The sequence below is a fragment of the Odocoileus virginianus genome, chromosome 2 (assembly GCF_023699985.2).
Source record: "Odocoileus virginianus isolate 20LAN1187 ecotype Illinois chromosome 2, Ovbor_1.2, whole genome shotgun sequence".
In the NCBI taxonomy this organism is placed as follows: Eukaryota; Metazoa; Chordata; class Mammalia; order Artiodactyla; family Cervidae; genus Odocoileus; species Odocoileus virginianus.
In genome coordinates this window covers 7,170,815-7,242,903 of record NC_069675.1, presented here as the reverse complement: position 1 = coordinate 7,242,903, position 72,089 = coordinate 7,170,815, and the positions used below count along the sequence as shown (strand labels likewise).

The window sequence follows — 72,089 nt, the reverse complement described above, 5'->3', positions numbered from 1 at the left end:
ACTCACTGTCAAAATCCCTGATGCTGGGAAAGACTGGGGACAAGGGTGGGGGGGGCGGTGGCGACAGAGGATGAGATGGTTGGATGGCATCACTGATTCAATGGATATGAGTTTGAGCAAACTCCAGGAGACAGTGAAGTATTAATAGGGAAGCCTGGTGTGTTGCAGTCACAGAGTCCAAAGTGGGGTCACAAACAGTCAGACATGACTTAGCGGCTGAACAACAAGGAAAACCATCATTTGTGGGTCAGGTGAAATGAGATTTATGTCAATAGAGTAGAAGCTGGTTTTTCTGTGCAGTTAAGCCCTTTTGCCTAGGTAAATAAGCAAACAAACGTGGGGCCTGGAAAGGAACTGAGTTTGATCTGCTTCGTATCACCAGACAAGTGGGCTCCCTTTCCCCTAGTTTGTTCTCAAACAGAAACTGTGACTCCCACCTCCGCCCTGGTTCTGTAATTGATTACAAAGAGACCTTTCTGCCCAGCATACTTACTGGTTCTCATCCCACCAAGGAAAAGAACATGACTTTATTTTTACTTCTTTCTTAAGTGAAACAACTACTCTTTTCACTGACATGAGCTTTAACCTATGTGAAGACTAACGGCAGGAAGAGAACCAGCCTTAGTTTAAAAAGCTTGTATAAAAATGTCATTTAATAAAATTATTTTTGTCTTTTTAACTTTTTATTTTATATTGGCATATAGACTATTAACAATGCTATGATAGTTTCAGGTGTGAAGCAGAGCAACTCAGCCATATATATACATGGATCCCTTCTCCCCTATATGTGGTGATTATTTTTAAGGCATAAAAATCACTAAAATACTTTCTACTGCATTATGGACAAAGTATGGGGATGTAAATAAAGGTGTGTGAGTCAACTGAAAATTGTCCAACTGCATTTATAGTGGAAGATCTCAAATGAAAGCAATGATAAAGAGCCTGCATAATTTAAAAAATTACAGTCTGTGGTTCTGTTGAAGATGTAAATGGAATTGGTGTACCTGGCCATTGCTGGAGACCATATAAAGTAGCAGAAAGAATTTGAAAAATAACTTGAAAATACTTTTAAGAGCTTTGAAGAATTCATACCCTAAGTAATAACAAGCAAGTAATATTTCTATAATATATGGTGTTTGTAACAATATATTTAAACACCATGAGAGAATAAGGTGATAAAGAATAGGCACCGTGATAAAGAATCTGCCTGCCGACACTAGAGACTAAGGTTTGAGCCTGAGGTAGGGAAGATCTCCTGGAGTAGGAAATGGCAACCCACTCCAGTATTCTTGCCTGGAAAATTTCATGAACAGAGGAGCCTGGCGGGCTACAGTCCATGAGGTCAAGAAGAGTTGGATATGATTGAGTGCCTGAGCACACACACATAGAATCACATGTAAGAACACATATCCAACATGCATAAACGTCTCCAGAATGTTCTTAAAATCTTTAACATAATTTATTTGCTGATAATAAGTTGTTTATGTTCAATGCATCATTGGTTGGGTCATCTTTTAGCTTCCCCAAACTTTTTCAGGCTGTGATCAAACATTTCCTTTAGGATTCAAGGCCGCCTGACCTTGTTCTTTCTCACATGTTTCTTCAGTGATTCTAAGAGGTTAGCACCCCCTCCGTCCCCATGATACAACCAGTTCTGCCCTTCTGAATCTGGGGTGTTACTGGGCAGTTGTTGACTTTCCAGATAAATAGACACTGATTTATTCTTCTTCATATGGAACCTTCTCTACCATTTTAATCTTACAAAGTCCAGTGATTTGATGCATGGAGAGCTTGCATCACCCCCCACCCCCCCCCCCAACAGGGAGAAGAGCAGAACAGGCAAGGATAGAAAAGGAAGGACCAGGGGAGCCCCCGACATAGCCAAGACCAAGAAAGAGGGTGGGCTCTGTGGTCCTGCAGATAAATGACACCTTTTGGTTCACCGAAGAATGGACACTGTACATTTGTCAAAATGTAGATGCCTTGGTCCTAGCATAGACCTTGTGAATCATTTCAGGGGACATGAGAGGGAGAATGTGCCAATACTCATGCTTTGAACAAATTTCACAGGTGAGTCTTGTGCACAATAAAGTTCGAGAATCATTAAGACAAAATGTTGATAGGTGGGACTTGCCTGGCAGTTCAGTGGTTAAGACTCTGTGCTCCCAAGGCAGGAGCCTAGGTTCACTCCCTGGTCTGGGAACTAGATGCCACATATCACAACTAGGGGTTTGCATGGCACAAATAAAAGATTCCACATGCCAGACTAAGACCCGGCACAGCCAAGTACAGAAATAAAATTTGAAGATAAAATGTTGATATGATAAGCAAGCATTACTTTTGCATGTAATTACACTTGTTCTTAAGAAAATATTTCATATTTCCAAACATTCAGAAAATAACATTTTAAACTTTCAACTTGTCCTCTGTTGAAAGACCTCCCAAAAGAAGGTGGTTTAAACTTGTGTGGCAAAAACAATTTCATTTTCTTTTCTTTTCATATTCTCTTCAACTGAGCTTAAAGAGACACTCCTAAGTGCTCTCTGGTTTTTCTTGCAGTAAATTGGGCTGAAAGGGATGACTTCATGTAAGTTTTGTGCAAGGTCTGATTCAGATCACTACTTGGGTTTGTACACAGATCTGAGAATGTCCCACTTCTCTTCAAGAAGCTGTTATTCAGTTCAGTTCAGTTGCTCAGTGCTGTCCAACTTTTTGCAACCCCATGGACCGCAGCACACCAGGCTTCCCTGTCCATCACCACTCCCAGAGCCTGTTCAAACTCCTGTCCATCGAGTCAGTGATGCCGTCCAACCACCTCATCCTCTCTCGTCCTCTTCTCCTTCTGCTTCAATCTTTCCCAGCATCAGGGTCTTTTCCAGTGAGTCAGCTCTTCATATCAGGTGGCCAAAGTATTGGAATTTCAGCTTCAATATCAGTCCTTCCAATGAATATTAGGGCTGATTTCCTTTAAGATTGACTGGTTGGATCTCCTTGCAGACCAAGGGACTCTCAAGAGTCTTCTCCAACACCATAGATCAAAAGCATCAACCCTTCTGCGCTCAGTTTTTTTATAGTCCAACTCTCACATCCTTACGTGACTACTGGAAAAACAATAGCTTTGACTAGATGAACCTCTGTTGTCTGTTATTAGCTTATTGAATTTTAGTTATTTGAAGGAAAAAATTTATTACCTATTCTTCATACAGAAGTAAATTCCATATGAATTCAGGAGTTAAATATGAAAGTGGAATCATAAGAGTCAATTAAAAGAATGATTACAGAGTTTTCTGTATTACTCAGTGCAAACACATTTTAAAGCTTGGATTAAAATAAAGATAAAAAACTTCCCAAACCCAAAGGTAAATTTACCTGGCAAATCCCAAAAGCTAACTTGAGATCAAGTGGGTGGCCATGTGGGAAGTACATTCCAGGACTATGAAGAAGCTGTTGTTAGAGTGAAGTCAACTGAAAAAAAGAGTCATAACCTGAAAAGTACACTTATTTTATTTAGTGGGACCATTTAAGACTCCAAACCCAGGAAACAGCATCTCAGTAGCTCTGAGAAAATTGCTCCAAGTAGGTGGGAGGGGGAGTCAGGCTATACACAAGCTTGCAACAAAGGGAGCAGGCAGTCTGAACATCAAAGATCAAATATCAAATTAAGGAATCTAGCGTTCTATGTATGTGAAGATGCAAACCTCTGGGCTCATTGAATTCATTCTTTTCACATGTACCTCAGCTATCTGGGGTCCCTTGGATCATTGAAAGAGCTAGAGAATATCAGAGAAACATTTACTTCTGCTTTACTGACTCCGCCAAAGCCTTTGACTGTGTGGATCACAACAAACTGTGGAAAACTCTTCAAGAGATGGGAATACCAGACCACCTGACCTGACCCCTGAGAAATATGTAGACAGATCAAGAAGCAACAGTTAGAACTGGACATGGAACAACACACTGGTTCCAAATTGGGAAAGGAGTAGGTCAAGGCTGTATATTGTCACCCTGCTTATTTAACTTATATGCAGAGTACATCATGAGAAATGCTGGGCTGGATGAAACACAAGCTGGAATCAAGATTGCTGAGAGAAATATCAATAACCTCAGATATGCAGATGACACCACCCTTATGGCAGAAAGTGAAGAAGAACTAAAGAGCCTCCTGATGAAAGTGAAAGAGGAGAGTGAAAAAGTTGGCTTAAAACTCAACATTCAGTAAACTAAGATCATGGCATCTGGTCCCGCCACTTCATCCCAAATAGATGGGGAAACAATGGAAACAGTGAGAGATTTTATTTTGGGGGGCTCCAAAATCACCACAGATGGTAACTGCAGCCGTGAAATTAAAAGATGCTTACTCTTTGGAAGGAAAGTTATGACTAACCGAGATAGCATATTAAAAAGCAGAGACATTATTTTGCCAACAAAGGTCCATCTAGTCAAAGCTGTGGTTTTTCCAGTGGTCATGTATAGATGTGAGAGTTGGACTATAAAGAAAGCTGAGCACCAAAGAACTGATGCTTTTGAACTCTGGTGTTGGAGAAGACTCTTGAGAGTCCCTTGGACTGCAAGGAGATCAAACCAGTCCATCCTAAAGGAGATCAGTCCTGGGTGTTCATTGAAACGACTGATGATGAAGCTGAAAGTCCAATACTTCGGCCACCTGATTCGAAGAACTGACTCATTGGAAAAGACTCTGATGCTGGGAAAGATTGAAGGCAGGAGGAGAAGAGGACAACAGAGGATGAGATGGTTGGATGGCATCACCGATTCAATAGGACGTGAGTTTGAGTAAGCTCTGGGAGTTGGTGATGGACAGAGAGGCCTGGCGTGCTGCAGTCCATGGGATTGCAAAGAGTTGGACACAACTGAGTGACTGAACTGAACTGAACTATCTGGGATCAAATCCTGTTTCCTTATTTGCCTTAAGAAATGGTATATGACTGTTTTTTGCATCAACCCCCAACCCCACCCCCATCACAGTTTTATGAGCACTCATTCACATTTGGAAGTCAGAAATCGCTGATGGCTGTGACATTTCTCATTTGTTGATGTGGCAGGAGATATTTCATTTCACAGTGAGAAGGAAGTCTCTCTTTCCCTCAAAAACTCTTTTCAACCACTTTGATGCCTAAAACTCATTTTTCTCAAGCGAGGCTTAAATGCTAGGACTCTGAGAGATCTAACATGCCAAAATGTGAGGTGCTCATTCAGAACTTTCTTAAAAAGGGAATATTTAGTAAAAGGGGCAAGAGGAAGCCCAGAGGACGGGGGAAGTCTACACAGCACCAAGAGACGGATGCTTCACAGAGTTTCCCCTTTCCTTTTCCTGGGGCCAGCCGGCTGGTCTCCATTTCCTTCCCCTAAAGGGAAAGGACTAGGGATTTGGAGGCAATGCCTTGGGCTACCTGAAGCAAAACTGCTGGAGCTAAGGAAGCCTTAACTCTTCATTTTGGTCCCTGGTCTGAAAAGAACAGAGGAAAGAAAGCCTGTTTCACTTTACCCAGGTAATAGATCAAACCAGGGAGAAGAGATAAATCCATAAAAGCCTTTCACCCAGACCATATTTGCCATAGAGAAAAAGAAAGACATTCTATTTCAGCGCCTCTAGCCCTCCTCCCGGAGCTGAGCTAATTAAGGGTCACTCCAGGATCTTCTGAGTTTTCTTTGGTGGCTTCAGAGGGGAAAGATAGGAGGTGGCTTTGAACAAACAGGAACCTCACCCATAAAGCCAATCTCAGATTTCAGCCTCAGTTCTTTTGCCAGCTAAAGCATCCACGTGGAGAAGGGAGTGGGCCATTCTGCCAGGGAACTCATGCTTAGGGAAAGACAAAACTCCAACAGGCACAGAATAACAAAAGGTAATCTCAGAAACACGCTCTTAAGCCTTGGTCCCTTATCATTAAGACCAAACGTGGAGAACTGGATCCCTCTGGTGGAAGAGTGCGGCATGTGTTTAGGCTTATAGGTCCGGGTTCTCCAAATTGTAGGCAGAGGTCGTCTGGAGTCTCTTGAGAAATTTCCACTGGACCAAAGCCTCCCCTGGTCCTCTCCTAGCTGAGAACCTGGCGGTGGTCACACACACCACCCCTCATCGAGTAACTCTTCAGTGTCTTGGGGTGTCACCTTGAGATTCTGTCCTCAGCTCCACACTGCCACACCCAAGTCTGAAGGCATTTTCTAGGAGAATTTGAAGAAGAGCCAAATGCAAAGTCAAACAGGCAGAAAGCTTAGCGAGAGATTAGTTCACATTAAATATGTGCGTTTTGGTGCCCTGCAGGGCAGTTTTATACTATTTATACAGGGCAGTGGAAAAACTATTTGGAGGTTTACTTTGCTTTTAAGAAGTTGGCAATAAATTAACCAGTGAGTGATTCGAGTTGATGTATGGCAGAGGCCAACACAATATTGTAGAGCAACTGTCCTTCAACAATTGTATTTTGTTCTATACTTTTCAAGATTGTACAATTATAATCTTTGATAATTAAAAAAAAATACACACACAAAGAAGTTGACAAAAAATTTATTAAAGTCACACCTTATAAGTTTCTCTAAACATTTAAGGTGGATTCACATTCAAGGGGGCTTTCCAAATGGTACAAGGTAAAGAATCTGCCTGCTAATGCGGGAGATGCAAGAGACACAAGTTCAATCCCTCAGTTTTTCCCAGCATCACAGTCTTTTCAAATGAGTCAGCTCTTTGCATCAGGTGGCCAAAGTTTTGGAGTTTCAGCTTCAACATCAGTCCTTCCAATGAACACCCAGGAACGAACTCCTTTAGGATGGACTGATTGGATCTCCTTGCAGTCCAGGGGACTCTCAAGAGTCTTCTACAACACCACAGTTCAAAAGCATCAATTCTTTGGCGCTCAGCTTTCTATAAAGCTCTCACATCCATACATGACCACTGGAAAAACCATAGCCTTGACTAGATGGATCTTTGTTGGCAAAGTAATGTCTCTGCTTTTTAATATGCTGTCTAGGTTGGTCATAACTTTCCTTCCAAGGAGTAAGTGTCTTTTAATTTCGTGGCTGCAATCACCATCTGCAGCAATCTTGGAGCCCGGAAAAGTAAAGTCAGCCACTGTTTCCACTGTTTCCCCATCTATTTGCCATGAAGTGATGGAACCGGATGCCATGATCTTAGTTTTCTGAATGTTGAGTTTTAAGCCAACTTTTTCACTCTCCTCTTTCACTTTCATCAGGAGGCTCTTTAGTTCTTCTTCACTTTCTGCCATAAGGGTGGTGTCATTTGCATATCTGAGGTTATTGATATTTCTCTCAGCAATCTTGATTCCAGCTTGTGCTTCCTCCAGCCCAGCGTTTCTCATGATGTACTCTGCATATAAGTTAAATAAGCAGGGTGACAATATACAGCCTTGACCTACTCCTTTTCCTATTTGGAACCAGTCTGTTGTTCCAAGTCCAGTCCTAACTGTTGCTTCCTGTTGCTTCCTGACCTGCATACAGGTTTCTCAAGAGGCAGGTCAGGTGGTCTGATATTCCCATCTCTTTCAGAATTTTCCACAGTTTATAGTGATCCACACAGTCAAAGGCTTTGGCATAGTCAATAAAGCAGAAATAGATGTTTTTCTGGAATCTTAAATGCCTCCCAAGAAATCTATTCATTTCCCAAATCACATGACCACTATCATCAGTTTTGAGATGAGAAAACCAAAATTTACTTGCCCGACATCATAAAACCAATTGATATACGTGTGTTTTAGTCACTCAGTTATGCCCAACTCTTTGTGATCCATGGACCCACCAGGCTCCTCTGTCCATGGGATTCTCCAGGCAAGAGTACTGGAGTGGGTCACCATTCCTTTCTCCAGGAGATCTTTCCCACCAAGGATAGAACCTGGGTCTCCTGCATTGCAGGAAGATTATTTATCATCTGAGTCACCAATATAGGATCTTATATAAAAAAATTAGGCAGTCAGGCTCCAGAGCTACCCTCTTAACCGCTGCCCTATATCTACGCCTCAAAAACAAACATTTTTGTTGCCTTTTCTCGGCATTTCCCTCCACATTTGATCTTCGCAATTCTTGCCACATTTCCAGCTTGGACTACTTTAAAACAAACCCTAGTAGCCATGAGGGTTTGTGTATCTGAGCCATGTGTATCTGAAGATGCCTTCCTAAAATTTCCCAAATGTACTTTCCACTTATTCACAGGGTTGTGTGTAATTGGATTACTTGCATAATACCAAGGCACAAGTGCTCTAAACATTTATATCAGAAACACCACTCTCATTTTTTCTAACCTCCTTTGACAAACACTTCCCCACCCTGTACTCTACCTGTTTTCCTTGTTACCAGTCTAGCAGAGATGTACTGCTATATTTTCAGAGTATGACTGGTTACCTCTCTGAGTCATATTTACCGTTATTGCTTCTTGGTTTCCATATTCTCCTTTGTACAAACTATCTAAGTTTCAGAGAAACTCATGTTCATTTCCTTATCTTATACCAAACCAAACACTCTCTCAGAAAACCTACAGAATTCTTAAACAACCCTGATGGAGCAAGAACTTGGTATGTGTGCTTCCTTTATCTGAGTCTGTTTAAGGTAAAGATGAAAATCATTTTGCTAAGTGTTAGGTACCCTATTAGGCTTTCAAGAAATAAAAATGAATAAGACCTGGTGATTGCCCCCAAGCAGCTAGTGAACGATTCAGTGGCAGACCATTAATAGACCCTTGTGTGGAGCTAGCAAGAGTCTAGAGAAGAAACCCAAGCAGAGAAGCAAGAATTCTGACTCCCAGATTGACCTCGCGACTGCAGGAACCACATTTCCATGTAGGATCAGGGGAATTGGTCATTTGCAAAAACTAAATAAATAGCAGGTGAAGGCCTACCATGTGGAAGACTTTGTTTTAGGGCCTTTTTCTTTATTTTTCAAGTCTTTATTGAATTTGTTACAGTATTGTTTCTGCTTTATGTTTTGTTTTTTTGACCATAAGCCTTGTGTGATCTTGCTCCCTGACCAGGGGTTGAACCCGCACCCCCTGCAATGGAAGGTGAAGTTTTAAACCTCTGGACCACCAAGGAAGACCCCGTTTTCAGGATCTTCAAGAAGAATTTTTAAAACTCACTGCAATCTCACAAAGTAGATAGTAACTATTATCACCCCTTTTTCATAGATAAGGACATTGAGGCACAGAAAAGTAGAGTGATTTTCTGGGGGTCACCTAGCTGGAGAAGATGAAACCATATTTTCAATTAAAAATAGTCTGACTACAGAATCTATTTTTTCACTAATATCACATATTTTCACTAACTGGGTAGACTCAGACAAGTTATTTTTCTGAAAGTAAAAGTAGTATTTGTCCTACTTCAAAAGAATAATTACCATTAATTAACTTGCTCAATTATTGATATTGAGTTGCTCAAATATTGCTCAGTAATTGCTATATTTCAAGCCCAGGTAGCTGTAGCCAATGCAGGAAATGTGGGTTCAATCCCTGGGTCAGGAAGATCCCCTGAAGGAGTAAATGGCAACTCACTTGCCTGCGAAATCCCAAGTAAAGAGGAACTGGTATGCTATAGTTCATGGAGTTACAAAGTGTCAGAAATGATTTAACGACTGAATACACATATCTCAAACACTAATTTTAGATTCTAGAAAAAAACAATAGCAAACCTTGCACACGTTAGTGTGCATCATAGCAGCCCATAAATCAAGAAGCCTGCCTAGACGGTTTTGTTAACTACAAATCGGCAGTTGCCATCCGTGGGCACTTGCCATCTACCTCTACAAGGATAAAGCCATGTGCTGCTGCAGATGCTGACCCTCAACATTCCCTGAAGGAATTCAGGATGGATAGCAGAAATGAGGCACTCTGTTGCTTGGGGGCAGAAACTGGCAGGGCAGGGCTTCAGATATCCTCAGGAGCTGATTTTATGAGCCCTATTCCTGTATCTCCCGAAATCTAGAAAAACACTAAAATCCTTCATGTTAATGACTGTTCCTCATGACTAGCAAAGTTTCATGAGACTAGTAGAAACTTTCTACAAAAAAATGTGTGCTTAATTAAGCATATACTCCTCCTTCACCAAAATCACATACATACTAACCTCCCCCCACCCCCATCCACCTCTTTGGAGCAGCTTCTCAGAGCTATCTGAGGTGCCATCTCCCAGGCTGCGATGCTCCTCTTGCCCCAAATAAAACTTAATTTGCAATTCTCATGTTGTGCATATTTTTAAGCCACCAGTATTCATTCATTGATTTCTTCATTCACCCTTGTGAAGATGTTTAGGAAGACATTAGCATTCAGATTCATGGAATGAGTAAAACAGACAATCCTTCCCACTGTGGACGGACATCATCCAACCCATGATGGCTTGAACTGAACTGAGAAGAGATGAATTCTGTCTCTTTGACGGTTTGAGCTGAGATATTGATTTTCTTTTGCCATTGGATTGAGAACTTCACCATCAGCATTCCTGGTTATCATGCCTTTGGACTCAGTGGGACTGTACTGTTTGCTTTCCTGGATCTCCAGTTTGCAAATATATATATATTATATTTTTAATTTTTTATATTTATATATTTATATTTATATTATATATAAATATATATATTATATAATCTCTATTAATAGATGAAATATTTTAAATATTTTATATATTATATATAATATATATTTATATTTTTATAATTTATAAAAATATATATATTTATATATAGTATATAATCTCTATTAATATATATGAAATATATAAAATATAAATACTCTAACATAAATAGGAGACGATCTGGTGACTCAGTGGTAAAGAACCCACCTGCCAATGCAGGAGACCCAGGATTGGGTCTCGATTCAATCCCTGGATTGGGAAGATCCCCTAGAGAAGGGAATGGCAACCTACTCCAGTGTTCTTACCTGGAAAATCCCATGGACAGAAGAGCCTGGAGGGCCACAGTCTGTGGGGTTGCAGAAATGTCAGACACGACTTAGAGACTAAAGCAAACATCAAAACATTAAATATATAAAATAAAAATACTACAAAATATACTGTTGTTGTTCAGTGGTGTCTGACTCTTTGTGACCCTGCGGACTGTAGCCCGCCAGGTTCTTCTGTCCACAGGATTCTCAGGCAAGAACACTGGAGTGGGCTGCCATGCCTTCCTCCGAGGGGTCTTCCCCACACAGGGAAGGAACCTGCATCCCTTGCGCTGGCAGGTGTGTGCTTGGCCACTGAGCCACTGGGAAGCCCTACTTTGCAAATACTCATTTTCATTCTTGTCATGACTGAAATATAATGAATATTCTTTGCAGATATTTTTAACAGAGAGCTGCCTGAAGTCTCAAGAGTGTAGCAAAACTGCAAGAATTCCAGCAGTATTATCTAAACTCAGAACTTGAAATTCAGCTCCAGGGGTGTGGGTGGAAGGCAGCAAGCATTGTTTGCTAAACCCGTGCGGGCCTGTGCTGCCTGCTCTGTGTGACTTTCCCGTGGGCGGGTCCCTGGATGAGGACCTGTCCTTTTGGCCTCGAAGAATACCCCCTTCTTGGAGGACATAACTTTCCCCTCCTTTCCTCTTTCTGATTCGCTGTGTGTTTTTTTAAGCTCTGCATTTGTAACTTTGGGGACACCCTTGTCCTCCCCCACACACACAGTCCCTTTTAAATACAGTATAGTTAAATAACAGGGCTGCCTCCTGAACCGGATCCGGGACAAGTACAAACGCAAAACAAGGGCAGCCTTCACCTGCGAAAGAGAACACCAGCGAAACCCAGAATCTGAGTTTCACTTGCGCTTAGTCACCCAAAAAAACTCCTGGGAGGAAACAAAATAAATGAAACCCTGTGGGACCTTCCTTCCTTTTAAACTGGTCCAGAGCCACGATGCTAGGTGACCCTTAATTTTTTAAGTTTCTAACTGGCTCTGTTTCTCATACTTCCTTGAGTTCAAAGATAATATGTCAATAGAAATAAAAATACAGAAACACAAATAATTGCTGAAAGGATAATTCATGTTTTCACTTCACTGTGGTCAATGTAAGAGGCACATTCCCAATCAATGATTTGGCTACAGCCGTTGCTAGCTTCCCAGGTGGCAATAGAGACAAAGAACCCGGCTGCCAATGCAGGAGACAGAAGAGACCCAAGTTCCATCCCTGGGTTGGGAAGATCCCCTCGAGGAGGAAATGGCAGCCCACTCCAGCATTCTTGCCTGAGAAATTCCATGGACCGAGGAACCTAGCTGGCTACAGTCCATGGGGTCACACGTAGTCAGACACAACTAGCACACCCATGCATATTGATCCCAATCTGCATTGCTCTGCCTGAAAACAGAGTAGTGACCCCCTTCATTCATTTTACAACAGTTCCAGTCTCTCTGCTGAGTAAAATGTCTGGGAATAGGGTAGGAATTGTGGCTTCTTACCTGTCATACTTCCTGAGCATCCTTGGCTTGAAAGCTGGTTAGAGTCTCAGAAAGGAAAAGAATTTATTAAATCAAATACTGTGGGCAGATGAAACAACATATCACTTGCTAATTAGAGGAGTGGCCCGTCACTGAGGCGGGTGTCTCTTTTATTCCCAGTGGCTTATGGCCCAATTAACAATTAACACCGACTGATGTTCTAAGAAAGAGCTTTCTGTCTGTGCGGCTGGGTTTTCTCAGGAGGAGTTAGAAATAAGGTACTTGACAGAGTTGAGTTTGGAAAAAACAATTAAAAACTCCAAGAAACCACCTGCATTATTTGTGGATAAAATATACTTGCAAAATCTTTAGACAACATCAACATATCTGCTGATTTTATTTATATTAAAAAAATGACTTTTCCTAATTTAGAAAGTGGTCAAGCATACTAGGCTTCCCAGGCGGCGCAGTGGTAAAGAATCTGCCTGTCAATGCAGGAGACACAAGAGACATGAGTTTGATCCCTGGGTCAGGAAGATCCCCTGGAGGAGAAAATGGAAACCCACTCCAGTATTCTTGCCTAGAAAATTGGACAGAGGAGCCTGGCAGGCTACAGTCTCTGGGGTCACAAAAGAATCGGACCTGACTGAGCTACACAGCGCAAACATATTAGAAGCAGTCTTACATCTCAGGTTGGGAAGAAGAGAGACGGAGGCTGCTCTGATGTCACCTCCACCACGGCTGCAGAACCCTGAGCCGACACCATCTACAGAACAGAAATCCAGGACAGTAAGATAGCCCTTTTCCGCCCCTGGTGTCCATGTTTGTCCTAGAGAGGAACCCACGTCCTCCGAGGGATGTAGACCCTGAAGAGGCACCAGCCAGCTTCTCAAGGCCTCACTTTTGTCCCCTGGAAAATAAGAATGTCTGATACCACCTTCTCTAATGTCCCTCCAGCTCTGAGATGTCTTATAGGCCGTCAACGCTGTACAAGGGGCTTCCCTGGTGGCTCAGTGGTTAAGGAGCCCTCTGCCAGTGCAGGAGACGTGAGTTCAATCCCTGGGTCAGGAAGATTCCCTGGAGAAGGAAATGACAACCCACTCCAGTATTCTTGCCAGGAGGAGTCCATGGACAGGGGAGCCTGGCAGGCTACAGCCCAAAGGGTCGCAAAGAGTCAGACATGACTGAGAAAGTACGCACACACAGACATGAGTAGAGACAAGGGGGATTACTGACCAGTCTCATATCTCAGTAAATGACATGAAGGGCACACTCAGTGAATAATTCCTGCGGGGATGGATGTCTGTCCTTCACAGAGAATGCCGCTATGAAGCACAGCTGAGAACATGGCAGAACCAGCAAGTGTGTTCCTCAATCTCCATGACAGAGTCTTACAGAATCATGTCTAAGAGAGTCTTACAGAATCATGTCTTATAGAATACAGAGTCTTGGTGTCTAATAGCTTCCAAAGACCCAAACTCAATAACTCTCTCCAGACCTCTGAACATCCTGCTTTCAGCATAATCAGAAGGCGGTGGACTCTGGAAAAACCCAGAAACAATTCCGTGGACGTGATACCACAATACTACTTCCTTTGGAGCAAAGGGCTGTGGGACAAGTTGCAGTCCCCGCCAGGTCTGAGCTCCGATGACAGTAGGGACCCAAATGCTGGGGCCTCCTCCTCAGATTCGAACTCCTCATCCACGGCGTGAAAGAGCGGTTTGGGTCTCAAAATCGCCCTTCTGCCCCTGCCCAGGCGCTCTTCTCGGCTCGCGCTTCTTTGATAACCAAAGCGCGGTGGCGTCCCTGCTCTGTGTAAGCTCTTCATCGGGATGGCTTCAGCTGTCCATCGTCTTTCCTGAATCGACTCCGCTGGAGAGTGTGTGTTGAACGTGATGGGAGGGAGTTCTGAGTCACTGCCATCGTGATCTGGGAAAGTATGATGAAAGGAAGAAAGAACAGGACTTAAGATCCGAGATGCAGGAGCTAAGAGGGTGGCATAGTCCTGCTGGTGTTTCAGCTCCTCCACTCACCTGTGGCATCAGGTAAAGTCACATGGCTAGGCACCCACTGCCACGGTCCATCCACAGAGCTTGCTCCCTCTGTCCCAGTCTTCCTGGGATTTAGGAGGGGTGTCCAGGCAGGACCTCTCTATTTTTACCACCAAGTGAGCCCCAGAGGCAAAAGAGCCTCGGAAGTTATATGTAGGCCTCAATCCAGCAGGAAGTTCCCACATATCTAGGGAAGGGGTGTCCTAACCCAGGAAGACAAGGGCTGAGCAAGGAGGGACAGTGATACCCACGTCACAGCCCAGTGAGCTGTGGGGACACCAGGGGACCATCTGCTGAATGCCCAACCTCCCTCCACACCCTCCCCTAGAGCCCTGATGGGCATTTGCTGACCTTGTCCTGTAGGATAACAACTTCAGATGTGGGCAGAAGGTGGGTGCAAACAATTGTGCCCAGATACAGATGGAGCATTACCTCAAATATCTATTATCTGATATTTGATTACAATTCTCTAAAAATTAAGAAAAACTGATAAAATTAAGGCCCACTTCACTACTTTTCCTTCTCAGATTTCTGGGTTACCCACTCTTTTTGCTCACCTAACAAAATTTAGAGGCATTTCTCTGGTGGCTCAGACAGTAAAGAACGTGCCTGTCAGTGCAGGAGACCTGGTTCAATCCCTGGGTTGGGAAGATCCCCTGAAGGAGGGCATGGCAACCCACTCCAGTATTCTTGCCTGGAGAATCCCACAGACAGAGAAGCCTGGCAGGTTACAGTTCATTGGGTCTCAAAGAGTCGGACACGACTGAGCAGAAGCATGGATATTTCTTGCATACTTACTTGGTTGCAGGCATTGTTCTAAGAGTTTCATCTGTGCTAAATGGCTTCACTCAGGGCAACACTTTTCTCTGTGGGGGGGGTACCAACATTCTCCTTTTTACAAAGAGGTACTGAAGCATGGAAAAGTAGAGTTTTATGCTTCTTCATGTAAGTCCTATATATATTTTCCTAGGACTTTGTCATTTTTATTGAAAGATATGTGAGATGTCTTTTAGAGCATCTATTGAAAGGGCCGTTAGACCTATTTACCTGGTGAATAATGCAAACGCATTTCCAAATGTTAAACAAACCCCACCTCTGGAATAAGTCCTATTTTGTAAGGTATAGTAAGTCTTTAATATTCTGCTGTTATTTTATTTATAAGACTATTTAAGATTTGTACATTAGTAGTTGAAGCTACTACATTAGTAGTTGAAGTTGCCAACAAAGGTCCGTCTGGTCAAGGCAATGGTTTCTCCAGTGGTCATGTATGGATGTGAGAGTTGGACTGTGAAGAAAGCTGAGCGCCGAAGAATTGATGCTTTTGAACTGTGGTGCTGGAGAAGACTCTTGAGAGTCCCTTGGACTGCAAGGAGATCCAATCAGTCCATCCTAAAGGAGATCAGTCCTGGGCGTTCATTGGAAGGACTGATGCTGAAGCTGAAACTCCAATACTTTGGCCACCTGATGCGAAGAACTGACTCATTGTAAAAGACCCTGATGCTGGGAGGGATTGGGGCCAGGAGGAGAAGGGGATGACAAAGGATGAGATGGCTGGATGGCATCACTGACTCGATGGGCATGAGTTTGAGTAAACTCCGGGAATTGGTGATGGACAGGGAGGCCTGGCGTGCTGCGATTCATGGGGTCGCAAAGAGTCGGACACGACTGAGCAACTGAACTGAACTGAACTGAACTGAACTGAGTTGAAGCTGCTACCATAGCTTGTGATATTGACATTCATCTCAAGAAATGACTGGAGACTGTCAGACTGTCTATCACTCAAGCAACCTAACAGCACCAGCTGTTTGTACCCGGAAGAGTTTTAAAAATTAAACTATTATACACCCTATTACTGGTGTTATTTTGTTTTGTTTTGCTTGTTTGCTTTTGTGTGATACCCCTTTTTATCATAAAATACTACTACTTACAAGAGTGTGACCTGGGAATAGATGACTAGATCATTGAACCAGAATTAAGAGTCCAAAACTCTCTTCAGGCATGCTCAGTTGCTTAGTCCTGTCTGAGTATTTTTGAGCCTATGATAATATCCCACCAGGCTCCTCTGTCCTTGGGATTTCCCAGGCAAGAATACTGGAGTGGGTTGCCATTTCCTCCTCCAAGGGATCTTCCTAATCCAGGGATCCAACTTGCATTGGCAGGTAGATTCCTTAGCACAGTGCCATCTGAGAAGCCCATGGGGCTCTCATATAATTGACTATCATTAAATCATTAAAATGATTACTAGGATCCTATCTATTGACATCAAAATGTTTCCACAACATATGGCTGAGTGAACTGGACAATTTATAAAAATTCCCCAACAATGACTATACTGTGACAATGTATCATGTAGTGCTATGTGTGATTTTTTTTAAAAAGCAGGTTCTGGTAGGATAAGGATCAAAATGATGTAGATAGAATTAAGAAGGATGCTTACCAAAATACTCTACAGTGAATATCTCCGGGTGGTGGAGTTTCAAGTGCTCTCAACTTTCTTTTTTTTATGCTTTTCTCTGCTGGTTGATTTTGATTTTATATCAATCACACTTTTATATCAGAAAAAGTTTCATTGTAAGGAATAATTATATTCATTCTTCAAATGTTTAATTCTCAAATCCTGTGTGTTTAATTTATTTAAATTTCCAATGTGATTTTTAGTCTTAAAAATTTAGTAATATTGAAACAGAGAACATGGCATATCATATGTCACTTTATGCTAATAGAAAATCAATTTATATACATTTAAAAATAACTTAGCTTTTATGAACACAATAGGCAGTTACAATAATTCTAAAATTCTATTTAAGTATTAGATATTAAGGGCTTCCTTGGTGGCTCAGTGGTAAAGAATCCGCCTGCAATGCAGAGATGCATGAGACGCTGGTTCGATCCCTGAATTGGGAAGATCCCCTGGAGGTGATCATGGCAACCCACTCCAGTATCCTTCCCTGGAGAATCCCATGGACAGAGGAGCCTGGTGGCTACAGCCCATAGGGTCACAGAGTCAGACACTACTGAGCGTGCAGTGCATTAGATATTAAATGGGAAACATCCAACCAGTAACTTTAGTTAAAGTATTTTAGTAAAATTTAGCCATCTTTGGAGAATTCTAATTTATAAACCATAGGTGAATCCTATAACTTCAAAAAAGTGCCCATTTTATGTTTCTCTAAGTCAGAGGTCAGCAATTGATAACCACCAGGTATATCACCCTGCTGTATCTTTTGGTACGGCTCCTGAGCTGAGATGGGTTGTTACATTTCTAAATGGCTGAAAAAAAATTTTAAGAATATTTCTCGATAAGTAAAAATTATACAAATTTCACTGTTTATCACTAAAGTTATTAATTCAATTAATAAAGCTATGACTTTTCCAGTAGTCATGTATGGATATGAGAGTTGGACCATAAAGAAGGCTGAGTGCTGGAGAACTGATGCTTTTGAACTGTGGTACTAGAGAAAACTCTGAGAGTCCCTTAGACTGAAAGGAGATAAGCCAGTCAAACCTAAAGGAAATCAACTCTGAATATTCATTGGAAAGACTAACACTGAAGCTGAAGCTTCAATACTTTGGTCACCTGATGCTAAGGGCCAACTCACTGGAAAAGACCCTGATGCTGGGAAAGATTGAGGACAGGAGGAGAAGGGGACGACAGAGGATGCGATGGCTGGATAGCAGCACTGACTCAATGGACATGAGTTTGAGCAAACTCCTGGAGACGGTGAAGACAGGAAGCCTGGAGTGCTGCAGGCCATGGGCAAAGAGTCATGAGTTAGCTACTGAATAACGACAACAATTGTGTTCTCTTTTGCTCGTCATGTGTGTACTTATGTAATATTCTTGATTTTGCCTTTTGACCTACAAGACTGAAAATAATGAGAAGCAGCCATGGATGCAAGTTACCTGTGAATTCAGCCATCTTCACGTCTCTGCCTGCTGGCAGAGGGTTGCTATAGGGGAAGGAGAGGTAGCGGATGTTCTTGGTACCAGCCTGCAGGCAACAAGGAGAAATAAAAAGAAGAGTTAGACCCTGTAACTGAGGGTGTCACATTGCAAACAAGGAGAAGGACAGAGTCACAATGGAGCATCCTGTTTGCATCACTGCCTTTCAGTTATTTTGGTTTAAGAAAAACAATGCTTCCACCTTCAATATTTCCTCCTTCCCTCTCCTGATGAAACAGACCATGATAAACCTCTCCAAGTTCCTCCCGTGGCCTCACTGGGATTAGGGTAGAGATTAGGGGCTACTCCAGACTCAACGTCCATCCATCCAGCGTCTCCTTATAAGATTGACTGGTGTGTGCTCAGTTGTGTCCAACTCTTTGCGACTCCATGGACTGTAGCCTGCCAGGCTCCTCTGTCCATGGGATTTCTCAGGCAAGAATACTGGAGTGGGTTGCCATGCCCTTCTCCAGGGGGTCTTCCTGATCCAGGGATCGAGCCTGCATCTCCTGTGTCTCTTGCATTGCAGGCAAATTCTTTACCGATGAGCCAACTGGGAAGCCCCAGATGTGGCCTCAAAAGGAGCAGTTGAGACACACAGCTGGTGCCATGAAGATAAGCTCCAAGAGTCTTGGCAAGAACAAACTCCTCCCTGTATCTCCCTGGTAGAGAAGCAAGCTTCCCAGAGCAGCCAGGGAACCTGTCCATTGGGGTCCCCTGGAGTCCAGTCTCTGGCCACCATGGGTGTTCGTCTAGCCTCACAGTCCAGGGAGTATGTCCCAGTCACTGGCCCATCCTGAGCAGGTACAGTTTGCTGCCACGTACCCCATGGACTTCCAGGTGGCTCAGTGGTAAGGAAGCCGCCTGTCAATGCAGGAGACCTGGGTTTGATCTCTACGTCAGGAAGATCCCCTGGAGAAGGAAATGGCAACCCACTCCAGTATTCTTGCCTGGAGAATTCCATGGACAGAGGAGCCTGGTGGGCTACATTTCATAGGGTCGCAGAGTTGGACACAACTGACTGACCAAACAAAAACCACCCTGGGGACAGTTTGGGCCTCAAAGGCCCCCTAGGAACCTGATTAAAAACAGATAATGGACAGTTAGCCTCATGTTAGTGTGAGTTGGAGCTTGGGCCCAAAAGCCCTGGGCTCAGAGAAGGGGGTGTCTGCTGTCCCGTACCCCCTTCTCTTTGTCTTACCCTGGCACCAAGGGAGTGGTTGTTTAACCAGTGAAAGGAGTCACCCGAGGAGGCCCCGGTCGGAGACTGGCCCAGCTCAGGGTGAGTTGGCACCTGCCCCTTACCGGCTTTCCCCAGGGCAGGCTGTGCCCTTTCCTCACGCTCTCCCTGAAGGTGTTCCGACGGCGGATCAGAATCTCCTTCGCCTGCTTCTCGCTCGTCTGGGGCTGGAGGTTGTATTTGTTGTAGGACAAGGTCTGCAGAAAGAAGGGGACATCAGGCATGTATTGACATCTCCGCACGTCTTCCAGCCTCTGGAGACCACGGGAAAGTCACAAACAAAAACGGGTAGAGGGACTCCCCTGGTGGTGCAGAAGCTAAGGCTCCAGGCTGCCAGTGCAGGGGACCCAGGTTCCATCCCTGGTCAGGGAACCAGATATCACATGAGGCAACTAAGAGTCCACTTGCTGCCACTAAAGATCCTGCAGGACGAAAGTGATGAAGAGAGAAGATCCCGTGTGCCACAACTAAGATCTGGTGCACCCAAATAAATACATATTTTAAAAAATGATTAGTAGAAGGAGAAGGTGACACCCAGGCCCCCTGAGCCTTTGCCTCCATTGCAGAGATGCAATCTGTGGCTCTGGAGGAAAGGTCTGCGATCTGGGCCAGCCCACCAGGACAGAGCTGCGGTTGGAGCCCGTGCCTCTGGCTCACAGGGGCAGTGGCATCCACTGTGCTGTCATCCTGCAACCCTCATAGTGGTCCTCCCGGAGGTACAGATGCCCAACTACAGATGCCACCTTTGTGACCATCCTCAGCACTGTGGAATGGTCAGTGTTGCTAATGGTCTTCCACAAGAAATGAAGTAGACAGACGGTTGTCCTGAACTGCATCCTTGAATTTTCCTCCAAGAGAACAGGAGAACCGTGGTGGAGGAAGGAGTCACATGACCTATGTCAAGACAGGATGATAACCAACCAGGATAGCTCTTGGAACTCTGCTCAGTATTCTGTCAAAAGCTAAAGGGGAAAAGAATCTGAAAAAGAATTGACACATATAGATGTATAACTGAATCACCGTGCTGTACACGTAAAACTAACACATCATTAATCAATGACACAAATAAAAAACAAGATTTTTTTAAAAAGAAGAGAAAAATAAAGGAGACTTTAAAGAAAAAAATGTGGCTAATTCCAACTGCAATGTATTAGCTACATACTGATTCTGAAGACATTAATTTTTTTTAAAGAGTAGAAAATATCTTATTGGTAATTTTTATATTTATGACACATTGAAATATTTTTGATGTGTGCCCATGCATGTGTGCTAAGTCACTTTAGTCATGTCTGACTCTTTGCGACCCCATGGACTGTAGACTTCCAGGTTCATGAGATTCTCCAGGCAAAAATACTGGAGTAGGTTGCCATGCCCTCCTCCAGGTGGTCTGTCCAACTCAGGGATAGAACCCGTGTCTCTTATGTCTCCTGCATTGGCAGGCAGGTTCTTTTACCATTAGCTCATAAAGTGGGTTAAATTAAATATATTATGACATTAAAAAAAAAGATGGGATGAGAAAGGAAAGACAGAAAGGGCAGGACAGGTGAGTCTCATTCTCTCATGTAACAAAAGTGGAAGCAAAAGTCGTCTCCGGTAGAGCCCCTTGGTTTACCATGTATGTTCTCCCCACAGGACTCTCTATCACCTATCCACTCATCTCGGGCAACAAGGAAGGGAGATTCTACAAAGCTTAGAAGGGAGGAACCTGGAGGCAGACTGAATGGGCGCTGATAAAAGAAGAAAGATGACTATCTAGGAACCTGATAAGAAAAGAGACAATGGACAGTTAGCCTCATTTTACAGTGGGTTGGAGTTCCAGTATCTCTCTTATTTCTGAGTGAGTGAGTGAAAGTCACTCAGTTGTGTCTGACTCTTTGCGACCCCATGGACTATACAGTCCATGGAATTCTTCAGACCGGAAAACTGGGATGGGTAGCCTTTCTCCTCAGGGTATCTTCCCAACCCAAGGATCAAACCCAGGTGTCCCGCATTGCAGGCAGATTCTTTACCAGCTGAGCTACAAGAGAAGCCCAAGAATACTGGAGTAGGTAACCATTCCCTTCTTCAGCGGATCTTCCCGACCCAGGAATCGAACTGGGGTCTCCTGCATTGCAGGCGGCTTCTTTACCAACTGAGGACTTTCCCTAACCTCACTCTCCACCTCCATGGGGAAAGTCTCAGTACCAGGCACCCTTGGGCTGTGACCCTCCCTAAGCAGGCTGGTGTTCTTTCAACCAGGAAGTTCTTACCTACTTATCTAAGGCAGAATGTGATAGTCTTGCTGAAATGGTTTAACTTGGAAAGATTTGAAAGTTGCTGTGTTTACTAGACGTGTGTTATTTGCTGCTGACCCATGTTCCTCCAGCAGGTGCAGGGCCTTTTGTTGACACATTCCCCTTGATCACTGACCTTCTCAAAACAGCAGCCAGAAGACATTCACCTACCCTGGATCATGTAATTCTGAAGTCATGGAAAGAGCCGTGGCTAGGCAGTTGGAAGACCTGGGTTCTTAACTCAAATTTGCTTTGTGACCTTAAACAAGTGAGATAACTCTCCTAGGGCTTCCTGGGTGGTTCAGTGGTAAAGAACCTGCCAGCCAATGCAGAAGATTTGGGTTTGAGCCCTGGGTTGGGAAGACCCCCTGGAGAGGAGAATGGCAACCCACTCCAGTAGTCTAGCCTGGAAAATCCCATGGACAGAGAAGCCTGGTAGGCTAGAGTCCATGGGGTCACAAAGAGTCAGACATGATGATAACAGAAAAAAAAAAATGCAAATCTTCTAACCTCAGTATCTTTTGCTTGAAAATGAGAAACTGTGACTGAATGATTTTGGGAGATCCCATGACATAGTCACAAAAACCAAGGGCCTAGCAGTAAACTCACTTATAACCCTACTCAATAATTGGGATGTTCCACTGAATACTCAACCTTAAATAGCTCTTAACTAGAAAACATTAGTATAAATGTCATTTGATTAAATCAAAATTTCAAAAGAACTCACCTGAATAGCCTCTATACCTTTTCCAAAACTGATAAATAGTATGCTTGATAGGTCTCTTTTTTGTGGAGGAAAAAAAAATACATATATATGTGTGTGTGTGTGTGTGTGTGTATTGGCCAAGTGGCATGTGGATCTTAGTTCCCAGACCAGGGGTGGAACCCATGCCTTAGAAACTTGGTGTCTTAACCACTGCCAGGGAAGTCCCTGATATGTCTCCCATTTTTTCCTCAGGCTTTCAGCACTGTGGTTTTGATATTCTAATCTAAATCATTCCAGTTTTCTAAACTCTATTACAACCAATCATGCTGAGACAGCTCCGTCCCCACTGGCATCCTGGGGCCATATTTCTTCCCTGGTGGACAAGCTCCATCATTGGTCTGACTCTGAAGGGGGAGGGAGCCCTGCTGATTCTGGAAAGCCAGGTCTGCAGGGCTGGGGCAGCCTGCCCTAGGGCCAGCAACTAGATCTGCATTTCTCTTTCTACCATGTGGGCCAATTTTGCTGCAGAAACACAACAGTTAACTTTCTGTTTTCCTAACTAAGCAGAGAGAAATTGCTCAGCAGGAAGGCTGCTTGGGAAGGGTAACCTGAACAAGAACTGATGTCTGGAGGACTGGCTCCAAGAATAGCAGCAGGGACAAGTCTTATATACACACCCTTTGTCGAACTTGGTACATGTTGCGTGTCAGAATGTCCCTCATGGACTCCACGTCTTCAGGGGAAAGTCTTCTGGTTTCTTGTGTCCTCTGGGCCCTGGAAACATCATTGGAGGGAAGCCAAGCATTATTCTTTCATCTTGGCAAGACAACCATAAAACCATCAATTTACTTTTAGGAGTTTCAATACCCAGATCTCCTGTTTTTCCATAGGCTTTCCTATTGTTTTAGGAAATTCATAGAAAATATTGGCACATGTGTCTTGTCTTGCATTTTGAACATACGGCTTCTTTGTCTATAACTTTTATATGATAATTATATGAGAAAATTTTAATAGGCTTGTTTTTATTTCAATGTTCATTAGGAAAAATTACTACCAGCATAGCAAACCACTTATTTACATTAACAATATAAATTTCCTATTTTAAAGTCTTACAAAATATTTTTGCCCATAAAAAATATCTACTATATGTAAGGTGTAAAGAATAATATAATAATAAAGTATGCACACATCCACCATAGAAACAGAACATTATGAGTAATTAGTTTTTCCTCCTCTTTGTCTCTCCCTGAACATTTCAGAAGTAATCAAGTCTGAGAATTTTGTAGTTGTCCCTCCACTGTCTAATGCATTTTTAAAAAGTGGTGGTGAATCACCCTAATACCAAAACCAGACAAAGAAGCCACAAAAAAAGAAAACTACAGGCCAATATCACTGATGAACATAGATGCAAAAATCCTTAACAAAATTCTAGCAAACAGAATCCAACAACATATTAAAAAGATCATACATCATGACCAAGTGGGCTTTATCCCAGGAATGCAAGGATTCTTTAATATCCACAAATCAATCAATGTAATGCACCACATTAACAAATTGAAAGATAAAAACCATATGATTATCTCAATAGATGCAGAAAAAACCTTTGACAAAATTCAACATCCATTTATGACTAAAACTTTCCAGAAAGCAGGAATAGAAGGAACATACCTCAACATAATAAAAGCTATATATGACAAACCCACAGCAAACATTATCTTCAATGATGAAAAATTGAAAGCATTTCCCTTAAAGTCAGGAACAAGACAAGGGTGCCCAATCTCACCACTACTATTCAACATAGTTTTTGAAGTTTTGACCACAGCCATCAGAGCAGAAAAAGAAATAAAAGGAAGCCAGACAGGAAAAGCAGAAGTAAAACTCTCACAGTTTGCAGATGACATGATCCTCTACATAGAAAACCCTAAAGACTCTACCAGAAAATTATTAAAGCTAATCAATGAATACAGTAATGTTGCAGGATATAAAATTAACACACAGAAATCCCTTGCATTCCTATACACTAACAATGAGAAAACAGAAAGACAAATTAAGGAAACAATACCATTCACCATTGCAATAAAAAGAATAAAATACTTAGGAGGACATCTATCTAAAGAAACGAAAGACCTATATATAGAAAACTATAAAACAGTGATGAAAGAAATCAAAGAGGTCAGACCAGAAGAAAAAAAAAAAAAAAGAAATCAGAAGACACAAATAGATAGAGAAATATACTGTGTTCATGGGTTGGAAGAATCAATATCATGAAAATGAGTATACTACGCAAAGTAATCTATAGATTCAATGCAATCCCTATCAAGCTACCAATGGTATTCTTCACAGAACTAGAACAAATAATTTCACAATTTGTATGGAAATACAAAAAACCTTGAATAGCCAAAGCAATCTTGAGAAAGAAGAAGGGAGCTGGAGGAATCAACCTGCCTGACTTCAGGCTCTACTACAAAGCCACAGTCATCAAGACAGTATGGTACTGGCACAAAGACAGAAATATAGATCAATGGAACAAAATAGAAAGCCCAGAGATAAATCTACATACCTACAGGCAACTTATCTTCAACAAAGCAGACAAGAATATACAATGGAAAAAAGACAACCTCTTTAACAAGTGGTGCTGGGAAAACTGGTCAACCACCTGTAAAAGAATGAAACTAGAACACTTTCTAACACCATACACAGAAATAAACTCAAAATGGATTAAAGATCTAAATGTAAGACCAGAAACTATAAAACTCCTAGAGGAGGACATAGGCAAAACACTCTCCGACATGAATCACAGCAGGATCCTCTATGACCCACCTCCCAGAATATTGGAAATAAAAGCAAAAATACACAAATGGACCTAATGAAACTTAAAAGCTTTTGCACAACAAAGGAAACTATAAGCAAAAGACAGCCCTCAGAATGGAGAAAATAATAGCAAACAAAGCAACAAACAAAGGACTAATCTCAAAAATATACAAGCAACTCCTGCAGCTCAATTCCAGAAAAATAAATGACCCAATCAAAAATGGGCCAAAGAACTAAACAGACATTTCTCCAAAGAAGACATATAGATGGCTAACAAACACATGAAAAGATGCTCAACATCACTCATTATCAGAGAAATGCAAATCAAAACCACAACGAGGTACCATTACACGCCAGTCAGGATGGCTGCTATCCAAAAGTCTACAAGCAATAAATGCTGGAGAGGGTGTGGAGAAAAGGGAACCCTCTTACACTATTGGTGGGAATGCAAACTAGTACACCCACTATGGAGAACAGTGTGGAGATTCCTTAAAAAACTGGAAATAGAACTGCCATACAACCCAGCAATCCCACTCCTGGGCATACACACCAAGGAAACCAGATCTGAAAGAGACACGTGCACCCCAGTGTTCATTGCAGCATTGTTTATAATAGCCAGGACATGGAAGCAACCTAGATGCCCATCAGCAGATGAATGGATAAGGAAGCTATGGTACATACACACAATGAAATATTACTCAGCCATTAAAAAGAATTCATTTGAATCAGTTCTAAAGAGATGGATGAAACTGGAGCCCATTATACAGAGTGAAGTAAGCCAGAAAGATAAAGACCAATACAGTATACTAACGCATATGTATGGAATTTTAAAAGATGGTAACAATAACACTATATGCAAAACAGAAAAAGAGACTCGGATGTACAGAACAGACTTTTGGACTCCGTGGGAGAAGGAGAGGTGAGATGTTCTGAGAGAATAGCATTGAAACAAGTATACTATCAAGGGTGAAACAGATCACCAGCCTAGGTTGGATGCATGAGATTAGTGCTCAGGGCTGGTACACTGGGAAGACCCAGAGGGATGGGATGGGGAGGGAGGCAGGAGGGGGGATCAGGATGGGGAACACATGTAAATTCATGGCTGATTCATGTCAATGTATGGCAAAAACCACTACAATATTGTAAAGTAATTAGCCTCCAACTAATAAAAATAAATGAAAAAAAAAAACCAATTTGGAACTTAAAAAAAATAAAAAATAAAAAGTGGTGGTGACAAACCAGTAATTTTTTCCTCCATATCTATTATGAACAGACATGTTTTTTTTTAAAAAATCAATGATTAGAAAATACATTCTTAGAAAGGATACCATAAAGTGTAAATCAAATAACTCACTGTTAGAGTCAACATAAATAAGCTTATTCCTTGCAGGCTCACAGATAGCACCATGTAGTCACCACATTTGGAATACCACTAGTTTATGCTTCCCAGGTAGTTCAGTGGTAAAGACTCTGCCTGCCAATGCAGAAGACACAGGTTCGAACCCAGGGTTGGAAAGATCCCCTAGAGAAGGGAATGGCAACCCACTCCAGTATTCTTGCCTGGGTAATTCCGTGGACAAAGGAGCCTGACAGGCCCCAGGTTGCAAAGAGTTGGACATGACTTAGCAACTAAACAACAACAACCTATCCAGTATTAAAACTTTGAGTACATTTATCTTGGAATTCTCTCTTTGGGGATTTTATCTCTGGTTAAAGAATAATGGGAAGAAACTAAAATCATACTTTACAAAGAGAGTTAAACTATCTCAACCTCCACCAGGAAAACCAGCCCAGCTTGGAGACACTGGACCCTCTGAGATTCTAGAAGCAGTTGACTTCTTCTGGCCTTCTTGACCATAAGCACCTCCACCCCCGACTCCCTCCTAAATGGGCTCAAAAGCCAAGTCAGGGCCAGGTTAGCCAACAATGCACAATTGTCCTCAGAGGTTCTTAGTCATGACATCGCTATGTGCAGAATTCTCATGTGACATACATATTCAATTTCAATCACTTGGGTCTAGTGGTTGTAATTCCTAAAAACTTAACTGTATGAATAATATATGCTCACTGTAGAACATATGAACAAAAAAAGAGAGAACTAAGGAAAATTAAACCTATCTTTTAATACTGTCACCTCCCTTGACATCTTGGTATAAACCCTTAAGGAGTTGTGTTTTTTTTTTCTTTTCTAGCTGTAGTTTTTTGTAATGCACACTTGTGCTGATTGACTATTTTCCACGTGTGTCCAGCTGTGTCCGACTCTGAGGCCTCATGGACTGCAGCCCGCCAGGCTCCTCTGTCCATGGAATTTCCCAGGCAAGAATATTGGAGTGGGTTGTCATTTCCTTCTCCAGGGGATCTTCCCAACCCAGGGGTCAAACCTGCATCCCTTGCATAGGCAGGTGGATTCTTTATTACCTGCTTCTAAAGGTCTTAGGGATAATTGATTGTAAAGACGGCGAGTAGTTACTGGTTTCAATACAGGCCATTTTTTAAGTCTTTTTCCCCCCAAACAGTAGCGTCATTGCCAATAAATAGCAAAGATATTTTGTAAGTAATGTACAACTGGTTAAAGAATTTCAAGCATTTGAAACCTGAAAAATCACAGGACTTACTTAGCAATACAATCTGCCATGGCTAATACGCTTTCTACAAAATCAGTGAAATCAGTTTCTATATCTCAGAGCTGAAAATGTCAACAGTATTGATATTCAGTTACCACCCTCAGTGATTTAAACAATATTATCAGGCTATTTCAACCTAACTATTTAAATGTCCTTCAAACAAAACTCATTCTGATGTAGATACACCCACGAGTTCCCGCAACCCACATCTGCACGCATTCCTTTATTATGGTGGAAGGACTCTATCGCTAAACAGAAACTACAGCTAATCAAAGAGTTCCACTTTCTGACCAAAGAGGGAAAAACCATGGGTAAAGGAAATGATCAAGTTAAACCCGAGACAGGAGATCTAATTCGGCATTCTCCCCAGTTTATAATTAATCATTTGGAAAGAACCAGGTTGAGTTAAAGCCCATTTAGGTTGCTGGCTGGATACATAATGCAGGGGTCCCATAGGCACTGCCTCGTATTAATCCACACTGAGAAGCTGTAGCTATAAAATTATAAGGAAGAATTACTGACCCAAGCAAGGTGATGCAAACATTTTCCTACCTGCTACTTCATTAGCAAAATCACCCCTGAAATGATCATATTGTGAGCACTGAAGATAAAAACCATAGAAAAATTGAATGTTAGTAATCTCTAAGTCAAAAAAGTAAAATTATAAACTAAAAGACTCTTGGCACTGGAACAAGATGTAAAGGAAGTCTTGAACACCTTAAAGAAAAGGTCACTGGTAACTTCATGGCCATTAAGATCAAATTGGGAACATTAGGATGTAAATGTATTTAAATAAAAGATCCAGATTTCTCTTAATCTTTTTTAAAAAATCAGAGGCTCTAATAATGTAAAAAGAATTTTCAGGATTTCCCTGGTGGTTCAGTGGTTAAGAATCTGCCTGCTAATGCAGGGGACACGGGTTCAATCCCTGGTCCTGGAAGGTCTCACATGCCACGGAGCAGCCAAGTCCGTGTGCCACAAGTACTGAAGCCTGCATGCACGAGAGCCGGTGCTCCATAGCAAGAGAAGCCAGTGCAATGAGGAGCACCACAGCTGGGGAGTAGCCCCTGGTCTCCACAACTAGAGAGAAGCCCTCACAGCAAGGAAGACCCAGAGTGGTCAAAAGCAACAATAAGTAAATAGTTATTTTTAAAAGGAGGTCTCAATTCTAAACACAGCAATGTAGGTATGAAATCTAGTAGATGTTATATTCCTGCCATAGTCTGAAGTTGCAAAAGATCAAATATATCTGGATTTATCTGGAAGAACCCATGCTCCTTTAGTAGCTTTATACATGAAATCCTGGAAAACTTATGTTGACTAAAGGACGTGCCCACTGAGTGAACAATGGTACCAACAGCTCTGCTCTTTGTGTGGCTGCCTTGTTTCTTCTTAGAAAGGTCACCCAAGTGACCATCACTGAGGATGAGTGAAGACTGCAGAATTGTGGCCCTGGCTCCCCACAAGACAATATTCCAGCACAGAAGGAAACACAGCATGAGAATCTGCATTCTAGAGTCTCTGGTGTCAGCATGCATGACTGTAAACCTATACCTGGCAATATGTGATCAATTGAAAAATTCTTTAGCTATAATCAACCAAAATGTGCTTTTTTATAAATGACCTTATAAGTATTGGGGAGTTTTTAAAGACAATATTCTGAAGTTGTATAGCTGTAGTGTGTTATGCCTATGCATTTATTATAAATATTTTAATATCTCTTTGTGTGCTGAGTTGTTTCAGTCATGTCTGACTCTTTGTGACCCCATGGACTACAGCCCGCCAGGCTCCTCTGGCTGTGGGATTCTCCAGGAAAGAATACTGGAGTGGGTTGCCATGCCCTCCTCCAGGGGATCTTCCTGACCCTGAGATTGAACTAGTCTCTTATGTCTCCTGCACTGGCAAGAGGATTCTTTACCACTAGCACTTTAATAGCAACCAAATATTTTTTAATCAGCTTGAGCCTCCACCCACTAATGTTTCTGAGAGCTTACAGCTCATGGGTAAAGCAAGGTATCTCATATTTAGAATAATAATCCAAATACATACTTTGTCTACTCCACAGAGTTGTTTTGAGAGTCAAAAAAAATAATGCATGTAAAAGTAACGGAATTCCCTAGAATCAGCATTGTCTATAGCGTGCCATAGACAACTTCCGGGGGTAGTGTTCTCCTGAAGGTCACCGAGTTTGGAAATATTAACCTCTTGTAGAACAATTGCTTCAACTTCTAAAGAAAAAAAATATGTGCGCGTCTTGTTGTTATCCTCTCGTAGAGAATCACAAAAAGCGAGCTGAGTACACACTTCTTTTTCCTATTATTGTATGAAGGTTTGTTTTTTAAGAAATTAGCTGCTTTGATCTTAGGAGAGGAATTCCTCTTTGCTTGATGTCCTACAGATTTCTGATGAGATCAAATGAAGGCAATTTAAATACTAGACTTGTAGTAAATATCGATTTTTAAAAACCTCTCCCACCTCCGTTAACTAACTAGTTTGGGCTACAGAAGTGGGTATCTCTAAGCTATAAGGCTCTCTTACTAATCTCAAACGTCGGAAAAATAACTGACTCAAACCAAACACAGCCTCCAAATGAAACTGGATTAAAATTTGCCTTGAGGTCACCTGCTTGTGGGGAGAAGGCAATGGCAACCCACTCCAGTACTCTTGCCTGGAAAATCCCATGGAATGGGGAGCTTGGTGGGCTGCAGTCCATGGGGTCGCTAGGAGTCAGACACGACTGAGTGACTTCACTTTCACTTTTCACTTTCATGCATTGGAGAAGGCAATGACAACCCATTCCAGTGTTCTTGCCTGGAGAATCCCAGGGACGGGGGAGCCTGGTGGGCTGCCGTCTATGGGGTCGTGCAGAATCGGACACGACTGAAGCGACTTAGCAGCAGCAGCAGCAGCAGTAGCAGCACCTGCTTATGAGCAATACAAAATAATACAGAGATCCAAAAGATGTTTTGGCACACGAGATTGGTCTCATTTGAGATAAGCACCCCTACATTCCCAGACAAGTCCTCACACCACTAGTGAGTAGATGTTTGAGGATGTTCCTGGTCTAAACTGCCTGCACCTCTCCTGTTGAGCGTTAAAAGTGAAAAAAGTGAAAGTGTTAATTGCTCAGTTGTGTCCAACTCTTTGTGACCCCATGGACTATAGCCCACCAGATTCCTCTGTCCATGGGATTCTCCAGGCAAGAATACTGGAGTGAGTTGCCAGCCATTCCCTTCTCCAAGGGATCCTCCCGATCCAGGGATTAAACTCAGGTCTCCTGCATTGCAGGCAGATTCTTTACTGTCTGAGCCACCAGGGAAACCTTGGGTAAGGGGATGCCCAAAAGTTCAGGAATTAAGTGAAGTAGGATTTGAGTGCAATGCTATAGAAAATAAAAGTAAATGCAAACTTATCAATGATGAATGAAATAATTAATAGCAACATTTTAAACAAAGACAAGATCAACATCCCCCACTTTTCTTCCTGTCTCAGGCTCTCATATGGCTCATCATGGTACTGCCAATTAATACTTGTCAGCATCTTCTCACTTTAGGATCTGAACTTTCCTTAAAGCCATGTAAAACCAACCAGCCAACCAACCACAAAAATAGTCTCACCAAGAAATAGGGCAGAAAGCTTTCTGTTTATACCAAGATGCCCTCAGGGATGCTCCTTTAGATCTTTTTCCCAGACTGGGATTTTTCCCACTTAAGAAAGGTGATGGTTTTTCTGATTCATTAGCAACTAAGGGTGAGAAATAACACTCTGGCATTGATGACAAGTTGATTGCTGTCTATTCTTATCTCTTGTCTCAATCTGCTTTTCAAACATGAGGAGGTTAGGAGAAGATGGATACTCATGATCTTCCAAAGATGCCAGGGTGGAGAGGCTGGAGTCACTTATGCTAAATACACATTGTGACTACTTCCCCCAATGTGTACACTGTTTCTTGGAGGAAAACTGGGCATCTTTGGTAGGGGGTGGAATAATTCTTATGACACCAAAGGGGTCCTTATTAAATTCAGATCAACGTCAGTGTGCTTAGTCATGCCCCACTTTTTTCGACCTGATGGACTGTAGCCGGCCAGGCTCCTCTGTCCATGAGGTTTCCCAGGCAAGAATACTGCAGTCGGTTGCCATTTCCTTCTCCGGGGTATCTTCCCGACCCAGGGATTGAACCCATGTCTCCGGCATCAGCAGGCAGATTCTTTATCACTGCATCACTTGGGAAGCCTCCTTCAGAGGCTTAAAGCAGCTTTATAAAAATGTCTAGCCAACTCTTGGGACTATAGCTTTCCAGGTGCTCTGGCTGAAGCACCAGGCTTCAAGGGGGATCCTCTCATAATGATGGAGTATGTACCAGACTTACCCCTCCCTACACTGCCTCTTTACCAACTCCCTAAAGTCCCCTGGCTCCTCTGTGCTCCTGCTCACAGCTGGTCTCACATAGATTCAAGCCATCTCCCAAATTCCCACAGATCTTTGCCTGAGACACAGTTACAAACACAGCCTTCTCTTTAAATATCCCACCAATTGCCACAGCTCTTGCTCCTACCCCCTCCTCCCCCAGTCCCAGTTAGCATCCTAGGATGCGGACCTGGTCTTTCACAGAAGACAGGAAGAGACAACTCATAGGAGAAGACAACGTAAGACTAGCAGAGGCACATCAGCAGGGCTTAAAGGGTAGACATGTCTAACCAGGAAAAGACTTCTAAAACATGCTAAAAATATTCTATAAACTCATTCACCCCTCCCTCTCAAAGAAAGATGTCAAAAAACTCTCTTTTTTTTTGCTAGAAAGTATTTTTCAGAAATTAGGTGAAATAGATGGAGCATGGACCAAGCTACAAGGTGCCAAGATGTAGATGTTATTCATCTCATTTTTCCTTTGTTATATCTCTGCCTCTTCACTCCTAGGGTTGGTTACCTTTAAATAGAACAGGAGCTATTGCTCTCTGTAATTCTGACACTGAAAGTCCAGATCAAGGGCTATGTCACTTACTGATAGGGGATGGAAAAGGCTGTAGAACTTAGAACCCCCGACTCCACCATCTCAATCGCTTGCTTCATTTCCAGCTTCTTGTACAAAGAAACAAGGCTCGATTTTGGCAGATTCTTTCGGATGAGGATTTTCCGTAAATACTTATGATCAAACTTCTTAAACCTATAAACGAAAACCAATATTTTGTAAATCTTCAATCTCTGTAAATGTTACGTAAGTATATATATTTTTCTTGAAATAAACTACCACTTAAGTCTATTCTCAAAAACACCAGGACAGTGCCTGAAACTCATGACTCCGAATGCATTTTTTTTTAATCATAGAATTCATACATTTTTTTAAAATAAAGAAAGAATGTCCAGATGGCCTGAATACATTGAAAAATCAACCCAACAAAAGGAAGGGACAAGCTATAATCAGCGCAAAAAGTAGGCATTAAATGGGAAGTGGGAGAGACCAGTTCAGTTCCAATTGTGGGAGAAGAAAGGAGGGGTTGATCGGGCCTTTTGTTGGTCCATCCTAGTAACTGGTAACAGTGGCAGCTGCACTTACAGCGATGCTGGCCTATTCAACCAGAACCCATAAGTTTAAATAGCCCGGTAGTTACAGTAGTTTCACTCATTGTGCTGCAGATCATTTTGAATCTTGCCAATTAGGTGGGGGCTGGTGAGAGAGCCCACATATACCATGAGTGATGGCACATCTGAATACGCCGGCCGCTGACGGCCGCCACCACTATCTCCAAGCTCGGGCTGACCCATCAGACTGAGCCACACAGAGAAGGTGGTGACTTCAGTGTCAGCCAATCGTTCGGAAGGGAATTTTCACCTCCAGTCATCTTCCATTCAAGGAGTAATGTGGCTGCTGCTTTATTTCCTGGGTTGCTGGAATGTCATCTGGTGATTGGTCCTGGTCTGTGGGGTGAATGGACTCTTAATCAGCCAAAGCTCCTCTGGGTTGAGCAGGCTCTGATTCATAGGCTCTGTGATCTGTGTTTGGTTCTTACCAGGCTCAATCTGGCTCCAACAGGGTCACCCCTCAGCCTTCTTCATGAGAAGCAATGGTTTCTGTTTATTCCTCAATCTATTGCCATTGGCCCTTCAACTACTAGGACTTGTCTGAGTTCCTCAACCTGGGCTCACCTTGACCTTGTACTGGTCAAGAGCAGTGGTCGCCACTGCCCTTGTGCTATTAGCCACTGGCTCCTCCTGATGGACGACTTGGTGGCCACTTCCTATGAACCCTGCATGTCCTGCTTCCCTTCTAGCCTTTCTCATGACTTCTTCCCAGTCTCCTCTGTCCTTCCTCTCCCTTTCCTGCCTCAGAGGAAAGGAAAAAGGAAAACAAGGAAAGCTTCTCTGAGTCCTGTCCTCAGGGAGCTTCCCCTCTTCCCAGGATCCCAGTCGTCTCAGCCACATCCACATCTTTGGGTACCAAATACTGACAATTCACAATCTCTATCACCAGTCATGATTTCCTCCTGAACTTGAAACTCAGTTCCAAAAGGGGTTGAGTGAGTATGAGACACTTAAGCAGAATCTGCTATTAACTCTAAACATTCTTCTACAGTCTATAAACTTAACCATGACATTGTTACCTCCCTCTGCTTGCTATCTGCAGATCAGATGGCCATTCTCATTTTCCCTTGCTTCATCTTCCTTTTCTGATGTCATGGCCAGTCTATGGACATAGGACAGTCTCCCCTAGAAGTATTTCAATATCCCTTCTGCTAATTCCTGACCTTCACTAGTCTGGAAGCTCTGTCACTCATTGAAAACAAGAGATCTAAACGCACACCCAGGTTCTACTGTATGGCAGGTTAACTGACTTCTTAGAGTTGGTTTTCTCATCTTTAAAATGAGAATGACAACACAGGACAGTTAAGGAGATCATGTGAGAGATAACTGGTATGAGAGATAATTCCTCTCTTTCTTTTTATTGGAGTATAATTGCTTTAAAATATTGCATTAATATACTCACAATTTATATAGTAAAATATGTTCCCTTTCTCTGAGCCTCCTCCCACCCCTGCATCCCACCCTCTAGGTCATCACAGAGCACCAAGCCAAGCTCTCTATTCTGTATAGCAGCTTCCCACTAGCTAGTGTTTTACACATGATAGTGTATATATGCCAATGCTATGTGTCTCCCCATTTAATTTTTCTCTTTCTAATCCAGCTTCCACATCGTTGTGTAGTTTGCTTTCTGAAGTTCAAGTATGGCTATGCTCCTAATTAATAGCCTTTTGATATGAGTTTTAATGGTCAAATTGAACTTTATAGTATCAATGGCTGTACAAAGATGCTGGACTCTGCACTGTAAAAGTGCGTCCTTGTCTTTCCAATCTTTCACCTTGTCTCATCTCTCTGACCATATCCAAACCAGGACATGCTCTCCCTTGCCTTTGCATATGGAAATACACTGCTATTGCTGATGCTTGGCAGGCTTGCATTCTTCTCTGCATTCTCTGCCTCACTTATTTTCCAAACCCACTCCCACATTATTACACAGTTCATGCATTTGCCTCTGTTATAACATGCCCCATGCAGGCTCAGTCACTCAGTCTTGTCCAACTCTTTGTACACCATGGACTGTAGCCTGCCAGGCTCCTCTGTCCATGGGATTCTCCAGGCAAGGATACTGGAGTAGGTTGACATTTCCTTCTCCAGGGGATCTTCCTGAGCCAGGGATCGAACCCGCATCTCCTGCATTGGCAGGTGGATTCTTTATCTCTGAGCCACCTGGGAAGCAAGTTGTACTGGTTCTCTCTAAAGCCCTCAGTTCCAAGTTCACTGCCTCCACCCCCTGGGAGTCCATTTCCCAGGACTTCTTCCTGCTTCCTACATCGCATGACTCCTGGGCCCTTTGTCTTCCTGCTTCCCTTCCTCGGGACTCTTTCGAGCTTCATGCTCAGCTTCCAGGGGGAGCTTCCGAGGCTCCCCACGTCGAATCTACCCCTGCTCAGTGCTGAGAGCGCAGTCCTTACTTGTCTCTGACTTGGTAGTGGCTCCATTGCCCACACACATCTTCCACTCCAGCTTTCAGGTGGTCCATCAGCTGGCAACAGACACAGAGAAATGAGTGCTAGTAACACATTAGCCCTACAGGACACCCAAGGAAGGCTACCACACCCTGGAAAACAAAGGAGGCTTTACTTTCCTAGCTCACATCCTCTTTTCTATCACTCTGCTGATAGAACTGAAGCTTACAATGCCTTTCCCAGTAATGCCACCAATGCCTTTCATAATTCAAAGGCTCTGTAGATAAGTTCTTCAATAAAGTACATAACTTCCAAGGAAAACAAGGTACTTGCTTTTCTATGAATATTACCTTTCTATAATGATCAAGAAAGTTTCTCATGACTGAAATGACATGGATATAAAGTTTAATAACTATCACTCTAATTTCATTGCAAAAAGAAAAGAAAATGCCAGTTCCTTTTTATACAGTTTCTAAAAATATAGTTTTATGGATATTCTATTATAATATCTCCTGGAGAAGGAAATGGCAGCCTACTCCAGTATTCTTGCCTGGGAAATCCCATGGACAGAGGAGCCTGGTGGGCTACAGTCCATGGGGTCGCAAAAGGAGCCAGACAGGACTAAGCAACAAAATTATAAGGACAGAATTATATCTGTTTTTATCTGATCTTTTTGTCTCAGTATTTACATTTCACCATCCACGCCAGTTATACTACATTTGCTTCATCCCAACTGCTTACAAGAATTTAGGGGAAAACACAATCTCTATATAATTTGTTAATTTACAAATAATCTAAGTTTGTAATCAGTGAAGTTTATCATGGCTTCTAAATTCTGGGGAGAAAGTAGATGAATTAATTCTGAAACAATTATGTACTCTTTACCAATAATTATATCTTTTGTGATAAAAAGAGATAAATAAGAAAGGGGTGAAATATCCAGGTTCTATTATTTTAGGTATACTATCTAATTTCTTAATATAATGAATAGAGGGGATCAAGATAGAGACAAAAATCTTCAATCAAGTTAAAGCACAATTTTTTTTTAAGTTCTATTTATTTATTATTTATTGTTGGCTATGCTGGGTTTTGGTTGCTACCTGGGCTTTTCTCTAGCTGAGGCAATTGGGGGCCACTCTTTTTAGTAGCAGTGTGTGTTCTTCTCATTGTGGGGGCTTCTCTTGTTGCAGAGCATGGGCTCTAGGGCATGCAGGCTTTAGTAGTTGCGGCTTCCAGGACCAGGGATGGAATCTGTGTCTCCCACATTAGCAGGCAGATTCTTTACCACTGAACCACCAGGGAAGCCCAAAGCACTCGGGCTGTATTCCACTGTGTTTAGAGGAATACTTCTTTTAAAACACTCACTCCTTTATCTCCAGCTGTTGAATACTTCCAAACGGGCTTGGAAAATTTTTGATTTGGATTTCTTCGGATTAAAATTATTTTATTTCCGGAGGTGACCTTGGCCATGAAATTCTGCTCTGACTTTGACTTCGTCAGTTTTTCCAGCACCAGAGTTAAGGACTCTCAGACATGAAAGAAAAACTACACATTATATGAGCCAGTGGTCTCGAAGCCTGTGGCTGGAAGCCTGAATCTCCTGGACAGCACCTGTGCCGAGGGTCCCCAGTTACCCCTCATACTTCACCTGTGACTGTACCGTACAAGAAACCATTGTCCAGATGCTCTTCATTATGAGCTGAAGCTTCTCACAGTACATCTTCCGTGCATTAGTTCCCATTTCTATTCCCCAGAGCCATTTGTTGTTCAGTCGCTCAGTTGTGTCTGACTCTTTGTGACCCCATGGACTGCAGCATGTCAGGTTCCTCTGTCCATGGGATTCTCCAGGCAAGAATACTGGAGTGGGTTGCCATTTCCATCTCCAGGGGATCTTCCAGGCCCAGAGATCAAGCCTGGGTGTCCTGCATTGCAGGCAGATTCTTTACCATCTGAGCCACAAAGAAAGCCCATAATGACCTATATGGGGAAAAAAAATCTAGAAAAAACCAGACCCTTTCCTAGAACCTTCAGAAAGAAAGTCAGTCCTGCAAGATCTTGATTTCATCCCAGTGAGACTTACTGTGAACTTCCGACTTCCAGAACTATAAGATAATAACTGTAAGATTCAAGCAACTGAGTTTGTGACAATTTCCTACAGCAACACTGCTGTGGAGCTGGAGAGGAAAGAGACCATGTCTAGTGACATATCCACACTTCTAAATCAACTCCCAGAGGCAACCAAGAGGGGACGTCTTACCAACTCGTTAATCATGACCGAGAGATGACTTACACGAGTATGGAGTTCTTCGTTGATGGATTCTTTTTTATTGGTCTTTCTAACATCCAGATACCTGACCAGAGGGCCAACTGTGATTCCCTAGGTCGTAAGCAACAAAATAAAGGATTTTGTTGTAGAGAAGATTGTCACTGTAGAGACCACAAATCTATTAGCAAAACTATGGGGACTCTCAATTTTTACGTCTTTTTTGTACTAGTTTCTCCTGAATAAATGCTCTAGTGTTTACTTTAGTTCTTATTTAATGTTTTTAAATTCTGCAATAAAAACAGGTATTATATCTATATTTTAATCGAAGGACCTAGTTTCATTCTTTAAAATAAACTCCCATTAGTTTGCTAAGCACTAATTCCAGTCAAAATAAAAACTATTTAGTACTAACTGGAGTCTTATTTTCAGTAATACACATTAGAGGTGCTATCATTCGCCTGTATGTTAGAACATTTTGATTTTATTATTCAAAAGTCATCAAAATTTAGAGTTTATGGGATGACCCAAAACATGATCTAGACGTATTTGGGAATTTGGTTTCAGTACTGAACACATATCTGAAAATCAGATAACAGTATCCCTGTCTTGGTATTTTATTAATTTAACACACAATCCTGAGAAGAATAGACTTATTTCAAGTAGGAAGGAAATCTACCAACCTGAATAAATACGGTAAAATATATAACGACTAGAGTTGCAGTGACAAACAATTTCTTCCTAGGAAAAAGAGACAGAGGAAGCAAAAACGCAAGGGAAAAACTGCCAGCTCCTCGGACACCACTGTAGAAAATGACGCACTGGTCCTTGATGGAGAAGGGGAAAGTCCGAAACCGGTTACTGACATAGAAGAGAGCAAACACGCCTAGAGGGGGGAAATATGTATTAGAGGAGAGGATCACGGGCGAGCCGAGACACAGCAGTGCTAGTGAGGACAGGTCGTCTCATGTGCCCCCAAACAAGGCAACTGAATTCCATCACACCCATGACTGTCCGCGCCAAACAGATCAGCTCACAAAGCTTTTCACTTCTCGGCTAGTTGTGGCACAGCAGTGCTTCAAGTCAGAAGTCTTGTTCCCTACAGGGATGTTCACCAGTATGTGTGTTTCAGTGTGTGTGTGTATTTGGGATTTCCCAGGTGGCTCAGTGGTAAAGAATCAGCCTGCAATGCAGGAGACGAGAGTTTGATCCCTGGCTTGGGAAGATCTAGGAGAAGGGCATGGCAGCCCACTCCAGTATTCTTACCAGGACAATATCATGGACAGAGGAGACAGGCAGGCTATGGTCCATGGGGTTGCATAGAGTCGGACACGACTTAATGACTGACCACGTGTGTGTATTTAGAGGAATACATCTTGATACTTTTGCAATAAGAAATGGCATCTACTTTCTAATCTATTTTCATAAACTTTGCTCTGCCTTTCAAAATTAAGGAAAGCAAGGGTATTGCTTGGAGGGTACAAGCCTGTCTATCAACTCCTACTCTCACTGAGTCAGCAGAAGAGGTGTGTGACTTTGGAGGTGAGAGGGGCCCTCACAGTGCCTGGGGGTTCTCTGGAGGTGAGCAGAGCTTGTATGGGTGGTTTGGTTCTTCTTGAGACTCAATGCAAACAAGAAAGGAAGTTGGCAAGGGGTCACCAGGGGGCTTCTTACTGTCAGTAAGTGTCAGAAATGGAGGGTGGGAAAACTTAATGGCAATAGGTGTTGTCTATCACATCTTTCTCCATCTCCCAGTGGCCCACATGGCTGAGTTACAACCAGTGCAGGATTTCCTGGTGAGAGAGGTCCCTTCACTTAAGCCCTGACTAATCAGAGAATAATAAAGCACTCAGTATCCTCATGTGACTTCTAATGACACAGCCATCACAGCAAGCATCCTTGACACTAACTCTACTGCCCTATAGATCTGTAGTATTAGAACTGAAAGGGACCTAACGAATTGGTCCACACCCACTGTTGTGTGCTTGGGGTAGAAGTTTTTGAGTAGTTAACTGTTTCCTCAAGGTCAAATAATATCACCAACTCAAGAGACAAGAATTTGAGCAAACTCTGGGAGATGGTAGAGGACAGAGGAGCCTGGAGTGCTACAATTCATGGGATTACAGAGTTGGACATGACTTAGCTACTCAACAGCCACCACCACCACCAAGGCCAGATGGCTAGTTAGTGATATGACAAGACCTGATGTGACATTATAAATTTATATCAGAGTATTATTAATTCTTTTCTCCCCTGGAGACCCAATAGGCACACATATTCAGAGTTAATTTTATGAATAATTTAAATATTTCCACATTCTTGTTATTCTTTCCTAGCATCCTTTCATAGTAGGGACATTGAAAATGCAGGAGACAATACAACTTAATGTTTTTCACTTTGTTTGGTTTGTCCCAGCTCCTCCATGGGCTAGTCATGTGACCTTGGACAAGTGTCTTAATCTTGTCAGGTCCTCAGGTCCTCACCTGCTTTATGGAGATGCTGACAGTATTTATATCAGAAGATGGAAGTAAAGTTCAATAAACTCAATATTTATAAATATTGAGAAAACATGACCTTCTATGTTATAACCCTTCATGAGTGAGAACTATTCTTAGCTACGATGAGTCAGGTAGTAGCCAGAGAGCTGGACTCTGACACCTGGCTCTGTCCCTCACCCTGATGTGGCCAAGTCATTTTCTTGGGAACTGTTCCATCATTTCCCTTGGATGGAAAATACAGGAGCTGGGCTGGATGGTCGCCAAGGGTCAACCATGATGAGGTCTCCACAACGTTAATCTCCTAGATGGTTTCTATTCTTGTTGGCTGGGCTGAAGCTCTGAATCTGATGCTCCTCTTAACCTTTACTTGACTCTGTAGATCCCTGTAGTATTAGAACTTAAAAGGACCTAAGAAATTTGTCCATGTACACTGTTTTGTGGTTGGGGAAGAAGCTTTTCTGTAGTTAACCTTCTGTACGTGTGCTCAGTCGCCTCCGACTCTTTTTGACCCTATGGATTGTAGCCCACCAGGCTCCTCTGTCTATGGGATAGTCCAGGCAAGAATACTGGAGTGGGTTGCCATTTCCTTCTCCAGGGGATCTTCCCAACCCGGGGACTGAACTCACATCTCCTGCATTGGCAGGTGGATTCTTTACCACTGTGCCACCTGGGAAGCACAGTTAACTGTCTTCCCAAAGTCAAATAGCTAATTAGTAATAAGACTTGATGTGAGATTATAAATTTATATCAGAGTATTCTTAATTCTCTTCTCCTCTGAAGACCCAAGGCACATTCAGAGTTACTTTTATGAATGTTTTTAATATTTCTGCATTCCTGTTATTCTTTCCTACATCCTAAAAACCATTCTAAATTTAGAATGTATATATTCAAGATGAGTTCTCAGCCATTTCTCCTAATTTCTCTCTGAGTAATTGGCTTGAAACTGCCCATCAAAGTCATGTAAAAAAATGCTTCAAATATTAGTCAAAATCACTTTAAAATATAATTGCTTCTAATCAAAAGAAATCTTGTAGTTCAGTAATGACTGTTCTTACTAATTCCAGAAACAAATATACAAGTTAAATTAAAAGGCCTTCAACAAGACATCTCATGTTTTCAAATGACATATTTGATAGGGCTGATCGGACAGGGGAGCCCGGCATGCAGGAGTCCCTGGGATCGCAAGGATTTGGGCAGGACTTAGGGACTGAACAACAGACAGTCACACTGCAGAGTTGCCTTTACAAAGCATTTTTTTAAAAAAAAGGATCCACTTCCTTTGTTTTCTATACATCATACTCAATCCTTGACTAAAACCACCTGTAATATTTAGGAGATTCTTTTCCAGCAGGATTTGCCTTCTATAGACTACAATTTGTGAGATTGAACTTTTCTTATAACAAAAGTATAAAAGAGAGCCTGCAGTTTATAATCTATATCTAGTTTAAGGTGCAAGAAGGTACAAATTGGCAAAGACATGATGAGCAAAAGGTAAATATACTGTTATATTTAAATGTGTCTTTGTGAAATTTCTCTCCTCAATTAAAAAAATAAAAGTGCTCTGGCTCCAGCCTTGTTTTAGTGCAGAAACTTCTCAGCCAGAAATTATTTTGAACTGATTGAGGAAGCAACCAGAGAACGTTCCTGGTCACCATAAGGTACCCAACCCCTCCACCCCCACCCCAAACCAGTGAAACAAGTTGGCATCATCTTATTGCTTATGCTTTAACCTTGCAGGAAGGAACAAGAAAAATAAAAAGAGAAGCAGGTAGGACTCTATGGGCCCTGCCATGTCTTACTGATGGCCCTCCAGATCTGGCAGAAGACCAGGGTGAAGCAGATAAAGGCCCAGTTCCACTCGTGGTTCTTTCCAATGGTGGACACGCCCATGAAGATGAAGATCAGGGTCTCACTGACGCTGCTCAGCATCTTCATGAAGTACTTGATGGTCGTGTATGAGGTCTGGGACACATTTTCTTCCACATACTTTTTCATTGTCACTGCACAGGCTGTGATTCTGCAGAAGGAACAGAGAGAAGCCCAGGACCTTGTCCCTCATTGGAAAATCCTCTTTTGGTGATGGCGTATGTGGGTGCTCAGTCACTCAGTTGTGTCTGATGTCTTTGTGACCCCGTGGATTGTAACGCCTCAGGCTCCATTGTGCATGGGCTTTACCCAGGCAAGAATACTGGAGTGGTTTGCCATTTCCTCTTCCTCCCATGCAGGAGATGCAGGGTCAAGAAGATCCCCTGGAGGAGGAAAGTGGCAGTGGCACGGTTTCCCAAAAACATAAATGGTGCATAATTCATGCAGGAGCCAGAAGCAGGACTGTTTCTTTCTTGCTCTCCTCATCAAAAGCTATGTCAGCCCTACCTCTTACTCTCAGCTTCACTTGCCTTAAACCGAAATAAAGACAGTGCAGTCGCCAAGAAAGAATAATTCAGCAAGACCCCTCATACTATAATGTTCCCTACAAAAATTTAATGGAACATTTTCACTTAAAATGCTTTGTTCTAGAGCCACTTAGCAAGTTTGGAAAGGAAAGAAAGGATTTGCTTTGTCTTAGTAGTTTGCTAAATTTTTTTCAGTACATAGTAGGTTTTTATTCTTCAAAATATATGTATACTTTTAGTATATTATATCAAATAAATCAGGTGGGTTTCAAAAGTGCAAGATAGGTTATATGAGCTAAATACATTAATTTGCATAAATTGGCAGAACCGCTACTTAATTTTAGACTTGCAACTTCCTGATGAGAACTAGAAATTTCCTTTCGCTGACGGTATTTAGTTATTTATACTTGGAATATAATTGCTTTACAATGTTGTGCTGCTTTCTGCAGTACAACAGTGTGAACCAGCAGTAAGTACACATATATCCCCTCCCTCTCGGTCTTTCCTCCCACCGCCCCCCACGCCCCATCCCACCCTCTAGGTCATCACAGAGCAACAGGCTGACCTCCTTGTGCAGAACAGCAGCTTCCCACTGTATTTACACATGGTCGTGTACATATGCAGGGCCTCTCTCCCAGTTCGTCCCATCCTCTCCTTCCCCATCTGTGTACACAAGTCTGTTCTCTATGTTTGCGGCTCTATTACTGCCCTGCAAACAGATTCATCAGTACCACTGTTCTAGATTCCACACATATGAGCTAGAATATGATATTTGTTTTCCTCTTTTTGTCTTACTTCACTCTGTACAACAGACTCTGGGTCCATCCACATTCACTTTTAAGGAGAGAGAATGATGACTGCCTAGACTTTGTGAAAGTGAAAGTGTTAGTTGCTCAGTTGTGTCTGTCTCTATGTGACCCCATGGTCTGTAGCCCACCGGGCTCCCCTGTCCATGGGATTCTCCAGGCAAGAATACTGGAGTGGGTAGCCATTCCCTTCTCTGGGGGATCTTCCCGAGCCAGGGGATGAACCCAGGTCTTTTGCATTGCAACCAGTTTCTTTACCATCTGAGCCACTAGGGAAGCTGCCTAGACTTTACACTACTGCATGTAATCAAAATAAATATTTCTATACAATAGAATTGTGCCCAAGGATCTGGGTATGAAGATAATGTCATTTTAAAAAAGGCAACATGATCAGATATAATAAATCAAGTTGAGAAGCCTTATTCCAAGATCTAAACAAAGATAAACATTTCAAAAACATTTTCATTAGGAAAAAAATCTGAATTTCTAAGTCTTACCCTATCTCTTGAGTTTTACTCCACACCGACCAGTCCTGGAGCAATGACGTTACTTTAGTGAAAGAGCAGAAAGCAGAGTCCAGGAATGACAGTAGTTCCTGGCATGCTTCCCTTTAAAATAATGCATTTTTCAAGGAAAAAAAGATAACAACTGAAGTGAGACCTTAACCTTGAACCTATCCCAGCTCATCTCTGCACCAGCTTTTCTGAGCATTATAAATTGACCTTGTACTTGCTCAGCAAGCTCTCTTCAGGCAAATCACCAGGACAGAGCAAATGCAGGTGCTGGGGAGAACATTTGTTTGGCAAAGGACCTGAACCAGATTTGACAGAAGTTCAAGAAACCTGAATCCTGCATCGCTTTTGAGGACTAGCTTTAGAAGTCAGGCCTTTCCTAATTCTGGTCCACAAGATGCGGTCCTAAACTCTCCTTATTGGATGGGAGCTGGTCCTTCGTTTGTACTCACGCCAGGATGCCAGAGAGGTAGAGCGTCTCGGCCACGAGGTAGGACAAGTAGCTGAACATGAAGACGATGAGGGGTTCGATCGCAGAGATGTTCTGGGTGAAACGGGTGATAAACGCAGAAATGAATCCAAATATGACACCAAAAAACACACCCCCGCACCCAACGATGATGAATCGGGCACATCCAGCCAAAATATCCACAGGTTCTATGTCTTCAAATTTGTGCATCTTCGTGAAGGCAATTAAGATGTTATACAAGACCTAAATGAAAAGAAAATGAGAAAAAGGAAAGCAGACTTAAATTAGAAAGGAGAAACAGTTGTGCTTGCTTTGGCAGAACATAGACTAAAATTGGAATGATAGAGAAGACCAGCGCTGCCCCTGCTCAAAGATGACAGGCAAATTTGTGAGGAGTTCCATATTTTTATTACCCCAATACAAAACAAAAAGTTTAAAGTTTGGGAAAAAATAAAAATAAATTTAAAAAATTTAAAGCGTCTTAAAAAAAAAAAAAAAGAAAAAGAAATCAAGGTAGCCTTTACGAAGTCATCTACATAAATTTTCCAGCTAGTAATACCAACCAGTCCTTACCATGAATTCAGATGTTAATTTGTTTAAATTATTCATTAAAATTAATGTAACTAAATCTAAAAAACAAATGAAAAACAGTTTACATGCATTTCTTCTCTTTTTTTAAAATTGTTTTATTGTGGTAAAGTCACAATATAAAACATACTATTTTGACCAGGTTTAACTGGACAGTTCAGTGGTACTAAGTACATTCACATGGTTCTGCAACTCTCACCATCATCCATTTCCCAATTTTCCACCTTCCTAAACTTAAACTCTGTCCCTGATAAACACTAAGTCCCCAGCCACAAAATCTACTAATATACTTTCTGACTCTATGAATTAGTCAGCTATTCTAGGTACCTCGTATTAGTGGAATCAAAACCTATGTGTCTGCACTTACTGTATATTGGAATGTATTTTTAAGCTTAGCTTAATACATGTTCTATAAATAGATTGTACCTTAATCTTTTTCCCCCACTGTGCTGTACAGTAGGTTCTCATTAGTTATCTACTTTATACATGGTTGGTTTATACACAGATTCTTAACTTTGGGTCTAGTTGAATAATATGCCACAATAAATTACATAACAAGAAATATTGACACAGCTGCCTAAAAGTATATGCATTGCAAATAATTTAAATCTATTCCGCTTCAGGGAGTAAGTACAATCTGTCCTGTGCTCAGTCGTGTCTGTCTCTGTGTGACCCTATAGACTGTAGCCCACCAGGCTCCTCTGTCCATGGGATTCTCCAGGCAAGAATACTGGAGTGGGTTGCCATTCCCTCCTCCAGGGGATTTTCCCAACCCAGGGATCAAAACTGCATCTCTTGTGTCTCCTGCATTGGCAGGGGTTTCTTTACCACTGAACTATCTGGGGAGCCCTACCCAAGAAGTATAATACACTTCTAAAGCACTGAGCACCTATTACGTGCCAGTCTCTTCGATAAGTTTGGTGTCATTATTAACTGATTTCCTCTGGCTCTGAATGCACCCTTCAACATAGGCTCCATAATAAACAATAAAAGTCTTTTATTGCTCTCCAGAATCATAATGGAATCGATTCATACACTTTTTGCCGTCCATTTGCACATGAAGATCCAGAATGTTATCCAGCCCATCACAGGTTTTGTCTTTGGAATGTGAGTTGGCAGAGAGCAACATTCCTGAAAGTAGTTCAAGTGTTACCAGTCTTCGTCTGGGTGGCTTCATCCAGTGAACTCTACTAACGGAGGAGAGGACCATGGTGGGGGGGGGGGGGCACGCAATGGCCCCTCTGCTCACAGGCCCTCAGGCCCCCCTCCAGGGCAGCTTGGCAACACTGCCTTCTATGTTCGCTCCTGAGGGCTGCTGTAACAAGGCTTCCCGGGGTGCTAATGGTAAAGAACCCACCTGCAATGCAGGAGACACGAGGGTTCGATCCCTGGGTCGGGAAGATCCCCTAGAGGAGGAAATAGCAACCCACTCCAGAATTCTTGCCTAGGAGATGCCATGGGCGGAGGAGCCTGGCGGGTTACAGTCCATGGGGTCTCAAAGAGTCGGACACGGCTGAGTACACAAGCACGGATATTATTTAAGCAAAGCCAAGCAAAACCATGCTCTAAGAAAAACCTTGCCTGAGTTTTTGCAAGAAAATTGTGACTTACGGTTTTAAAATGAATCCAAAAGAAACTTAGTGGTTGTATCCCAACTCAGTGACTTTATTTAGTTCGATTTAACCTTTTGCCTGACCTTGGAGCAACCCATGTGCAGGTCTTGGAAGCCCTGGGTGTTGCACCTTCGGAGCTGTGTTCATGTTCCAAGGAGTGAAACCAAGATGAAAAGCCAGAAGCTAGCATGAAACTCAAAAAGTAAGCTTGAATGAGTTTAATTGGGATTCTGGGAGATTATTTGACTCTTAAGGACAAAGAAACTCACAGAGTATGATTGAGACTCAAAGATGTGCATGTTTAGGCCACAAACGAAAACTCTTTTGCATTGCTGTACAGATTATAAGAAGCAGCCTGATCTGTTCCTAGGACCTGGGAAAGTCAACAGGACTAGCCCTGGCCCCAGACACCGGTGTGCGCTGCCAGGAAGAGGCTATGGCATTTTCAGAAGCTAAAGTCATACGTATAATTAAGAAGACTACACTTACAGACATAATCCATATGACTACATGGAAAACAATTCTTATCTTTCAAATTATATGGCTCTGGATGTCATTACAGTTATGAAAGATTTTCTTTGGATTCCTTTCAAATCACAATCATGTGTGCATATTTTTAATATATTGGAAGGGGAAACTCAGCCAGTGCTAATGCTCAAATACATCCCTGGCACTAAGGGGAAACAAAATCAGATTTACCTTCTTCGCTCAGTGGGCAGGTGCCACATCGGGACAAAATAAGACAAATATATTTTGGAGAACTTCCCTGGTGGTCTGGTGGCCAAGACTCCATGTCCCCAATGCAGGCGGCCGTGGTTCCATCCCTGGTCAGGAAAGTAGATCCCATATGCTACAACTAAGTGTTTGCATGTCACAGCTAAAGATCCTATATGCCACAACTAAAAGATGCTGGCGGAGCAGCGGTAGGGGGAGGGGGAGATCCCGTGTGCTGCAACTAAAACCCAGTGCAGCCAAATAAATAGATTTTTTAAAATAAAATATTAAAAAGAAAAAAATAAATGTATATGTTTGTCTTTGTCCCCAGTACCTGGCACAGAGTCCCTAAAGATCTAGTAATTCCCTGAGTACTTTGTACTCAGTAATGAGTAATGAGTACTTTGTAATGAGTAGTTTTCAACCAGCCCTGAATTTATACTCATGAGGTGACTCTTGCTGGGGTTCCCTCTTAACCTGCCCCCAAGGAGGGGGGACTGGTGGCTGGAGGAAACAACCATGTGATGATAACGTTGCATTTTCCATGCCCACCATGAAGAGGAGAAAGGCTGGAGCTTGATTTCAATAATCAGTGGAAAACAACTTCATCAGTCAGGCCTAGGTAATGAAACTTCCAGAAAGAAACCCTGAAGAACAGTGCTCAGAAAGCTTACGGGTTGGCGCTGGGAGGGTGCTGCACCCGGAGAAGACACAGAAGCTCTGCACACGCTCCCCGGGACCTGCCCCTACGCACCCCTTCCATCTGGCTGTTCCTGAGTTGCGCCCTTTCCAGTAAGCTGCTTGTTGCTGTTCAGTCCCTCAGTCGTGTCCGATTCTTCGAGACCCCATGGACTGTACGCCAGGCTTTCCCCTCCTCCACTATCCCCTGGAGTTTGCTTAAACTCACGGCCCCTGAGTAGATGATGCCATCCAGCCATCTCATACTCTGTCCTCCCTTTCTCTTCCTCCCTCAAACCCCAGCATCAGGGTCTTCTCCAACGAGTCAGCTCTTTACATCAGGTGGCCAAAGTATTGGAACTTTAGCATCAGTCCTTCCAGTGACTATTCAGGGTTGCTGTCCTTTAACACTGACAATAAACTGGAAATAAAATTTAAGCTGCTTCCCTGAGTTCTATAAGCTGTTCTGGCAAAACTGTCAAACCTAAAGAGCGAGTTGTGGGGACGCCCAATTTTATAGCCAGTCAGTCAGAAGTGTGTTGTCTTGCGATCGGTGCCTGAAGTCGAGGAAGGAGTCTTATGGGACTGAGCCCTTAACCTATGGGGTTTGTGCTAATTCTGAATACTTAGTGTCAGAGCTGAATCAGATTGTAGGACACTAAGTTGGTATTTGAAGATTTGGAGAACTGGTTGGAATTGGGAAAAACATGCACATTCGCTGTCAGAAGTCATGCTGTTAAAAAACAGTTTAGAGACATTTAAGAAAGTGGTCCTTTTCTGTTACTTTTAACAAGCTCATCAACCTCCCAAGATCACAGTACTGGTAACCCTTTATGGACACCACTGTAAAAGTTTGCAAAGTCCTTTCAACACAGAAAATAATGATGAAAGACACCTGCCCACCACCCAAGGTTTAGCAGAAGTGGAGAGTCAATTTCAAATGTGCTGATATTTGTTTCCTTATCAACTTTATTGAGGAATGATATACAAATGATAAACTGGAGATGCAGTTCAACCCCTGGGTTGGGAAGATCCCCTGGAGAAGGAAATGGCAATCCACTTGAGTATTCATGCTGGGCAATTCCATGGACAGGGAAGCCTGGTGGGCTACAGTCTATGGGGTTACAAAGAGTCAGACATGACTTAACAACTAAAAATCACACACATTTGTGTGTGTGTGTGTGTGTGTGTGTGTGTATCAAGGTGATTCAGTATTACATATATACATATATTCAGTATATTAGTGAATCACCTTGCCTTATATCTGAAACTAACATAACACTGTAAATAAACTACACTTCAATTTAAATTAGGAAAAAAAGCTTAAAAAAATGACAGAAGGGAAGAAACTTTTACCTTACTTCTAAAGAAAGATCAGAAAATTTAACAAAGAGTGGCAGGACTTTACTCATTTAGGACACAGCAAAGCAGTTTCTTTAAGGAGCTTCTTTCAATTTAAAAAGCCTGACACTCCTTCTCAGCTTAAAACATGATAGGGTAAAGGACAGATCATACTTCATAGCTGCTGTTACCACCTACCGGCCAATGACTTTCAAATACGCATCTCCCTCCAATCTCTCTCCCAGGCTCTAGACTCCTATTTCTAAAACTAGGGAAAATTTCTTTTCAGTGGGCTGACGGTGTCTCATTCTTAGCAGTTCAGAACTAACAGTGATCTTGTCTAAGTGTTAGTCACTCAGTCGTGTCCAACTCTTTGCGACCCCATGGACTGTAGCCCACCAGGCTTCTCTGTCCACGGGATTCTCTAAGCAGGAATATGGAGTAAGTCTTCAAATGGAGAGTGCCATTCCCTTCTCCAGGGGGTCTTCCCAAGCCAGGGATGGAACTTGGGTCTCCCTCACTGCACGCAGATTCTTTACCATCTGAGTCACCAGGGAAGGCCCAATAGTGATCATTCACCAACAACTGCTCCTCACCCCTGATCCCATCAAGGAACCAACCACCCTGACATCTCTCATCACCTCCACGCCAACTTGGGGCAGATGCCCAGAGAGCTGATTTCGCCATCTGGCATTAGTCCACCTACAGGACCAGATGGGAGTCTGATCCCAGGTTAAGGGCTCGGCCCCACAGGACAACCCCTCCTCTGCTTCAGATGCCCAGCACAAGTAAGCCCAGGTTGTCACCTGGGTTTCTGACTCAGCAGCCATGGATCTCCTTGGGGTTGGTTAATTTGCTAGACTGGCTCACAGAACTCAGAGAAACATCTTGCTAACTTGATGACTGGTTTACTACAGAAGGAACAGCCAGATGGAAGAGATTCTCAGGACAGAGGATGGGGGCAGGGCTGTGGGGCTCCTGTGCCCTCCCCAGGACCACCACCCTCCCCAAATCTCCGCCAACCTGAAAGTTCTCCAAAGCCAATCCTCTAGGCTTTTTACGGAGGCTTCGTTACATAGGCTGGGTTGATTAAATCACTGGTCATGGGTGACTGACTTTAATCCAGTTCAGCTCCCTTTCCTGGAGGTGGGAGTGAGGAGGCTCCCTGGAGGGAGACTGAGAAGTCCAACTCCTTAATCATAAGGCTGATTCCACTGGCAACCAGCCATCTTCCTAAGGTTATGTAGGGGCTTTCCAAAAATCACCTCATTAGCATAACATACTCAGCTCTCTTCACTTAGGAAATTCCAAGGGTTTTAATGAGCTCAATGCCCTGAATGAGCATGAGCTGGTTGCATGGAATCACTGACTCAATGGACATGAGTTTGAGCAAATTCTGGGAGATAGTGAAGGACAGGGAAGCCTGGTGTGCTGCAATCTATGGAGTTGGGTTGCAAAGAGTCGGATATGACTGAGCAACTGAACAACAATAGCAATGCCCTGAATAGGGACAAAGACCAAAGATATGTGTTTCTTCTTGTAAATCATAATATTACAAACACCAAAGGTCTGTACTTAACTTTGTGCCAGGAGTTGTTTTAAATGCTTACGTGTATCAACTCACTTGAACCCTCAGACATCCTGGTCTCCAATTTGCAGAAAGGAAACTGAGAGTCAGAGGGGTTAAGTCATTCAACTGAAGTCACACAGTTTGCGGGTAAAGAAGCCAGGACTTGAACTAGGGCATATGGTCTCCCTGTCCATGCTCATGGGCACAGTTTACTGCTTCTTGAATGGGATGTTCCTGGAGCGAGGATTTCTTTGAGGCAGGAAAATATTAATATAAACCAGAGAGACTTATGGTGGAAAATTCACCCCCAAATGAAGGTTTTTAAAAATCTTTTCCAAATTAGACAGTTTCCTCCGGCAAGCTGTTACCTGCCATCCTAGCTTGCTTTGAATTTACCACGTCATCCATACCACCTGGGTCAGGACTATCCTCTGGAGAAGGAAATGATAATCCACTCCAGTATTCTTGTTCCCATGGATAGAGGAGCCTGGTGAGCTACAGTCCATGGGATCGCAAAGTCAGACACAACCGAGTGACTAAGCATGCAAGAAGCAAAAGTATGTAAAATATGTGCCAGTGTGGCTAGCCAAAGGTTCCTGCTCAGAAACTTTCAGGGGTTCCTTCTACCACTCTCTCATCCACTGTGTTCCCAAAGAATGGACTATAATTGGCAGCAAGATGCCAAATGAAGACATTATCAGAGGAAGGAGAAAAACTAGAGGAGAAGAAAGTAGGGAAACAGTGAGCAAGGGGTGAAGAGAGAGCATGGAGTAGCAGTTAGAAGCAGAGATGCTCTGGAGCCAGGCTGCCCAGGTTCAAATCTCAGCCTTGGCCAAGCAGACTTGGGGTCCTCTCAGTGAGGTGGAGGAGGGGGGATGTAGGGACTTCTCAGTGAGTTGGGAGGGCCTGTAGAGACCCCTCAGATGAGGTGGAGGGGGGGATGCTGAGACCTCTCAGTGAGGTCGAGGAGGAGGGTATGGGGTGAGATGAGAGGTGATAGGAACCTTGGTGGCCTTCAGTTCAGTTCAGTTCAGTCGCTCAGTCGTGTCCGACTCTTTGCAACCCCATGAACCTTGCTGCTTATTCAGCAAACTGATGCAGGAAAACCAGGGAGGAATACAAATATAAGAACAAAGGGCCTACAGTACCTGAAGAAGTGCCATATTTAGAATCAAATGCCTGCTAAGAGGGAGCTCACCAGCATAGGCATCCATGAGTTCAGTTCAGTTCAGTTGCTCAGTCGGGTCCAACTCTTTGTGACCCCATGGACTACAGCACACCAGGCTTCCTTGTCCATCACCAACTCCTGGAGCTTACTCAAACTCATGTCCATTGAGTCAGTGATGCCATCCAACGAACTCATCCTCTGTTGTCCCCTTCTTTTCCCACCTTCGATCTTTCCCAACATCAGGGTCTTTTCCAATGAGTCAGCTCTTCACATCAGGTGGCCAAAGTATTAGAGTTTCAGCTTCAACATCAGTCCTTCCAATGAATATTCAGGACTGATTCCTTTTAGGATGGACTGGTCAGATCTCCTTGCAGCCCAAGGGACTCTCAAGAGTCTTCTCCAACACCACACTTCAAAAGCATCAGTTCTTCGGTGCTCAGCTTCCTTTAGAGTCCAACTGTCACATCCATACATGAGTACTGGAAAAGCCATAGCCTTGACTAGACAGACCTTTGTTGGCAAACTAATGTCTGCTTTTTAATACGCTGTCTAGGTTGGTCATAACTTTCCTTCCAAGCAGCAAGTGTCTTTTAATTTCATGGCTGCAATCACCATTCGCAGTGACCTTGGAGCCCAAAGAAATAAAGTCTGACACTGTTTCCACTGTCTCCCCATCTACTTCCCATGAAGTGATGGGACCAAATGCCATGATCTTAGTTTTCTGAATGTTGAGCTTTAAGCCAACTTTTTCACTCTCTTCTTTCACTTTCATCAGGAGGCTCTCTAGTTCTTCTTCACTTTCTGCCATAAGGGTGGTGTCATCTGCATATCTGAGGTTATTGATATTTCTCCCAGCAATCTTGATTCCAGCTTGTGCCTCATCCAGACCAGCGTTTCTCATGATGTACTCTGCATAGAAGTTAAATAAGCAGGGTGACAATATACAGCCTTGACCTACTCCTTTTCCTATTTGCAACCAGTCTGTTGTTCCATGTTCAGTTCTCTTGCTTCCTGAACTGCATACAGATTTCTCAAGAGGTAGGTCAGGTGGTATGGTTTTCCCATCTCTTGAAGAATTTTCCACAGTTTTTTGTGATCCACACAGGCAATGGCTTTGGCAAGAGTTGGTGTGATATAAAACAACAGCCGGCGTGCATGGGGTTCTCCCTGCATGCTGAGCACTCACTGGTCTAAAAGCTTAACAGGAATTTTCTAGTGGTCTTAAGAGCTAAGTAATACCATCACCCTAATTTTACAGAACTCTGGCACAGAGATGACCAGAATCTTTCCTGGATCCACACGCTGGACTTGGCCAAACAAGCCAACTCTGTTTTGGAGAAAGACTGCTAGATTTCCTGCCCACTGGACATGAGCCCAGTCTCCTCATCGGGAACGTGTGTGTTCTCTCCTGTCTTTCCAGCTCCATGAGTTGAACATTCAAAGGGTAAGAATAAGAGAGAGGAGAAAGGGGGACTTCCCTGGTGGTTCAGTGGTAAAGAATCCACCTGCCAACGCAGGACACACAGGGTCGATCCCTGGGTCAGGAAGATCTCACATGCCGACGAACAACTAAGACCCTGCACCACAACTTTTGAGCTCCAGATCCCATGCTCTGTAAGGAGAGGAGCCAACACAATGAGAAACCCATGCACTGCAATGGAGAGTAGCCCCCTGCTCACTGCAACTAAAGAAAAGCCTAAGCATCAGTGAAAAGCCAACACAGCCAAATAAAAATAAAATGAAAAACAAGAAAAGAGAATGGGAAGAGACCTTCTTGTGCACCCACGTCTGGTCCATCATGGCCAGGCTGGAGGACCTTCTGCAACTTTACTCCCTCTGCTATAGTTTCTTCATCTGTGAAATATGGTTATTCATTCAGGCCTGACAGTAAAAATCTAGGGATTGGATCAAATAGTAAATGCACAAGTGACCCCATACGGAGCCTGGACTTAGCAGCTGCTTCTCTCTTTCTGCTGTGAAGTTGGCCATGAGATTCAGCTGAGGATGGGTGGTGGTTTAGTTGCTAAGTCGTGTCTGACTCTTGCGACCCCATGGACTGTAACCTGCCAGGATCCTCCATCTATGGGATTTCCCAGGCAAGAATACTGAAGTGGCCAGTTCCTTCTCCAGGGGATCTCCCTGACCCAGGGATTGAACCCACATCTCCTGCACTGGCAGGAGAGTTCTTTACCACTGAGCCACCTGGGAAGCATCTGCTGAGGATACTCGTTATTATTTTAAAAGGTATTTGGGTTTTGTCTCTGCTTCCTCTGCCCACCACTAAGGAAGTTCTCATGATTAGAGTCATAACCTAAAACATGCAGCAAGAGGGAGAAGTTAAGTGGACAAGAGGCCTGGAGGGTTAGGGTCATCACTCTTTTCCATGGTTCTGCAACATCTCCCTTTCAGGGCCAGGCAGCCCTTCCGTGGATGAGGATCTGCAAAGTTGTCTCAAGTCACCCGCAAATCACAGGCCTCTCTCTGCTGACTCAGACTTTCTGCTGGAAGAGCCCGCGTGTGATGGCTGACCTCCTCAATGAAAGGGTGAGTCCAAGCCCAGCGCTCAAAATACAACTGCCCTGCATTAAATACCAGTTGCTTTCAAACTGCTTTCTAAATCCAGCCCCGAGCTTCTCCAATTTCACGCAGGGATGCAGAAGGGCCCCAGCACACACTTAATATCACTGTGCTGTGGGTGACCACAGAGTGACCCGGAGTGACATGTGAGCAAGCCCCCATCTCAACCCGGAGCCAACGCCCCAGCAGCTTCGCCGCATGGAGGTCACAGCAGGGCCCTCCGCAGATACTCTGGTCTGCCGAAAATTGCAATTTTATTTTGAAATGATCATTTTAAAAAAAAAGCCCAAGTGGAAGCAATTAAACTTTGGGAAAGACAAACAAATGTCACCAGCAAAGAACCCCCAAGCCGTGATGGGTCTAGATGTAAAATCTAGAGACAATTCAGGCTAAAGTGAGTCTCAAGTTCAGAGGTAGCCAGAGAGATAGCAGAGCCCGTGTTTTCATGGCCACCTGATGCAAAGAGCTGACTCACTGGAAAAGAGCTTGATGCTGGGAAAGACTCAAGGCAAGAGAAGAGGGTGACTGAGGATGAGATGGTTGGAAGGTATCACCAATTCAACGGACATGAATTTTAGCGAACTCTGGGAGATAGTGAAGGAAAGGGTCCATGGGGGTCACAAAGAGTCAGACATGACTTAGCAACTGGACAACAATAAAGACTATGTCTCAGCAAGAAAGTTTACAGGTTGCATCAAGAAAGAGGTTGTTCTATGAAAATTAAGTGAGGTGATACTGTCATTTCTAAGTTTCTCTAACTGTGGAGCCCTATACCAAGGTCACAGGTGTAAAGGCTTTTACCAAGGCCACAGATGTGGAGCCCTGTACCAAGGTCACCTTTGGAAGTGACCGAGCCCCATAGCAACTGTTGCCTTGAATTCCCCTGACCTGAACCAGACAGCTCCCGGACCACATATCAGGTAAAAATGCCCACCCTTAGGATCCTAACCAATCAACTAATGCCAGCCTTCCAGCAGGAGTTCCTCTGTCTTGAGGCTATAATAATTGGCTACTAGCCCACGAAAGGTGTCGGCTCTCCCTTGCAATGGCCCAGTGTTCTTAACAGCATCTCTCACTCTAAAAGACTCTATTCACCTCTCATTCTGTCTCGTGTCTGCAAATCCTTCTCCACCTGGTGCACAGACCATGATGCTAAAGATTTATGAAGAGGAAGCAGAATATGACCTCATGATGGGTTGCCAAGAGGCCTTACATGGCATTACAGTCAGCAAGGGACCCCAAGGAACTTGGATATGAGTACAATGAGATGACCTCTGGAGGCATCATAGCTCAGAGAGGCTGCCTTAGGAGGGGGAACTGGTTCCCAGCTGGCGTCACATATTCTACTGTAACAAAACCCAAAGTAAGAGAGCATCTAAAGAAAGAAAGGGTGAGGGAAAGGGGATCTCCAAGATGAGCCTAGCCCAGCCCTTTCCCAAATGTAGAAACATTTTATATCCAGATGGGTCAGTTTCTGCCACTTAAAGGTCATGAACCAGGAGTTCTCAAACACTAGCCATTGTCTGAGATGCTGGTTAAAAATACAGATTCCCAGGCTCCATTCCCAGAGGGTGTGATCGGTGGGTCTGGGGCGGGGGTTGGTGTCTGAGTGCCCATCAGACCCACTTGGGGGATTCTGAGGCACACAGCTTCAGGGCCACATCCTGAGAAATGAGGTCTCTGAATGGGTTGGCAGGTTGGAGTCCAGAGTCCTATGGCGACTTGCTGACAGCGTGGCCTTCTGAGGTGCTCACCCAGCAGGAAAGCTTGTGCCAGTCTGATGAGTCTCGAGTCATGCTCAGCACTTAGACATTCTCATTATGAATAAGTGAAGTGATTTCTAATTTCAAGTGTGGGTCTTTCCCACCTGGTGAATCCACCCCCATATCTTGGATTATTTTCAAAGCCTTCCCCTGCCCCCAGTGCTATCTATTTTGACGGCAAATTCTCACAGTAAAATATCTTGTGCCAGGATGAACAAGGTCCTACCGTAGAGCCCAGGGAGCTATAGTCAATATCTCGGGATAAACCACAATGGAAAAGAATTTTAAAAGGAAGGTATGTATGTATACAACTGAGTCTCTTTGCTGTACATCAGAAGTTAACACAGCATTGTAAATCGGCTACACTTCAACAAAACTCATACATGAAAATTCTAAAAAGAGAAAATAAAGAAACTTATGACTAACAATACTAAAAAAACTGTGTGCTGGGTGACTTACATAATTAATCGTAAAAGGGGGAAAATTTTTTTAAAAGTTTGTATGATTTTTGGTTACATACAATGTCAGAAAGCAAAATATGAAACCCAGGGCCATAAAAAAATATGATAATAGGTTTGACTACATACAAATTTAAAACTTTTACAGGATACCAAGATTAAAAAAAAATTAAGGAACAGGATGGGAGAAAATATTTGCTTTTTATGTAGCATCCAAAAGTTTAAAATTTAGAAAGTTTAAAAAGTTCCTTTTTAAAGTTTTCTTTAAAAAAGAAAAAAAAAAAAGACCAGTAAATGGTCTCAAAGAAAAGTGGACAAAAATCAGTGTTTGCATACAATAATTGGGACACACTTATTAAATATGATTCATTGTTTATATGAAACCCAAGTTTAAGTGGGTGTCCTATATATTTATTTAAGTCTGACAACTCTGAGAGGACATGAACTTCCAATTTGCAGGATAAGAAACACTAATGATCTAGAATTGTTGAAAAGATGCTTAACCATCATGCAAATTACAACAAACACGTGTCATCCTTTTTATCTCATTAGATGGGAAAACATTAAGAAAACAAGGCCCTTTGTTGACAGCAACACAAAGAAATATGCACTTATTAATAACACATTTTCTATGGAAATATAAGCCCATAAAGATTTCCAGGAAATCTTGGCAGCTGTGTACATAAAAACTGAAATTAAGGTTTAATATTTTATGTGGTAAAACGGGGTCCTGCGTGGCCCTGCTGCAAGCCGCCCCTGCAACCTGACACCACAGTAAGGTCCTCCAGCCAATAAGCTCCTTATTCAGGGACTGGTGCTTGCATATCCACGAGAACTAGGGGCCAGTTCCCTGCCAGCTTGCGGAACTACTCAAAAGAATTTGATAAAGAATAGATACATGTATAACTGAATCACTTGGCTGTACACCTGAAACTGATACAACATTGTTAATCAATTACGCTCCAATATAAAAAAAAATTCTAAAAAAGAGCCAAGAACCTCGTCTCATTCTCATTATTGCCACCCAAGTGGCTAGCATGGTGCCTAGAACAAAACATGTGCCAGATAAATGTTTAAGAAAAAAGTCAAGCACATCTTTCCCTGGGAACCAGGGGGTACCCCATCCTTCTAACAGTGTCTTCTGCAGACACTGAGAGCTCACGCTGTTTCCAAGTGCAGCTCCCACGCGACCCTGTGGGCGAGTCGTGTCCTCCTCCCCTGAGCTGTGAGTACAAGTGACTAATACACCGTCATTAGTCTCAGTTGTTAACTGTTGGAGTCACTCAACCCTCGGTGGGAATCCCTCTTTTATCAGCTGAATGAAGAGGTGATTAGCATCTCTCAACTTTTTAGGTGCGCCTACCTTTAAAGACTTTATTTTTTTAGATTTTTTTCAGCATGGACCATCTTAAAAATCTTTATCAAATTTGTTACAATATTGCTTCTGTTTCATGTTTTTTTTTTTTTTGCTGTGAGGCATGCAAGATCTTAGCTCCCCAACCAGAGGTCGCACCCTTACCCCATGCACTGGAAAGTGAAGTCTTAACCATTGGCCCACCAGGGGAGCCCCCAAATACAACTACTTTTTAACCCAGAAACTTTACTTTCAAAAAACTATCCAATATAAAGGCACACAAGTACAAAAGAGAGATGCATGTAGAAACAAGAATACTTATTGCAGTATTGTTTTTGAAAGTGAAAAATTGGCAAGCACGGGAATATCCATCCATGGAGAAATGGCTAAATAAATCACCGCAAACGTCATCTATGAAATACTGCAACAGTGGAAAAGATCTAGAAAGAAGTCTAAGATTTGTTACATCTAAGCATACATCTGATGTAATCCCACCCAATTTATGTAGAATGATGCAAGGAAATCCAACCAGTCAATCCTAAAGGAAATCAACCTTGAATATTCACTAGAGGACTGATGCTGAAGCTGAAGCTCCAATACTTTGGCCACCTGATGTGAAGAAGTGACTCATTGGAAAAGACCCTGATACTGGGAAAGATTGAAGGCAGGAGAAGTGGATGGCAGAGGATGAGATTGTTAGATGACATCACCGACTCAGTGGACATGAGTTTGCGCAAATTCCAGGAGATAATGAAGGACAAGGAAGCCTGGAGTTCTCCAATACAACTTAGCGACTGAACAATAACAACACTTACATATGCGTATGTATACGCCTGTGTTCCAGATAAAGGCTGGAAGGGATATGGAAACTGGATCCAGGGGGGCGAGGAGAGGGCCAGGTGGAGGCTTTTGTTTTACTCGGTGTGATTTGTACTGTTGGAATCTTTTACACTGAAAGTGCATTCTAGTATTCGCTATGTAATGTAATATCAATGTAAAAATAAGAAAAGTGCATCAAAGTTCATATAAAATCACAGAGACTAATCCCTGGTGAAGGTTTACAGTAACATAAGGAAACCGCAGTGCAGCAGCCAGTCTAGAATATTCCAGCACCTCTAGCCAAAGACACCTCTGGGGTTGATGCTCTGTGCTGATCTGGCCTGTAAACCCTTCTCAGCTTCTCTCTCAAAGGACTCCTTAGCAAAGGTGCCCCCTCACATTCTCTATGGGAGTCACACAGCTGAGACTGACAGATAAGCCAACGCATTCGTGCAAATCCACCTTTATCTCTCTCCCGACCCCTATCTTTTATTTAACTTCATCATCTAAATCAGGACTTAAGAAAGAAATCTAAAAGGTGATGTCTGATGCTGAGAGAACATTAAATTCAAAGTACTGCTTTTCCCAGGCTTCCCGGGTGTCAGTGGTAAAGAATCTGCCTGCCAAGGCAGGAGACACAAGAGACACAGGTTCAACCACTGGACTGGGAAGATCCCCTGGAGAAGGGAATGACAACCCGCTCCAGTATTCCTGCCTGGAGAATCCCAAGGACAGCGGAGCCTGCCAACTATTGTCCATGGGATTGTAAAAGAGCTGGACATGACTTAGAAACTAAACAACAATAATGTTGCTCGTGCCAGTGTGAAAACCCAGAAGAGCCTTTAGCAAGGGTTTCTGCAAAGTGAAAAACCAGATTCACTAGACTTATGCATCCTCTTCTCTGTTTCTCCCTTTAAAGAAGATAGTGGGGATTTCCCTGGCAGTCCAGTGGTTAGGACTTTGCCTTCCAATGCAGGGGGTTGCAGGTTCAGTCTCTGGTGGAGACGCTAACATCCCACATCCTTCTTGGCCAAAAAATATAAAACTTAAAACAGAAGCAATATTGTAACAAAGTCAATAGAGAGTTTTAAAATGGTCCACATCAAAAACAAAAACAAAAAAACCCCATAAATTAAAAAAAGAAGCTAGTGAAGGTGAGCAGTGTAGCAAGCCAGTGTGGGCACCCTGCAGATCCCAATGGCAGCATGTGGCCAGGCCGCTCGGGGTCCGCCTCTGCGCTGCCCGCTTCCCCCCCTGGGGACCGTGGGGACATCTCACCACGCTGATGCCGTCATTGAGCAGGGCCTCCCCGAAGATCATCATGTATAGCTGCTCGTTCACACGCGCCTCCTCGAACACGGCCAGGACGGCCACCGGGTCCACGGCCGAGATGAGGCTCCCGAACAGCAGGTTCTGAAGCAGGTTGATGTCGCCCAGCCCAAAGGCCGGGACCTGGCAGATCAGGTAGAGTGAGAGGCCGATGCCGAAGGCGTTGAGCAGCGCGCCCAGGCCCGCCCACCACAGGATGGAGCCGAGGTTCTCGAAGAAGGGCCGCGTGGGCATGAAGTAGCCGCTCTCCAGGACGATGGGCGGGAGGAGGTACAAGAAATAGATGCTGGAGTCCATCACCGGCGGGGACTTGTGGTCGGTTCCGAAGATGACCGCGCCTACCAGCGCCCCCACGAGGATGAGCAGGCAACTCTCCGGCATGAGGCCGGGTAGCCTGCGGTGGAGGTGGAAGCCTGCGGAGCAGAGAACCACGATGAGAGGTGGGCAGGTAACCCGGCTCTGGCCGCTGGGACACCAGGGGAGGTGGGTGCCAGGGGCCTTTCAGAGTGACGCGGATGGGTACCCAGGCAAGCCAGTATGCATTCCCCAGCCTCAGCATCCCTGTCAAGGCTGGAGCTTGACAAGATCAAGTGCTTCCCACACCCTGTGCAGGTTTTAGAATCCTCTCAGTCTCTCTGTGCCCTCCTGCCTCCTCCTGCTTTCTGCCTCCTCCATCCTGAGGACTATGAGAGGGAGAATTCTGCTCTCATGCAAAACTTTGAAGCTCAAGCTAGAGTCTTGAGGGACAAATTAGCGAATTTGACAAAAACTAAGCAACTTCACAGGTATAGAAAACAAACTAGTAGTTACCCGTGGGGAGGAGGACAGGGGAAGGGTAAGATATAGGTAGGGAGTAAGAGGTGCAAACCATTAGGTGAAGCTTAAGCTACAAGGATGTATTGTACAGCGTGGAGAATACAGCCAACATTTTATAATAACTATAAATAGAGCATATCTTCCCAGGTGGTGCTAGTGGTACAGAACCCGCCTACCAATGCAGGAGATGAGAAAGACACAGGTTCTGATCCCTGGGTCAGGAAGGTCTCCTGGAGAAGGGAATGGCAACCCATTCCAGTATTCTTCTTTGGAGAATTCCATGGACAGAGGAACCAGGCTGGCTACAGTCTATAGGGTTGAAAAGAGTTGGACACAACTGAAGATCTAGCACCTGTGCATAAATGGAATATAACCTTTAAAAATTATGAATCACTATGTTGTATACCTGTAACTTATATATACACCTGCACTTCAACTAAAATTAAAATAGAACAAGCATTTTTAACTTAAAAAAAGTCTATCATGGGGATTTAACGCCAGCTCCTTCCAAACTTACACCTCCTTCTCAACCAAACTGATAAATAAAGATGAAAAATCTTTGTTTCCCTGATTTAACCAATGACGCTGCCACACAGTCAGCCACTTAATAGGCAGTCAAGTGGCATTCTTATAGGGACCCCATCACCTCTGCTCCTTCATGTAGCAGCAACTTATTTTATCACTTACGTCTTCCACTCGCTGCCCCTGATGCATATCTACTCTTCTCCACTCCTTTCTTCTCCACTCCTGTGGCTTTCACGGAGAGCGGGGCCTCCCCACTTCTCATGCACTCACTGCAGTGTCTTCCTGACCTCCTACTTCACCCCCCATCTCCCAGCCCATTCCACCTCCTGCTGCTAGATGTTCTACACCATGTATATCTGGGTGTCGAATCCCCAGTGAAGGGAAACATGTCCATGGGGTCATAAAAAGTCAGACACGACTGAGCAGCCGAGCAACAACAAGGACTTACACAGTCGAATAACCAAAGGGAAGGCATTTTAGAAGGGGAGAACTCCGAGAGAAATAGGGGAGAGTCAGGAATAGCCCAGCTAGATAGTTTCAAAAATATCTTCGTTCATTGAGTAGATTCACCTCGTTACTGAGTCCAAGCTTGCTCTGCTCACTGAACTAGGAGATGAGGTGTTGAGGCAAAGAATGGCAACTTTATTTGGAAAGTTGGCAGATGGAGAAGATGGCAAAAGAGTGTCTCAAAATAACTCTCTTTGGGGGTCTGGATGCCAGTTTCTTTGTAAAACACAGAGACAGAGGAGGTGAGGAATTAAAGTAAAAAGCCCTATAATCTTGCAAATTTCTCCTGGGGTGGCTAGCGTTGGGAGGGGATGTGTTAATTTCTTCCTTCCTGCAGCCATCCACAGGTGGACCCAGTCAGGGGGTTTCCCTGAACAAAGGCACTTTGGTTTAACCTTCAGGCCGAGGGGCTGGGTTCACCGAGGCAGGCCATTATGTACAGACAGAATCATCTGAGTGAACAGACGCAACAAGAAGCAAAGGTTAAAGTAAAATAAACAGATCCGACCTGTAGTCAGATTTTGTTCTTCCCTGCAACAATCTGACTGGAGCACATTTTAATTGGGAAGATTATTAGGGGAAGAGTTGCAAGATGATTTTGAGCTAAACAACGGAGGTTGTGAAATTCAAGGCTAAAGACGTAGTGTTAGTCCCTCAGTTGTGTCTGAATCTATGCAACCTTACGGACTGCATGTAGCCCACCAGGCTCCTCTGTTCATGGGATTTTCCAGGCAAGAATCCTGGAGTGGGTTGCCATTTCCTTTCTCCCTCCCATTGGCCTTGGGGGCCAAGGAAGGTCTTAGGAATTTTCAGATTCAGAGCTTGTGGGCTTCCCTGACCACAGCTGTGAATTTCTCCATTTACTATTAGCAGGCAGCTTAATACAATGGACTTTAATTAGTATCCAGAGACACACCAAACCACACCCCCCACCCACTGGCTTTAAGACCAGTTTAAGTTCTCCCTCTAGAGTGCTGCTTTCTCTGTTTCTTATTTTTTCTTATTTATTTATCTTTAGCTGTGCAGCTTTGCTGCATGAGGGCTTTCTTCAGTTAAGGTGAGTGGAAGCTACTCTCAAGTTGCGGTCCCCAGGCTTCTCATTGTGGTGGCTTTTTTGGTTACAGAGCACGGCTGTGGTGCACAGGCTTCAGTAGTTGTGGCACACAGGCTCGGTTGCCGCGCAGCATGTGGGATCTTTCCAGACCAGGGATCGAACCTGTGTCCCCTGCACTGGCAGGCAGATTCTTAAGCACTGGACCCCCAGGGAAGCGCTCTCCATTTCTTACTAACAGCTTCCTTCTTCTCCTTCTCCCCTCTCTTGCTCCTTTTCCTTCTTCAGTGAATGCTTATTTTAATCACACTTCACTTTTCTAATACGTAAGGCAGGCAGAAGAGCCCCCATGTGATTTTTTCCAGGCCCTGTGTCTCCCCTGGGCAGTCCTGCTTGCAGGAATTGAGTTTCCCGAAATGAGCCCGCATCACCTGCCTGAACCTAGGGTGCCTCTACACACAGAGCAGGAAGAGGACTTGGCCTGTGAGCGGGGCCCTTTCAGGGGAATACTGGGTGAACTTCACATTTCACAGCTCTTGTCCTTTCCATAATGGACAAAACAGTCACTCACGTTTAGACTTTACAGTTTCAGGGCCTGAAACGTAAATGGCCACAGATAACTAAGTCCTGCCTGAAGTCAAAGATGGCCCTTGTTGGAGCACCTATGCGGCAGGACTAGACTCACTCACCCATCTTCTCCTTTGAAGCTGGGGACCAAAATGATTCCCACACATTGCCTGGGCACTCAATACATGTGTCTTGGTAGAAAGACTGAATAAAAGAATGAATGATAATACTAGCAATTATTAATCATATTTTGATTCAAGCTTTATAATATAGAATCTAAAAAATCTTTGTGGACTCCTTAAGTGTTTAAGTTTATGTCATTATTATTATTATTATTTTTTTTTTGCTATCATATATAAAGGATCCAGTCAATCCTAAAGGAAATCTACCCTGAATATTCATAAGAAGGACTGCTGCTAAGCTTAAGCTCCAATACTTTGGTCACCTGGTTCGAAGAGCTGGCTCATTGGAAAAGACCCTGATGCTGGGAAAGACTGAGGGCAAGAGGAGAAGGGGCGACAGAGGATGAGATGGTTAGGTAGCATCACTGACTCAATGGACATGAGTTTGAGCAAACTCCGGGAGGTAGTGAAGGACGGGGAAGCCTGGCGTGCTGCAGTCCATGGGGTTGTGAAGAAACGGGCACGACTTAGCGACTGAACAGCAACAACGATAAAGCTACAAGCCCAGAACTTGGATCACGCTATGGATTCACTAAATTTGACTTTCATTTCAAGTCGCTCAGTTGTGTCCAGCTCTTTGCAACCCCATGGACTATACAGTCCATGGAATTCTCCAGGCCAAAATACTGGAGTGGGTAGCCTTTCCCTTTAACAGGGGAGCTTCCCAACCCAGGAATCGAACTGGGGTCTCCTGCATTGCAGGCAGATTCTTTACCAACTGAGCTATCAGGGAAGCCCTCTTTTCATGTACAATACAAAAATAATCTGAAATTCTTAAAGGCCAGCAAATATGACATTGTTTTTCAATAGGCATGCTCCAACTGATAACCCACTTTGGTTGTCTTCTTTTTCTATAGCATGTTGAGTTGCATCCACATGAGAATAAAGATCATTTAGGCAGCAGGTCAATGAACAGCATCCTCACAGGCCTCTCAACTTGTAGACATAGTCTGGGCACATGTAACACCTCTAAAGGCCTGTCTCTGTTCTCTGCTGGTATAACACATACACCGTGTGCACTGAGATGTTTAGTGGCATAGAATGGAAGCTTCTTTTCCATTAGAAAACCCTTATTTGCCCCAAGAAGAGATCTTAGGAATAATTTCACCGATGAACAAATGGAGATTAAAAAAGACAGCGTGACTAGCTAGTCAGTGGCGGATTTAGTTTCCTGATTCCGGACCAACTTCACGCATTCCTGTGGAAAGGAAGGGAATGGGTGGGACCAGAATCACTGGCATTCTGACAAAGGACTCCTCAAGGTCACAGAAGATCACTTGGACTGTTCTTAGCATCAGTGTGGCTGCAGGAAAGGTGGTAGGCCCCTAGCTCTGAAGCGAGAATATCATCACCTTGGGAAACCCCATGATTACTTGAGCACCTCTCAGGAATGATGTGAGACCCTCTGTGTCACTGAGTCATGTGACCGCACAAGAGTTCTTCAAACTGACAATTTGAAGAACCTGATGAGCTCAAAATGAATGGCAGTTATGAAGGGCAGCTAATGAATATGCCAGTGCCCGCAACATCCACGAGGAGAGAGTTCACTGAAATGGCCAGCATCCGAAGTGAACTGTCTGATTTCTTGGCTTAACTCACACTTCACAGCCATTCCAGATAAAACATATAAATAGCCACCAACACACTTCATTGTGTCTCCTTCAGTGAGACAATCTATCTACTCAAATAACAAAGTTTATCACTAAGGCAAAGGAGATGTTACGCTTGACCATTGAGAAAATTGTATCCGCTTTCCACTCTGGAATACCTGTTTTTAAGGAGACAAGGGGGTGAAGCTGGGGATTAAATGGTCTCAGAGTGGAATCCATCACTTTGGCTGGAGGCAGTAAGAACCCTGGCTAGAATTTCACCCATTAGCTTGAATCCACTTTATGTCACTGAAGAAACAAGTGCTCCCTTGGCTCCTCTTGGCTCAGGTGTAAACCAAGATTTTACCGACAGATACCATCTCTAATTCCACCCTCTCTCATCACTGAGGGATATAAGTTGCCACTGGTTGCCTTGTTTCCTGGTTTCTGTCAATTTTCAAGGATCACACACCACTTTTAAAATTGAACAAAGAGAGTCATTGACGAAGCCCATGGTTCCATAGCCAAGAATGAAAAAAGCACATTTTACAGAAGAATCATTATGTGGGTCCTAAAATTTCCAGTGGGCATCACCCCAAGGTCAGCATACTTTACTCCGCATTTCTTAACGCACAGAACTTGAGATTTTTACATACCAAATAACGTCACGTGGCTATCACCCTGAAGGGAGATGAAATAGAAACAACCTGGAGCCCAGAAGTAGGTTCTTAAATTTCATAGCACAACCTGAAGCAATAAATGGCCAGACAAAAATCAGTTATGACTTCCCCTTGAGTCAAGAGAATAGATTTTTATGTAATAGCAGCAATAGTTAAAATCCACTTGACCCACCATCTACAAGGCATTTATTTTCATATACATTATCTCACATAGAAAACAACTTCCCAAACCAGGTAAGACACTCGGAGCCCTTACCTATTTTTGCAAGTGATGCTAGGAGTATCCAGAGGGTGACCTCGTAGGGAATTTGCACGTAGTCATAATCCAATGTGAAGACAGATATTGTCTCGGCTGGCTGGGAGCTGGCAGCAGCAAACCGAACATTAAGCTCACGCTGGGCAGAGGAATCTGTGGATCTGTTCAACTTGGAAGATGCTCCGCAACAGTGGAGGGTCGCTAGGAACAGGCACCAACTCCAAGGACCAAAAGGCACAAGAGCCTGGACGCGCATGCTGGGGGCTCCTCTCGGGGCGTGCGCCGCGATGCGCCGCTCTTGTGAAGAGAGGAGAATTTTCAGAGCGCGCCAGCCTCCACCTGAGTCACAGGTGGTGCACACACAGTCCGTGGGTCATTCCAGGAAGAGCCCGAGCGTGTCACTGAGTTCCGAGTATAGATGGTTTCGGGTCACCTTTAGAGCATTTGTGTTCAGGTAACACAGCCTCTGACTCAAATGCATCCTGTCACTCAACAGACTCCAGAAAGCCCGGGGAACTAACTACCTGTGTGACTTCCATCCGATCATGATTCGAAGAGCAATTTGTGAAGCAGAAATACCTGTTCCTTTAAAGCTGTTTCCTCACTTCACTGCACACTGGTTTCATCTTGTGAGCGAAAATTGAAAAGAACACCATGGGACGCATTCCAGGAGTCACTAGGACCCTCCTAACCAGGAAGAGGGTCCTCCCCTCTCTCCCAGAAACCTGGGCTGCACTTGCTCCTTCTCTCCTTCCCCTGCTAGCTCCCTTGTTTTGAATGGCCAAGGCTGCAGGTAGCTCTTGACCCACACTTAATTATTTGTTCAGATTTGACTTCTGTAATGAAATGCTTTCCCTGAGTTCTCTGGCAGTTACACTGCTGACACCTCGTGGGCAGCCTCAGTACTACACCTTGGAAGGTTCAATTAAGTAACAATTAAGTATTAGTCAAGGCTATGGTTTTTCCAGGAGTCATGTATAGATGTGAGAGTTGGACTATAAAGAAAGCTGAGCACCGAAGAATTGATGCTTTTGACCTGTGGTGTTGGAGAAGACTCTTGAGAGTCCCATGGACTGAAAGGAGATCCAACCAGTCCATCCTAAAGGAGATCAGTCCTGAGTATTCATTGGAAGGACTGATGCTGAAGCTGAAACTCCAATACTTTGGCCACCTCATGCAAAGAGCTGACTCGTTTTTTCAAATGAGACCCTGATACTGGGAAAAAATTGAGGGCAGGAGGAGAAGGGGATGACAGAGGATGAGATGGTTGGATGTCATCACGGACTCAATGAATGTGAGTTTGAGTAAGCTCTGGGAGTTGGTGATGGACAGGGAGGCCTGGTGTGCTGCGGTTCACAGGGTCACAAAGAGTCGGACACAACTGAGCGACTGAACTGAACTGAACTGATTCGTCATTTCAGTGGTGTCCGACTCTCTGTGACCCCATGGATTGTATCCGCCCAGGCTCCTCAGTCCATGGAATTCTCCAGACAAGAATACTGGAGTGGGTTGCCATTCCCTTCTCCAGGGGATCTTCCCAACCCAGAGGTCATACCTGGGTGTCCTGCATTGCAGGCAGATTCTTTACTATCTGAGCCACCAGGGAAGCCCAGGGATTAAGGTGACCATGTAATCGTCATCTAAACCAGGTTCACAGACAAATAGATTTGAAATATGTTGGAGGGAAAACTCAGCTTGCAAAGCAGAGCACCAAAGGAATTTTTATGGAATTTTAGGTCAGCAAACTACTGACCCATCTGAAGCTTTTGGTTTAATTGTCTGATGACTGTATTAGCAGTAGAAACCTGGCTTCCTCTGACCGTTTTTGGTGCCAGATCCCAAGAATCTTTGTGATCCTTGTCATCTGCTCTTCTAAACCCATCTACTCATGGAGTCCAGTGGTGTGGAGGGAATGACATCCTCTTCCCAGTGGATCCCTTGTAATTTAAGTGACCAAATCCGGTCCACCCTCAAGAAACTAATTAAGGGTTGATGCACACAGCAGAGAAATCTCTTTTCACCTAGAACTTCAACTGTGCACAGTTGGACAAAGTTTGAGGTGGGGGGGGGGTGCTGGTATTCTTCCTTTTTACCCTCAGTTTCACAAAGCCACTTCTGTTCTGAAAGAGCAGAATTGACTTTTCTGTGCCTGCCCATGGTTAATTAGATAATCACCTTCCTCCAAGAATGGTTTTAAACAAAATGACCAGCACATCTTTTCTTCTTTCCCCTAGTAGGCGGTATAAAATGCTTCTGGAATTGAAGTATCCATCGCTTGCCCCAAAGCTCTTGTTACTTTGTTGGGGCTCAAATTTGATTCTTTTTTTAGGAAGAAAGGAGAAGAAAGCAGTGATAGAGAATTGGCCAGTGCTATGCAGAAACACCATTTGCTTTCCCAGCCCGCAACTAGCAATTAAGCTGGATGGCCTCAGATCAAGGGCTGGCACGTCACACCCTAAATTGAAAGCCTGCATCCCGCGCTGGAGTGAAGTCAAGAGCTTTGACCCCGCTCTCAGGACAGAAGAGCCGAGCTCTGTCTCTGCTCCCCAAAGTCAAACTTCCACTCCTCAGGGGAACAGAGGACGCTGCGGAAGGGTGCAGAATACTCTGGGAGCGTCCCCAGTGTGAGGAGAGGAGAGGCACCATGGTGGTGCAGGTGGCTGGGCGGGCGTGAATATGAGCTCTGAAATGAAACACGTCTTCACACCAGAGTGTGGCTCCTGGCTTGGTCTTACAATTCTAATGTGATCGCTTCCCTAAGGGAATAGCGATTTTGTAGAGAGAAGAAAGTTGAAGTTGTGTGATCCTGAGCATCTTCTAAACACCACAGGGCTTCAACTGCCTTATTGATGATGGTGGTTATGATAATGATGGTGATGGTGGTGATGATGGTGACTGTCCTAAAGATGATGTGAAGATTAAGTGATACAACACATGTCTGAGAGGAATATACTTAGTACATAATAGCCACCAGATGAATTTTAGATTCTTTTAAAAAAAATTATTGGCATATAATTGCTTTACAATGTTGTTATTACAGTAAATTGAATCATTTATATATGTATATATATCCCAGGTAGCTCAGTGGTAAAGAATCTGCCTGCAAATGCAGGAGATGTGGGTTCAGTTTCTGGGTCAGGAAGATCTCCTGGAGAAAGAAATGGCAGCCCACCCCAGTATTCTTGCCTGGAGAATCCCATGGACAGAGGCATCTGGCGAGCTACAGTCCATGGGGTCGCAGAGTTGGACACACTTAGCAACTAAACAGCAACAGGCTTCTGAAGTGGCACTAGTGGTAAAGAAATCACCTGCCAATCCAGGAGACATAAGAGACTCAGGTTCAGTCTCTGGGTCCAGAAGATCCCCTGGAGGAGCGCACGGCAACCCACTCCAGTATTCTTGCCTGGGAAACTCCATGGAGAGAGGAGCCTGGTGGGCTACAGTCCACAGGGTCACAAAGAGTCAGACATGACTGAAGTGACTTAGCATGCACGCACGCACATCATGCTGTGAGCTTCAGCCAAGCTGTTGTGTGTCTCAGTGGTACATTCTCTTCTATTGCTGAGAAGTACTTAATTTTTGCATGTACAGCTATTGATGGATTGGTGCATGCTATGCCAGGAATCACTTGATTACCTCTTGGCCCCAAATTCACCATTCAGTACCTGCTCCACGGAATGGACTTGGTTTTTGAAGCATTTATTCCTTATGGGGAGCACTGTGTGGCTCCATCAGCAGAGGGAGTTGGAGGGACCGTGCCGGACAGGCTTCCTGTTTCCTGCCGCTGTGTTCCGTGTCTTTCTTCCTCTTGCTGCCCCATCTCTCAGCAGCATGGGTGTGTGATGTCTGCTGGGGCCCCTCCTGGGCTGGACACACAGAGTCAACCATCTCTCATCTGTCCTGGACACCATGCAGCTTAAGCCTCTGGCCCACGATGGACCACCCCCCGCCCGGCCCCCACCCCCGCCCCGCCCCGTGTCCCTCTGCACGCTCACATTGCTCTGACTCAGCTGCACTCTGGCTTCCCAGGTGGTGCTAGTGGTAAAGAACCCGCCTACCAGTACCAGAGACATGGGTTCGATCCCTGGGTGGGGAGGATCCCTCTGGAGGAGGGTATGGCAACCCACTGGTTTTCTTGCCTGAAAAAGTCCATGAACAGAGGAGTCTGGAGGGCTACAGTCCATGGGGTCGCAGAGAGTTGGACATGACTTGAGCACAGCCCAACACGAGGGATAAAAATATATTTACGCTTTCACTTTCTACTTGGAAATAATATTTTACTACTTCAAGCTGTGTGTGCCTTACCACCACACAAATTCCCCTACCTTATCCTTTTTATGTTGATATTTCGCCTACCTACATTGAAAATTCCATCAGCAAATATCACTATGTTTTGCTCTCAATGGACTGTATCCTGGATATTTGAAATATTATGTCATGCAACTCTGGATCTTATGAAAGCCTATGTAGGATGCAACTTTGTTTAAGCAGGCAACTGACCTAGTTGGACTCAAGCCCAAAATTCTAACCAGCCTTGTGGTTTCAATGTCAGTTTTATTTCACTGTCCTTCAGCTCTGTTGGGACTTGTCCCTGGAACTCAGGGAGCAGTCTATCTTATAGTTCAGTTCTCAGAGTTTATGGTGTTCTATTTAGGGTCAGATTCAAGCCGATGAAGCCTGGGGGTGAGCCCTGAAGTTTGAAAGCAGCTTTAAGGGTTTGCTTTCCTGAGTGCCTTTCTGTCTGCACTCAGCAAGGTACTTTCAGCTTCTACAGATCTCCTGTTCCCTCTGCGAGAGTGCTGCTGCTCTTAAGCACCCCACCCTGCAGTGCATTTCCCTCCGTGGCTTCCAGCGCTCCCACCAGGTGGTAAGAGGAAAGAAAGAAGGATCAAGAGATGTTGGCCACACCCTCTTGAGACCACAACTCCATGAATCAAAATGGACAGTTCCCCTTGCCCCCCACCACAGAGATGTAGGCTCTTGAAACCAAGCAGGTACTC

The 72,089-nt window shown here is 43.6% G+C and overlaps 1 protein-coding gene and 1 non-coding gene across 2 annotated transcripts; one reads left to right on the top strand and one right to left on the bottom strand.

Moving 5' to 3' along the window:
- Positions 1-11,964: 11,964 nt before the first annotated feature.
- SLC9A4 (solute carrier family 9 member A4) lies at positions 11,965-67,345 on the bottom strand. Its single transcript, XM_070456945.1, has 12 exons — positions 67,090-67,345; positions 60,866-61,329; positions 44,928-45,187; positions 42,564-42,781; positions 38,950-39,152; positions 38,294-38,380; positions 36,010-36,080; positions 33,024-33,185; positions 23,264-23,360; positions 19,673-19,804; positions 18,329-18,416; positions 11,965-14,303 (listed from the first exon to the last, which is right to left on the bottom strand). The coding sequence occupies exons 1-12, from the start codon at positions 67,343-67,345 to the stop codon at positions 13,960-13,962; spliced, it is 2,382 nt and encodes a 793-aa protein (XP_070313046.1). The 3' UTR covers positions 11,965-13,959.
- Positions 45,248-45,352, top strand: LOC139031610 (U6 spliceosomal RNA). The gene has a single exon (XR_011484116.1). It is a non-coding gene; the product is annotated as a U6 spliceosomal RNA (small nuclear RNA).
- Positions 67,346-72,089: the final 4,744 nt, after the last annotated feature.

Bases quoted from the DNA above. Each gene is read 5' to 3' on its own strand.
- SLC9A4 (XM_070456945.1), bottom strand. From the start codon at position 67,345: ATGCGCGTCCAGGCTCTTGTGCCTTTTGGTCCTTGGAGTTGGTGCCTG. The intron at 33,186-36,009 runs GTAAGGACTGCG...TTTCGTTTATAG, and splicing joins CACTACCAAGTCAGAGACAA to GTTTAAGAAGTTTGATCATA. The intron at 23,361-33,023 runs GTAAGTGACATA...TGATGTTTCCAG, and splicing joins GCCTTTTCCATCCCCTATCA to GGCCCAGAGGACACAAGAAA.